Source organism: Lissotriton helveticus, chromosome 7 (genome assembly GCF_964261635.1).
Source record: "Lissotriton helveticus chromosome 7, aLisHel1.1, whole genome shotgun sequence".
Taxonomy (NCBI): Eukaryota; Metazoa; Chordata; class Amphibia; order Caudata; family Salamandridae; genus Lissotriton; species Lissotriton helveticus.
Window position 1 is genome coordinate 83,303,645 of NC_136068.1, and position 72,089 is coordinate 83,375,733.

At 47.3% G+C, this 72,089-nt stretch overlaps 2 protein-coding genes across 2 annotated transcripts in view; one reads left to right on the forward strand and one right to left on the reverse strand.

Annotated features, from left to right (window-relative positions):
• Positions 1 to 4,226, reverse strand: part of LPAR5 (lysophosphatidic acid receptor 5) — a 122,067-nt gene extending 117,841 nt beyond the window's left edge. The window contains exon 1 of the mRNA XM_078651564.1: positions 3,820 to 4,226. The gene's annotated coding sequence lies outside the window, so the exon portion shown is untranslated. The remainder of the gene's footprint in view (positions 1 to 3,819) is intronic.
• Positions 4,227 to 25,009: 20,783 nt separating this feature from the next.
• LOC144768944 (protein Wnt-4-like) lies at positions 25,010 to 59,431 on the forward strand. Its single transcript, XM_078652947.1, has 5 exons — positions 25,010 to 25,089; positions 36,776 to 37,011; positions 37,160 to 37,291; positions 42,374 to 42,516; positions 58,964 to 59,431. The coding sequence occupies exons 1-5, from the start codon at positions 25,010 to 25,012 to the stop codon at positions 59,429 to 59,431; spliced, it is 1,059 nt and encodes a 352-aa protein (XP_078509073.1).
• The last annotated feature ends 12,658 nt before the right edge of the window (positions 59,432 to 72,089 follow it).

A 72,089-nucleotide genomic window follows, 5' to 3' on the forward strand; every position in this document is an offset into this window, starting at 1 on the left:
TGGGAATTAGAAAGGGTGGTGTTGTTAATAATATGTCGCTGTGCTGACAGGCCACACAAATTCATTATTTGTTGGTGAGTCACATTTTCATTGCCACATATTTCCAGTGGCCCTTATTAAGGGCTCAGACAATTCCTGCACGGAAAGTTGTGTTGACAAGAAAGCCGAGGCCGGCTGGAGGTGTCACACTGGCACAGCGCCACGTGCAGTTACAACCTGCACGCGAGAGGGAAAGTTGGGAGGGGCCAGGAAGTTGGGTAAAGACAGGAAATGACTAAAAGATGAGGGTGAGAGGCCGCAGGAGGTGTTACTGGTGGACAAGAAGGGAATGAAAGAGGTAAGGGACCGGAAGTGAGGCAGGCATCAGGGCAGATGTAGGGTTGTTTGGAGCAGTAAGACAGAAGTTTAGCACATAGTTGACACATTGTCCCTGATTGCATGTGTGTTTTTATCATTGCATTCAGGACCGTATGTTATATTCTTCCCAGATATTTATTGCTGGACCACAAGTACCAGGATTCAAAGAGGCAACAGAGACCGGAAGTGTTACTCGCTCACTTTACACAAGAGAATATGAAAACCGTAGGAAAGGTGGGCACATGATAAGGCCTAGAGGGGAAATACAAATATGCGGCTGCTGCATTTTCCACACGAATATGAATTTGCTGCACTTGCCACATAATCCATCCTATCCATACTAATATAATAAAGAGAGAGCCCAAACCTTTGAGGCGGGTAATCTCAGGAACCACAGCACCAATCACAACACCCAATACAGCGTTGGAAATGGCAGTTGCAGCAGAAGGACATAGGCTATACAGACGCACACCATATACATTTAAAATGTAAAAGAACCTTGCCAGCAAAGTAGTCCCTTGAGGGCGTGTCTGCGTTGTGCTGTGGGCGTGTGCTGGGGGCGTGTGGTACGTTCCGCCCTTCATGCCATGTCTCATATCGTGTGCTAATCCCACCCTGCTCCCTTTAAATACCCCTGAACCCCATAATCATAACCCACCCTTACTCCTTAAAATACCCCAACACCCTTAAACACTAACCCATCTTAACCCTATAAATATACCCTGTACCTCAAAACCCAAACCTACCCCTGAACCCTAAAAATACCCCTGTACCTCAAAACCAAAACCTGGCCCTGAACCCTAAAAATACCACTGTACACCAAAACCCAAACCTACCGCTGAACCCTGAAATACCCCTGTACCCCAAAACCCCAACCTAGCCCTGTGTTCTAAAAATACCCCTGTACCCCAAAACCCAAACCTAGCCCTGAACCCTAAAAATAACCCTGTACCCCAAAACCCAAACCTACCCCATAACCCTAAAATACCCCTGTATCCCAAAACCCAAACCTAGCCCTGAACCCTAAAAATACCCTGTACCCCAAAACCCAAACCTAGCCCTGAACCCGTAAAATACCCCTGTACCCCAAAACCCAAACCTACCCCTGAACCCTAAACATACCCCTATACCCCAAAACCCAAACCTAGCCCTAAACCCTAAAAATTCCCCTGTACCCCAAAACCCATACCTATCCCTAAACCCTAAAAATACCCCTATACCCCAAAACCCAAACCTAGCCCTGAACCCTAAAACTACCCCTGTACCCCATAAGCCAAAACTATATCTGAACCCTTAAAATACCCAAACACCCCAAAACATATACCTCAGTACCCCAAAACATATACCCCTATACCCATACTTACCTTATCCAAACATTTTTAAAAAAACATGCTTTTACCATTCATGCATGGTAAAAGCATATAAAATGTGGAGTCATGGTACTTTCGTAATGAAAGTATGCGGAGTGATGGCATGTGGAAAGAAAGTTGCGGAATAATGGGTGTTTACCCTCCCCCGGTAAGTACATTGGTGGCACGGCGGCCCACATCTCCAGCAACATACTCATATTTTTTCACCACCCATTTGAAAAATGCACAGGTCTCTCTCATTGATAGCCAGCACCGACATACACTTTTAGACACACCTCCCGCCACAAGTTCTAGAATTGCGAACTTTAGAGCTGGGGAGCTACGTTTGAATCTCGGCATCAGCTCAACATCCTGTGATTCCAGGCAAATCGCTTTGTCTCCCCGTGCCTACCACAAATGAATGTGTTCTTCTGTAATGTAAATTGTGCTCATGCCATGTTGTCGAGTTCGCGCTATATAATATTGCAAGGAAAAATAAAGTAGGGAAACTCGAGTTCACACACTACTGAACGCGCACTCTTAAGTGCATCAGCAGTGCACTGTGAATCGGAGCGTTTCACAGGCCTGTCACAGATAAGAAATGCTATCAAAACGAAATCCTACAAAACAATATACTACTGGCCGGCAGCAATTCATACCCGGACAACGTCGGGACGGGCTGCTAGTACCGAATAAAGTGCACAAATGTTTCAAGATAAAAACTGTGCGCTGAGCACTTCATGGAAACTAACCAGCCTCCTTCAGCAACAAATTTAATAAAGTTTACAAATTTAAAAAGGTGACAAGTTGCACAGGTAATGTAAACATGCCAGTCGATGGACCAGAGCGGGAAATTGATCTTTTAAAAAAAATGTATTTCAGTATTAACGCAAATTCAAGTTCAAATCAAAGGCACCTTTCTCAGAGTCTCAGATATTTAAACGGAAGGCTGACAAATGCAATGTTTCTCTTTTTTAAGGTCACATTTCTGGAATCCTAAAGTGTCTCCTAGCGAGGCACTTTCATGCTAAATAAGAAACGTACTGCAATCTTTGTTCTGCTAGGCCGATTTAAGTGCAATAATGTATTGATAAATATGCTCCTTTCCTTGCCGCATACTTTATTCAATAGTATTGAATTATCCAACCCCCCCCCCCAACGCACACACACTTCAGCATAATTCCTGATGCCATGCACACGGGGGAGGTAGGTGGCCATGTCAAAGAAACATAGGCTGATGAGGGTGGGAGACACGGTAAAAAGAGAAAAGAACAGAGAAAGTGAAGCAGGCCAGACCAGAAGATGTCATGTTACCAGGCGCATGGGCTTTTATTTGGAACACAGTGCATTCTGGGAGTTGTAGTCCTTGATCATCTCAATTGAACCAACTGTACTGTCTGTGATTCTAGCTCACAACCATGTTGAAAAGTTGGCCTAGAATATGTTGGCCCATATGACATGAAGTGGTCTGGTAACTGCATGGGAGAGTCCCCTGAAACTGAGGCTGGAAAGGAAGCCTGGTGATACCCCCCACCCACTGAGGTAAGAGAGGGGGACAGGCGAAGGCCTGCAGCTGGGGCCACCACAAAGAGAAAGTTGGTAGGCCTCTAAACTCGGGTGTGAGAGTGGGAGGGGAAGGGCTCTTTCGACCGACACACTGAGGATGAAGGCGGGATCGACGGAGGGTTTGACTCTGAGGTAGGGTGACCCGAATTTTAAAGCAAAAAACCGGGACATTTCACAAAAATAGAAGAAGGACTATCATTCTACGTCAAGCGAGCGCACAGAATGACAGGCTCCTCAGCAGAGAATTACAAAACAGGCAGTAAGAACATGCATAGGATGCAATTTGCAAACCCAGTAGCTTTCCTGTGAATTAAATTGCTTTCTTGGAACAACTGCTAACTATCCCCGCTTTGTAAAACATAAAAAACACCTCCCCCCGTTTTAAGTCGACCCTCCCCAAAAACAGGGACAGGAGCTAAATTTCTCGAAATCTGCCCGGACAGCTGGTGGAAAACCGTCCTGGTAAATCCGGGTCACCCTACCCTGAGGGAGGGGAGAGCGGGGCCAGTGGGCGCCCTAGACTCGGAGCACCTGCGCAGGTACTCACCCCGGCACTCGCCTGCTTCCTGGATGTGGTGGCCAGAGCGGCACCTGGGGCCCTCTGAGGCCCGTGCTGTTGAAGGCCCCGGGGGCGCGCCGAGGAGGGCAGGCCGATGTAATGGAGGGCTCGTCGGTGTGGGCCCCCCGGGTCGGGCCTAGGAGGTGTCTCAGGCCCTCTTCTCGCGGTCTGGTGGCTCGTCGGTGCTGGGGCCCCCCAGGAGATGTCTGCGGGCCTGTCGGTGCTGGGGCCCCCGGGGTCTGCGGCCCCCCTCTCTCTGCTCCCGGTGTGAGGGCCCGACGGTCTCCGCAGCCTCCCTCTCCAGTGTAACCTGCTCCCGGGTGGAGGCCGCGCGGCGCAGGACCCGCCCTGGAGGACGAATCCCAACACGTTCCCTGCCGATGCCAGGCTCCCGGGCGACCTGGGGCAAGAAGAGACATGATCCCCCGGAGCCGGCAAACAACGAGGAGAGGGAACACACCAAAAACATGGAGCATGGCCGGGCGTGGCGGGCTCTGCGAGGAAACACGCTCAGAGAACATGGGGGTGCAAAGTTCACCTGACAAGGGGAACTTGCCAGGAACACATGGGGTGGGGGTGCAAGTAAAGCTCACCTGTCAAGGGGAACATGCCAGGAACACAGATGGGGGGGGGGGGGGGGGGGTGCAAGTAAAGCTCACCTGTCAAAGGGAACATGCCAGGAACACATGGGGGGGGTGCAAGTAAAGCTCACCTGTCAAAGGGAACATGCCAGGAACACAGATGGGGGGGGGGGGTGCAAAGTTCACCTGTCAAGGGGAACTTGCCAGGAACACATGGGGGGGGGGCAAGTAAAGCTCACCTGTCAAGGGGAACATGCCAGGAACACAGATGGGGGGGGGGGGGGGGGTGCAAGTAAAGCTCACCTGTCAAAGGGAACATGCCAGGAACACATGGGGGGGGGGGGTGCAAGTAAAGCTCACCTGTCAAAGGGAACATGCCAGGAACACATGGGGGGGGGGGTGCAAAGTTCACCTGTCAAGGGGAACTTGCCAGGAACACATGGGGTGGGGGTGCAAGTAAAGCTCACCTGTCAAAGGGAACATGCCAGGAACACATGGGGGGGGGGGTGCAAGTAAAGCTCACCTGTCAAAGGGAACATGCCAGGAACACATGGGGGGGTGCAAGTAAAGCTTACCTGTCAAAGGGAACATTCCAGGAACACATGGGGGGGGGGGTGCAAGTAAAGCTCACCTGTCAAAGGGAACATGCCAGGAACACAGATGGGGGGGTGCAAGTAAAGCTCACCTGTCAAAGGGAACATGCCAGGAACACATGGGGGGGGTGCAAGTAAAGCTCACCTGTCAAAGGGAACATGCCAGGAACACAGATGGGGGGGTGCAAGTAAAGCTCACCTGTCAAAGGGAACATGCCAGGAACACATGGGGGGGTGCAAGTAAAGCTCACCTGTCAAAGGGAACATGCCAGGAACACATGGGGGGGTGCAAGTAAAGCTCACCTGTCAAAGGGAACATGCCAGGAACACAGATGGGGGGGTGCAAGTAAAGCTCACCTGTCAAAGGGAACATGCCAGGAACACATGGGGGGGGTGCAAGTAAAGCTCACCTGTCAAAGGGAACATTCCAGGAACACATGGGGGGGTGCAAGTAAAGCTCACCTGTCAAAGGGAACATGCCAGGAACACATGGGGTGGGGTGCAAGTAAAGCTCACCTGTCAAAGGGAACATGCCAGGAACACATGGGGTGGGGTGCAAGTAAAGCTCACCTGTCAAAGGGAACATGCCAGGAACACAGATGGGGTGGGGGTGCAAGTAAAGCTCACCTGTCAAAGGGAACATGCCAGGAACACATGGGGGGGGGGGGTGCAAGTAAAGCTCTCCTGTCAAAGGGAACATGCCAGGAACACACATGGGGGTGCAAGTAAAGCTCACCTGTCAAAGGGAACATGCCAGGAACACAGATGGGGGGGGGTGCAAGTAAAGCTCACCTGTCAAAGGGAACATGCCAGGAACACAGATGGGGTGGGGGTGCAAGTAAAGCTCACCTGTCAAAGAGAACATGCCAGGAACACACGGGGTGGGGGTGCAAGTAAAGTTCACCTGTCAAAGGGAACATGCCAGGAACACAGATGGGGGGTGCAAGTAAAGCTCACCTGTCAAAGGGAACATGCCAGGAACACAGATGTGGGGTGCAAGTAAAGCTCACCTGTCAAAGGGAACATGCCAGGAACACATGGGGTGGGGGTGCAAGTAAAGTTCACCTGTCAAAGGGAACATGCCAGGAACACAGATGGGGGGTGCAAGTAAAGCTCACCTGTCAAAGGGAACATGCCAGGAACACAGATGGGGGGGTGCAAGTAAAGCTCACCTGTCAAAGGGAACATGCCAGGAACACATGGGATGGGGTGCAAGTAAAGCTCACCTGTCAAAGGGAACATGCCAGGAACACAGATGGGGTGGGGGTGCAAGTAAAGCTCACCTGTCAAAGGGAACATGCCAGGAACACATGGGGGGGGTGCAAGTAAAGCTCTCCTGTCAAAGGGAACATGCCAGGAACACACATGGGGGTGCAAGTAAAGCGACCTGGGGCAAGAAGAGACATGATCCCCCGGAGCCGGCAAACAACGAGGAGAGGGAACACACCAAAAACATGGAGCATGGCCGGGCGTGGCGGGCTCTGCGAGGAAACACGCTCAGAGAACATGGGGGTGCAAAGTTCACCTGACAAGGGGAACTTGCCAGGAACACATGGGGTGGGGGTGCAAGTAAAGCTCACCTGTCAAGGGGAACATGCCAGGAACACAGATGGGGGGGGGGGGGGTGCAAGTAAAGCTCACCTGTCAAAGGGAACATGCCAGGAACACAGATGGGGTGGGGGTGCAAGTAAAGCTCACCTGTCAAAGAGAACATGCCAGGAACACATGGGGTGGGGGTGCAAGTAAAGTTCACCTGTCAAAGGGAACATGCCAGGAACACAGATGACCGGGCGGGTGCAAGTAAAACTCACCTGTCAAAATGAACATGCTAGGAACACAGATGACGGGGGACAAAAGGAAAACAAGAGTCAGACGGTATGACCTCAGCACTAGAACAGGCAAGAAACATGTGCGAGGGAACACGCAAAGGGAGTAGGAGCATCACGGGCACACGTGTAGAGGAGGTATGCGCCAAGAGCTGGGCGAGAGTGAAGCACGCCCAGAACGCTGTTGATGGTGAACACATTAAGAGTGGAAAAACACACAAAGAACACAGAAGAAGGGGGACGCAGCGAGAACAGGTTCGAGGGCGAACATGCAAAGAGCACACATGAGAAAGAATGTGTCAAAAGCATAACAAGGATGAGCAGGAACGCAGAAAGAACATGTGTAAAAAGTAAACAACACGAGTAGAAACACGCTGCAAACGTGTGTGAGAAGGAACCCGGAATCCAAGCGAGCACGCTAAGATCAAAGGGAACGAAAGGAACAGGGTGGAGGACATGGAAACACACCTGCCAAACAGGTGAACACTGGCGAGGTACAGATCAAGAACAGGAGCAAAGAGGAACGGGCCACGGACGAGGAGGAAACCCGCCAGGGGCGTGGGTTCAGAAACACTTTAAGACAAAGTATGAAAGAGACAAGGCCTCCCCTGCCTAGGGGCCCCTGGGAAAGTAAACTTTCTCTCTCTCTAGATCGCCTGTCTATTTCTATATCTGAACCTTTCTTTGCCCAGTGTAATTTTAAGGATTTTGTGGGACCTCAGCAAGACATATTTCATCTCTGTGTGAAACCCATTTCTCAATGTTTGGCGTCATGTGAGCTACACTCAGCACAAATGTGGGCGATGAAATTAAAACGTTTGTTACGAAAACGGGGCCCCAAAATACGTCTTGCCAAGGACCCCAAAAATTCTTGACACTACACTGCGTGTGTTGGAGAGGGCACCTGGTATATGGACGAGGCGGTGCATGGCAAGACCATGGTGAGGAGAATTACACTCTAAAATTAGCACCTAGAGACCCTAATGTGAAGGGAAGGCCCCCATAACATGGACTGGGGGAATGCACCAAAACATGTATGAGGAGGACAACGGGAGAGGCCAGAGCTGAGGAGACACACATCCAGAACTCGTGTAAAGTGGACACACCGAAGCATGGGGTGGAAGAAGGCACCACAGACACAGCTGAGGAAGTGCGCCTAGAGCATGGGTGAAGGGAGCACTCAAACATGGGTGAGGAGGGGCACCAACATCTTGAATGAGGTGCAGCATGCCAAGAGCAGGAACATGCCGAGAACACAGGTGGGGCAAAAGCACGTCAATAGAAGCAACATGTCGAGAACACAGGTGGGGCAATAGCACGTCAATAGCAGCAACATGCCGAGAACACAGGTGAGGCAATAGCACGTCAATAGCAGCAACATGCAGAGAACACAGGTGAGGCAATAGCACGTCAATAGCAGCAACATGCAGAGAACACAGGTGAGGCAATAGCACGTCAATAAAAGCAATATGCCAAGAACACAGGTGAGGCAATAGCACGTCAAAAGAAGCAACATGCCGAGAGCACTGATGAGGCAATAGCACGTCAATAAAAGCAATATGCCAAGAACACAGGTGAGGCAAAAACACGCCAATAGCAGCAACATACCGAGAACACAGGTGAGGCAAAACACGTCAATAGCAGCAACATGCAGAGAAAACAGGTGAAGCAAAAGCACGTCAATAGCAGCAACATGCAGAGAGCACAGGTGAGGCAATAGCACGTCAAAAGCAGAAACATGGCGAGAACACTAGTGAGGATATAGCACGTCAATAGCAGCAACATGCCGAGAACACAGGTGAGGCAATAGCACGTCAATAGCAGCAACATGTCGAGAGCACAGGTAAGGAAATAGCACGTCAATAGCAGCAACATGTCGAGAACACAGGTGAGGCAAAAACACGTCAATACCAGCAACATGCAGAGAACACATGTGAGGCAATAGCAAGTCAATAGCAACAACATGATGAGAACACTGGTGAGGCAACAGCACGCCAATAGCAGCAACATGCCGAGTGCACAGGTGAGGCAATAGCATGTGAATAGCAGAAACATTCAGAGAACACAGGTGAGGCAATAGCACGTCAATAGCAACAACATGCCGAGAACACTGGTGAGGCAATAGCACGCCAATAGCAGCAACATGCCGAGTGCACAGGTGAGGCAATAGCATGTCAATAGCACCAACATTCTGAGGACACAGGTGAGGCAATAGCTCATCAATAGCAGCAACATGCCGAGAACACTGGTGAGGCAATAGCACGCCAATAGCAGCAACATGCTGGGAACACTGGTAAGGAAATAGGACGTCAATAGCAGCAACATGCCGAGAACACAGGTGAGGCAATAGCACATCAATAGCAGCAAAATGCTGAGAACACAGGTGAAGCAATAGCAGGTCAATAGCAGCAACATGCAGAGAGCACAAGTGAGGCAATAGCACGTCAATAGCAGCAACACGCCGGGAGCACAGGTGAGGCAATAGCACGTCATTAGCAGCAACACTCCGAGAACACAGGTGAGGTAATAACATGGTAATAGCAGGAACACGCCAAGAACACAGGTGAGGCAATAACACATCAATAGCAGAAACATTCCAGGAACACAGGTGAGGCAATAACACGTCAATAGCACCAAACCTCCGAGAACACAGGTGAGGCAATAGCACGTCAATAGCAGCAACATTCCGAGAACACAGGTGAGACAATAGCACGTCAATAGCAGCAACACTCCGAGAACACTGGTGAGGCAATAGCATGTTAATAGCAGCAATACTCCGAGAACACAGGTGAGGCAATGGCAAGTCAATAGCAGCAACACTCCGAGAACACAGGTGAGGCAATAGCACGTCAATAGCAGCAACACTCCGAGAACACTGGTGAGGCAATAGCACGTCAATAGCAGCACCATGCCGAGAACACGGGTGAGGCAATAACACGTCAATAGCAGCAACAGTCCGAGAACACAGGTGAGGCAATAACACGTCAATAGCAGCAACAGTCCGAGAACACAGGTGAGGCAATAACATGCCAATAGCAGCAACATGCCGAGAACACAGGTGAGGCAATAGCACGTCAATAGCAGCAACAAGCAGAGAACACAGGTGAGGCAATAGCTTGTCAATAGCAGCAACATTCCGAGAACACAGTTGAGGCAATAACATATCAATAGCAGAAACATTCCGAGAACACAGGTAAGGCAATAACACGTCAATAGCAGTAACACTCCGAGAGCACAGGTGAGGCAATAGCACGTCAATAGCAGCAACACACCAAGAACACAGATGAGGCAATAGCACGTCAATAGCAGCAACATTCCGAGAACACAGGTGAGACAATAGCATGTCAATAGCAGCAACACTCCGAGAACACTGGTGAGGCAATAGCACGTTAATAGCAGGAACACTCCGAGAACACAGGTGAGGCAATGGCAAGTCAATAGCAGCAACACTCCGAGAACACAGGTGAGGCAATAGCACGTCAATAGCAGCAACACTCCGAGAACACAGGTGAGGCAATAGCAGCAACAATCCGAGAGCACAGGTGAGACAACAACACGTCAATAGCAGCAACACTCCGAGAACATAGGTGAGGCAATAACACGTCAATAGCAGCAACACGCCGAGAACACTAGTGAGGCAATAGCACATCAAAAGCAGCAACAGGCCGAGAACACAGGTGAGGCAATAGCACATCAATAGCAGGAACTCTCCAAGAACACAGGTGAGGCAATAACACGTCAAAAGCAGCAATACTCCGAGAACAGAGGTGAGGCAATAGCACGTCAATAGCAGCAATGTTCTGAGAACACAGGTGAGACAATATCACGTCAATAGCAGCAACACTCCAAGAACATTGGTGAGGCAATAGCATGTCAATAGCAGCAACACTCTGAGAACACAGGTGAGGCAATAGCACATCAATAGCAGCAACACTCCGAGAACACAGGTGAGGCAATAGCACATCAATAGCAGCAACACCCTGAGAACACAGGTGAGGCAATAGCAGCAACACTCCGAGAGCACAGGTGAGACAATGACACGTCAATAGCAGCAACAGTCCGAGGACCCCGGTGAGGCAATAACACGTAAATAGCAGCAACAGTCCAAGAACACAGGTGAGGCAATAACATGTCAATAGCAGCAACACGCGAGAACACAGGTGAGGCAATAGCATGTCAATGGCAGCAACAAGCCGAGAACACAGGTGAGGCAATAGCACGTAAATAGCAGCAACACTCCGAGAACACAGGTGAGGCAATAGCAGGTCAATAGCAGCAACATTCCGAGAACACAGCTGAGGCAATAACACGCCAATAGCAGCAACACTTCGAGAACACAGGTGAGGCAATAACACTTCAATAGCAGCAATACACCGAGAACACAGGTGAGGCAATAGCACGTCAATAGCAGCAACAAGCCGAGAACACAGGTGAGGCAATAGCACGTGAATAGCTGGAACACTCAGAGAACACTGGTGAGGCAATAGCACGTCAATAGCAGCAACATGCCGAGAGCACAGGTGAGGCAATAGCACATCAATAGCAGCAACACGCCGAGAACACAGGTGAGGCAATAGCACGTCAATAGCAGCAACACTCCGAGAACACAGGTGAGGCAACAGCACGTCAATAGCAGCAACACTCCGAGAACACAGGTGAGGTTATAACATATTAATAGCAGCAACACGCCAAGAACACCGGTGAGGCAATAGCTTGTCAATAGCAGCAACACTCCGAGAACACAGATGAGGCAATAGCAGCAACACTCTGAGAACACATGTGAGGCAATAGCACGTCAATAGCAGCAACACTCCGAGAACACAGGTGAGGCAATAGCAGCAACACTCCGAGAGCACAGGTGAGAAAATAACACGTCAATAGCTGCAACAGTCTGAGGACCCCGGTGAGGCAATAACACGTAAATAGCTGCAACACGCCGAGAACACCAGTGAGGCAATAGCACGTCAATGGCAGCAACAAGCTGAGAACACAGGTGAGGCAATAGCACGTAAATAGCAGCAACACTCCGAGAACACAGGTGAGGCAATAGTAGGTCAATAGCAGCAACATTCCGAGAACACAGCTGAGGCAATAACACGTCAATAGCAGCAACACTTCGAGAACACAGGTGACGCAATAACACGTCAATAGCAGCAATGCACCGAGAACACAGGTGAGGCAATAGCACGTCAATAGCAGCAATACGCCGAGAACACAGGTGAGGCAATAGCACGTAAATAGCAGCAACACTCTGAGAACACAGGTGAGGCAATAGCACGTCAATAGCAGCAACACTCAAGAACACAGGTGACGCAATAACACGTCAATAGCAGCAACAGGTGAGGCAATAGCACGTAAATAGCAGCAACACTCTGAGAACACAGGTGAGGCAATAGCACGTCAACAGCAGCAACACTCAAGAACACAGGTGAGGCAATAGCACATCAATAGCAGCAACAAGCCGAGAACACAGGTGAGGCAATAGCAGCAACACGCCAAAAACACAGGTGAGGCAACAGCACGTCAATAGCAGCAACACTCCGAGAACACAGGTGAGGTTATAACATATTAATAGCAGCAACACGCCAAGAACACGGGTGAGGCAATAGCTTGTCAATAGCAGCAACACTCCGAGAACACAGGTGAGGCAATAGCAGCAAAAGTCAGAGAGCACAGGTGAGGCAATAACACGTCAATAGGAGCAACATGCCGAGAACACAGGTGAGGCAATAACAAGTCAATAGCAGCCAGTCCTTGCGGCGGGGGTAGCATTCCACCCTTCTAGAGGGAGAAGACATGTAGTTACTGGTTTACCCAGTTAAAGTTAAGCAGAGCCTCAGCATCACAAAATGGATGCTGCTGCCACAGACACGAGTCTGACCTACTGTTGCTGGACGAAACTCCGGGAGGTGAGGCCTGGACAATAGGTTTCCTGTGCAAGGAGGTGCTGGCACCTCTCCAGATGGGCTTTTGTGTATTGGGGCAGGGAGGGCTGCATCCAGTGAATGCTTTCCAGACACTGCCTGGGGCACACAAGGTGCTCCATGCATTTCCCAGTTCAAACTGGTTGCTGGGGCACTCTGCCCCAGCTCTGGTGCGAAACTGGACAAAGGGAAAGAGGTGTAACCACCCCCTTCCCAGGTCCACCCATAGGAGGGACCGTAAGGGTAGTCCAACCCCTAAACTTAGTATAAGTATAGGAAACCAGTCAGTAGGACTTTAGATTACCCTGGACAAAACTTTGAAACATAAATCCTGGAACTTCGACATTCCATTTCGACTGGAAGATGGAAGACATCTTCCTTGTGGTCAAAAAGTGACCACCCTGTTCAAACCGACACCAACAGCAACTCTGCCGGTCTGCATTTTTGAGGCTCCCGCTGGATCCTGAAGAATCAGTGACACAGGACACAGACTTCCAGACATCTCTGACCCCGACCTTCACTCACAGCAAAGCTGAGGCCGTGGCGGACATGAGAGACGGGGGATCGGAACTCCTAGACATCCTGCATTTTGCAAGCTGCACTCACTTCACGAGGTAACTTGAAGTCATACATTGGGGTGCTTGAAGCCCTAGACCCAAGCACCATTTGCACCAAAGCTCGAAGTGTCCTAGTTTAAAAGGGTTCCATCGTAGTCCATCCGGAAGTGTCCTTAAATTGTAAATTTGTAACTTCTTTGTTTCCCTTAGAAAGTCAATGGTAACCAGCGGCTGTGTTTAGACACTGCACGCGTCTCCCCTGGGCCTCCTACTTCCTAACCTTTGGTTGTTTAGAGTAGCCCCAGCAATTCCACAGGCCCCAGGCCTGCTTTCTAATTCTCTCGTGATTCTTATACCACTATTTTAGTATATGGTTTGTGAGGCCCCTAGGGCATAACGTATACTGTGCAACTTATCGTATAGTAATTGAGTAACTTGTATTGTACTTTTACCTCTGACCTCATAAAGAGTGCAGAGGGGTTGTGTTTAGAATAAATACATATATATGTGATATATACCTTGTGTGGTGTCCTTTCATTTGGTACGCAAGGGATTATAATTGGTAAACAACTTGCTTAATACGCTCTCTGAGATCTTAGCCTGATGACTGCTGGTCCATGCTACCACTAGGATAGCTTTCTATAAGGTTGACTTTACAACCACCATCAATAAGGGTCGATTAGACTGGTGCAAGGTGCCCACTAAAACTAGTGGACATCATATGCCAGGCTAACTTCTCACACACTGGTGAGGCAATAACACGTCAATAGCAGCAACAGTCCGAGAACACAGGTGAGGCAATAACACGTCAATAGCAGCAACATGCCGAGAACACAGGTGAGGCAATGACATGTCAATAGCAGCAACACGCCGAGAACACAGGTGAGGCAATAGCACGTAAATAGCAGCAACACTCTGTGAACCCAGGTGAGGCAATAGCAAGTCAATAGCAGGAACACGCTGAGAACACAGGCGAGGCAATAGCACGTCAATAGCAGGAACACGCCGAGAACAAAGGTGAGGCAATAGCACGTCAATAGCAGCAACATGCCGAGAACACAGGTGAGGCCATGACATGTCAATAGCAGCAACACGCCGAGAACACAGGTGAGGCAATAGCACGTAAATAGCAGCAACACTCTGAGAACCCAGGAGAGGTAATAGCACGTCAATAGCAGGAACACGCTGAGAACACAGGCGAGGCAATAGCATGTCAATAGCAGGAACACACCGAGAACACAGGCGAGGCAATAGCACGTCAATAGCAACAACACTCCGAGAACACAGGTGAGGCAATAGCACGTCAATAGCAGCAACATTCCGAGAACACAGCTGAGGCAATAACACGTCAATAGCAGAAACATTCCGAGAACACAGGTGAGGCAATAACACGTCAATAGCACCAACACTCCGAGAACACAGGTGAGGCCATAGCACGTCAATAGCAGCAACCCTCAGGGAACACAATAGAGCCAATAGCACGTCAATAGCAGCAACACTCCAAGAACACAGGTGAGGCAATAGCAGCGACAAGCCAAGAACACAGGTGAGGTAATAGCACGTCAATAGCAGGAAAAGTTCGAGAACACAGGTGAGGCAATAGCACGTCAATAGCAGCAACACTCCGAGAACACATGTGAGGCAACAGCAGAAACACTCCAAGAGCACAGGTAACACAATATCACGTCAATAGCAGCAACACACCAAGAACACAGGTGAGGCAGTAACACGTCAATAGCAGCAACAATCCGAGAACACAGGTGAGGCAATAACACGTCAATAGTAGCAACACGCCGAGAACACTGGTGAGGCAATAACACGTCAATAGCTGCAACAGTCCGAGAACACAGGTGAGGCAATAACACGTCAATAGCAGCAACAGTCCCAGAACACAGGTGAGGCAATAGCACGTCAATGGCAGCAACACTCCAAGGACACAGGTGAGGCAATAGCACGTCAATAGCAGCAACACGCCGAGAACACAGGTGAGGCAATAACACGTCAATAGCAGCAACACTCAGAGAACACAGGTGAGGAAATAGCACGTCACTAGCAGCAACACGCCGAGAACACAGGTGAGGCAATAGCACGTCAATAGCAGCAACATGCCGAGAGCACAATTGAGGCAATAGCATGACAAGCAGCAACACTCCGAGAGCACAGTTGAGGCAATAACACGTCAATAGCTGAAACAGTCCGAGAACACAGGTGAGGCAATAACACGTCAATAGCGACATGCAGAGAACACAGGTGAGGCAATAACACGTTAATAGCAGCAGCCATGCCGAGAACTAAGGTGAGGTAATTACATGTGAATAGCAGCAACACTCAGAGAACACAGGTAAGGCAATAGCACGTCACTAGCAGCAACATGCAGAGAGCACAATTTAGGCAATAGCACGTCAATAGCAGCAACATGCCGAAAGCACAGGTGAGACAATAGCACGTCAATAGCAGCAACACTCCGAGAACACAGGTGAAGCAATAGCACGCCATTAGCAGCAACACAACGAGAACACAGGTGAGGTAATAATACGGTAATAGCAGGAACACGCCAAGAACACAGGTGAGGCAATAGCCCGTCAATAGCAGCAACACTCCGAGAACACAGGTGAGGCAATAGCAGCAACACTTCGAGAGCACAGTTGAGGCAATAACACGTGAATAGAAGCAACACTCCGAGAACACTGGGAAGACAATAACACGCCAATAGCGACATGCCGAGAACACAGGTGAGGCAATAGCTCGTCAATAGCAGGAGCATGGCGAGAACACAGGTGAGGCAATAGCACGTCAATAGTAGCAACACGCCGAGAACACAGGTGAGGCAATAGCACGTCAATAGCAGCAACACGCCGAGAACACAGGTGAGGCAATAGCACGTCAATAGCAGCAACACTCAGAGAACACAGGTGAGGCAATAGCAAGTCAATAGCAGCAACACGCCGAGAACACAGGTGAGGCAATAGCAGGTCAATAGCAGGAACACTCCGAGAACACTGGTGAGGCAATAGCACGTCAATAGCAGCAACATGCCGAGAGCACATTTGAGGCAATAGCACGTCAATAGCAGAAACACGCTGAGAGCACAGGTGAGGCAATAGCATGTCAATAGCAGCAACACGTCGAGAACACAGGTGAGGCAATAGCACGTCGATAGCAGTAATACTCAGAGAACACAGGTGAGGCAATAGCATGTCAATAGCAGCAACACTCCAAGAGCACAGGTGAGGTAATAACACGGTAATTGCAGGAACACGCCAAGAACACAGGTGAGGCAATAGCCCGTCAATAGCAGCAAAACACCGAGAACACAGGTGAGGCAGTAGCAGCAACACCCCAAGAGCGCAGTTGAGGCAATAACACGTGAATAGCAGCAACACGCTGAGAACACAAGTGAGGCACTAACACATCCATAGCAGCAACACTCCGAGAACACTGGTGAGGCAATAACACGTCAATAGCTGAAACAGTCCGAGAACACAGGTGAGGCAATAACACGTCAATAGCGACATGCCGAGAACACAGGTGAGGCAATAACACGTAAATAGCAGCAGCATGCCGAGAAAACAGGTGAGGTAATTACACGTGAATAGCAGCAACATTCCGGCAACACAGGTGAGGCAATAGCACGTCAATAGCAGCAGCATGCCGAGAACACAGGTGAGGCAATAACACGTCAATAGCTGTTGTTGTATTGCTTTATTTCGATATAAAAACATATCATAAAAGCATTGCATTACATTATATCAATTTAGTAAAACATTTAAACAATGGACAATAGAAAAACCTTCAGAAACAATTTAGCAATACAAGAATATAAAAACCTACGAATCTACAGAGGCTGTACGAAGATAAATAATTAGCCAAATCATAGGACTCTTACAGGCAAAAAGCACTTTACTGAATTAGTAGTTTCTTTGCAGATCTTATTCGCCAGGCCCAGCCCAAGAATTTTGCCATACAACAGGCAAAGAAGGGTCGGGCATCTGAACATAATATGCGTAGGGCTTCCAAGTGTGATCTAGTACCCAAGCTCCTACATAATGGCTTCAGCCATCTCGACCTGGGGGCCGCATACGCATGGCACTCAAACAGCAGATGGGCAATAGACTCCACCCTTAGGTCACAGAAGGGGCAATATGGTATGGTTTGCAATGGTGGTTTCCAGGTGGAAGTTAACAACCCTAATGGAAGGACTCCCACCCTAAATTTGAAGTACAATGATCTATCTCCAGCGTTGTGGATTAAGTCCAGGTAGGATTCTCTGAATGGGAGCTCCTTAAATAAAAGAAACTGGACAGCAGATTTACAATGGTTCGGATTGCACCGTCTCGCATTAGCCACCCATAACCAATAAGCCTTCTTCAGCGTTTGTTTAGAGGGTGCAATAGCACGTCAATAGCAGCAACATGCCGAGAGCACATTTGAGGCAATAGCACGTCAATAGCAGAAACACGCTGAGAGCACAGGTGAGGCAATAGCATGTCAATAGCAGCAACACGTCGAGAACACAGGTGAGGCAATAGCACGTCGATAGCAGTAATACTCAGAGAACACAGGTGAGGCAATAGCATGTCAATAGCAGCAACACTCCAAGAGCACAGGTGAGGTAATAACACGGTAATTGCAGGAACACGCCAAGAACACAGGTGAGGCAATAGCCCGTCAATAGCAGCAAAACACCGAGAACACAGGTGAGGCAGTAGCAGCAACACTCCGAGAGCGCAGTTGAGGCAATAACACGTCAATAGCAGCAACACGCTGAGAACACAAGTGAGGCACTAACACATCCATAGCAGCAACACTCCGAGAACACTGGTGAGGCAATAACACGTCAATAGCTGAAACAGTCCGAGAACACAGGTGAGGCAATAACACGTCAATAGCGACATGCCGAGAACACAGGTGAGGCAATAACACGTAAATAGCAGCAGCATGCCGAGAAAACAGGTGAGGTAATTACACGTGAATAGCAGCAACATTCCGGCAACACAGGTGAGGCAATAGCACGTCAATAGCAGCAGCATGCCGAGAACACAGGTGAGGCAATAACACGTCAATAGCTGTTGTTGTATTGCTTTATTTCGATATAAAAACATATCATAAAAGCATTGCATTACATTATATCAATTTAGTAAAACATTTAAACAATGGACAATAGAAAAACCTTCAGAAACAATTTAGCAATACAAGAATATAAAAACCTACGAATCTACAGAGGCTGTACGAAGATAAATAATTAGCCAAATCATAGGACTCTTACAGGCAAAAAGCACTTTACTGAATTAGTAGTTTCTTTGCAGATCTTATTCGCCAGGCCCAGCCCAAGAATTTTGCCATACAACAGGCAAAGAAGGGTCGGGCATCTGAACATAATATGCGTAGGGCTTCCAAGTGTGATCTAGTACCCAAGCTCCTACATAATGGCTTCAGCCATCTCGACCTGGGGGCCGCATACGCATGGCACTCAAACAGCAGATGGGCAATAGACTCCACCCTTAGGTCACAGAAGGGGCAATATGGTATGGTTTGCAATGGTGGTTTCCAGGTGGAAGTTAACAACCCTAATGGAAGGACTCCCACCCTAAATTTGAAGTACAATGATCTATCTCCAGCGTTGTGGATTAAGTCCAGGTAGGATTCTCTGAATGGGAGCTCCTTAAATAAAAGAAACTGGACAGCAGATTTACAATGGTTCGGATTGCACCGTCTCGCATTAGCCACCCATAACCAATAAGCCTTCTTCAGCGTTTGTTTAGAGGGTGCTGATCTGTTAACCCAAGCATCGCCTAGACCCAATTCATAGAGAAGCCGCTTAACCTCCCTGAACCAGGTTACCTTATGCCAGCTCGATAAGGATAGTAGTTCTCTTAAGGCATCGGCATAGCTGCACAGTTCTGGAACATTCCATATCCTGGCCCACAGTAAAAGGGGACGTAGCCTAGCTTGCTCACCTATTGGGTGTGTACCTGCATCAAGCAAGAGGGGGAGTGTAGGGGTACTGTGGGGTAACTTCATAAGATCCTTATGAAAGTTATTTTCGAGGCAGGTTAAGTAGTCAACTCTCTGTACACCCCACAGTTCCGCACCATACAAAGCTGCACTCACCACCCTTGCCCTGTAGATATCCAAAAGTGCCCCAATGGGTTTAAGAGATGAGGCGCGTTGTTCTTTAAGCAGAGCCCCTGCAACCCTCTTATGGGTCAGAAACACCTTTTGATGGTGTGCCTTCCAACTCATGGTGTCGCAGAGTCGTATACCCAGGTAGTCAAACTCTTTGACTCTTTCGAGAGGGACAGAGTCCAGAGCAGGGGGGATAACAGATTTCCTGGGGGGATTAATGACAAGGAATTTGGTCTTGCTTATATTTATGGACAGGCCCTTGCTGTCGCAGAAGGCCTTGAAACTAGAAAGCAACTTTTGAATGCCAGATGGAGATTTTGAGATCAGAAGGGTGTCATCCGCAAATAGGAGCGTTGGTATTTTCCTACCAGCCAGGGAAGGTGCATCAGATGTTGGTGGAGAAGATGCTCCACCACTCCGTTCACATAAAGAGAGAACAGAGTGGGGGCAAGCACACAGCCCTGGCGGACGCCCCTATCTACAGGGATACGAGATGTTTTTTCCCCCTGGAGACCCCATCTGATCTGGGCAAAGTTGCTTTCATGTAACTTAATAAGCAAGGCCAACAAATAGGGGGGTATACCCAACCCATCTAGGACATTCCACAATTGGGCTCGCAGGACCAGGTCGAAGGAAGTTCGCAAGTCTATAAAGACTAAATACAAGCTGCCCCCCCCAGTACGACCACTTTCCAATATAACATTAAGAAGCGGAATGTCTGCTCGATGGTACCTGTCCCTGTTCTAAAACCCGCCTGGAAATCTGACAAAACCTGATTTTCTTCCACCCACTGCAAGATCCTACCCAATACCACTTTGCCCGCAACTTTTTGGGTTGAGTCAAGCAGGCTAATTGGGCGATAATTAGCTGGGTCGTCCCGACAGCCTTTCTTAAAGATAGGGACGACCTCAGCGCCCCGCCAGGAGTCAGGAAGAGAGCATCCCAGAACAGCCGCATTCAAGAGAGAAGCGATTAATCTACTCCACAGTAATGGATTTATCTTCAACAGATCACCCGGAATTCCATCTGGGCCTGCAGCCTTATTGATTACAATACACTTAATCGCCCTTTCGACTTCCTTAATACTAAAGGGACAGTCATTAGTTGTAATAGTGTCTGGGGATCTGGCCAAAGGACCCATGCTTGGTTGAGGTTCACCCAATGGGACAGAGTAAAGATTGGAAAAGTGGACAAACCAAACATCACCAGGAATGTTACAGGTAAGTTGTAGATCGAGAGGCTTGTTCCTGGCTCTCAATAGATCCCAAAACTTCTTGGAATCTTTCATAGAGCTCGCCTCCATTAGCTCCCTCCAAAAGTTGTAATCATGGGCCTCCTTAGCCGTAGCCATAGTTTTTTTGTAGAATTGCCTCGCAGATCTAATGTTGGCAGGGTCCTTGGTCTTCACTGCAGAAATAAGTTCCCCCTTAGCAGCCCGACATTCAGTGGAGTACCACTTATCTCTTGCCTTAGAAGCACCTATCACTTGAAACCTCGCACTAGTTTGGGGAATGATAAACAGTTCGCTTAATGCAGCAGTAGTTTCTATAAATGTCGTTAAAACAGCTGCACTATTATTACCAGGCGCATCGAGATGTAGTCCCACCGCTGTCATTATGGACCCTGCTTGTACCATCCTTTCCTCATCCATTGCTGCTTTAGCCCATTTCAAACGCCTGCCACAGTTGGAGGGAACAACTTCGTGGGATGTTTTCCACAAGTGGGCAGACTTAGCTGGCTTCCTAACATGCCAAGGCGGGATGAGGGTTAGGGATAGAGGGTTGTGGTCACTATCACAGGATGCTATGACTTCCATGTCTTGCAGAAATGGCCAAAGGTTGTAATTCAACATGATGTAGTCTATTCTACAGGTGTGTCCCGTTCTGTTATAGGTGTGAACACCCATAAGGTCTGATTTGGATCGACCATTAGTTGGTCTCAGGTCATGTTCCATGCAGAGTGCATTGATGTCTATTGCACTCTGAGTCCATTTTCGAATTGGATCTAGGGTCAGAGTAGGGATGCCTCTCCTTGTATCCTCTTCCCATGAGTCGAGAATGTCCTCCCTCGCCAGTGGCTCAAAGCAGCAATTAAAGTCACCTCCAAGGAGCACATAGGAGTCAGTGCTACAAGCGATTAATTCACCATTTAATCCTGTGGAGGATAGCGATGATGCCCCACCCCTAGCCCCCCTTAGATAGAGATTAAAAACCTCTAGCTTCCTTCCCCCTTGGCAGCGTATTGTTATCCTCTGGAGGTCTGGAGAATGAGTGGTCTTTTGGCTTACACTTACACCTAGTGCGATGCTAACCCATATTAGAAGGCCGCCAGACGGGCGACCTTGGGAGGCTGGGACAAAGTAGGTTGTGAATCCTACTCTGTGCCTGGGTTCAAGGCACCATGTTTCTTGCAAAAGGCAGATGTTATAGGAGTCCAAGAAAACATTCCACTCAGGGATGTCAAAATTGCGGGCAAGTCCTGCCACATTCCAGCTTAAGATCTTTAACGGAGGATCGCCTGGGGTAATCAGCCTTGGTGGATTAACAACAGCAGCCGAATTGCATGCAAGGGTAGCCGGCCCTGCAGCCGCTCTATTAAACCTTTGCGGTGGCTTAGTCTGCTGTTGGTTAGGGGCCCTTGAAACTCCAGTTGGGTTCTCATCTAATAAAGGATTCTGAGTGGGTGACAAGGGAATTATAGGAGGTGAAACCAACAAGTGCACTGCATCATAGGATTCTGTTGAAGTGATCAATCCCTCCTCTATAGACAGAGCGTGTGGGATTCCTTCCAGAACAGGGTAAGTAGCAAGAGTAGGATCAATCAATGAAGAAAGAGAATCAATGGTCCCTAAGGCCTGTAGTGAAGAGGCCTTTTCCACTACTTCAGTGGTAGGTTGCCTTAAAAGTCAGTCTACCTCCTCAAGACCACCAAACCTATTCGAGGTTGAAAGGCCATTCCAGCTCGCAAAGGGATCTTGGTAGTTAATAGGGTGGCTCCTCCATGCGTGACGCTGTACCAAAGACCAGTCATCTTCCCGTGTATGTTTGGGGGGTGGTGGATAGAAAAAAGACAGAGGCCTAGGTATAACACGAGAACCTTCACCAGTGGGCCAAGAGCAAATGTGGTGTGCTGTATGTGGGTCCTCAAAGGTCACCACTATGCAGTCCCCAGCAGTGGTTTTCTTTGTAGTGCCCACCCAGGGGACACGACGCACCATCAGGACTCTGCTCTTCCGGCCGTTGGGAATTGGGCGGTTCACATTGAGCCAGTGCATTATCTTATTCTTCAGAGACCAGTGGTTTTCGTAATGACCATTTTCAATCTGGGACACGCCCGTCAATACAGCCACATAATCGTTAGCCTCTGGAGGAAGATCAATGTAGCCCCCTCTAAAATTATTCTTAACAGGAGGGCCCCGGGACTGTTGGTAGGGAGCTTCGCTAGGAGGAGGTCTAGGAGGAGGACCTATGGTAGACTTTGAGGATGATTGAAGCGAGGGACGCTTGGGAACCATAGGTTTGGGATCAGTGGTAGTTTGATTCGCACCCAAGGTTCGCGGTTTGGGAACTGGGCGTACAGGAGCTGGTACTGGGAGAGGAAGATGTGGGGCTTGTGGTATTGGGTCCTCTACCGCAAGGCCCTGATTTTCAAGACTTCTCAAGCCAAGAGTGGCCAAAGCAATAATGCTTTTTTCCATCTCCAGCAAGTTGTTTTCGATGCTTGAGAGTCTGAGAGCAAGGGGAGAAAGAAGTTTCTTAAGTGTTTCCCAAACTAAACCTATGAATTCCCCATCCTTCCCTTCCCGACCCTCATCATGTATGCCCTCATCCTCTACAGTAGTAGTGGTAAGATCAAAAGCTGTCCCCTCATTGGCTCCCTCTCGATGTGACTGTTCCCTAAGAATAGACCCTTCTATAACATTGGGTGCTGGTACACTGGACAGTTTCAACTGTTGGGCCACCGCTATTTTAGCCTTCTTACGAGAGTAAGCAGACCGGGAATTCCTTTTCCTTTTGGGTAGTTTTCCATTATTGTTAATATAGCTCTTAGATGAGTTAAAAGTTACTGGGGCGGGAAAGTTGGAGCTAACATCCTGTTTACCCTTATGTAACTTTAAGATTTCCGGAGTTGGAAAATTAGGGCTAACATTCTGCTTAGGAGTTATTACAGGCAAAATCAGTTCGCCAGTGTGGATAACAGGCCCTGGGGCTGGAGAAGGAGATTGTGGAATCGGGGTCTGATGGACATCTACCTGCGTGACTAAACGTTTAGAGATGGCGGGACGCTTCGGGGTGACCACAGTAGCTATATGGCCCAGTGAGGATTTTTTAGAGACTGCAATGACCTCGGATAGTCTTCTGGCGGCAGCCAATTCCAAGGAGACGCGAGTCTGAAGTTTAGAAATTTCTTGGTCAATGGCAAGATTGGTACGTGTGATGAAGTCATCCATGGGGCCACTGATTGATGAGCCTCCCTTAATGGCCTTACTACGAGTTAGCCTGGTGCACATAGTTAGACAGCAACAGGAACCAGGGTGAACCTCCTAACCTAAAACTATAAAAAACACAAAGGATCACCTGTTTAAAACCCAATTAGTCAATGACGAGAAGTGGGCGAAAGAAGGTGGGCCAGTCCAGTCCTCTCAGTCCTCGAACGGCCTCAAACGGCCCGCTCTTAGCCCGGTCTTCGCCCCGAGCTGCGTCCCGCGCTGCGGGAGTAAGAGGTTATAATATAGGGGACGTGTTGGGCGTGGGGCGGGCCAGCAGGGAGAGCGGACCGGATGCTGATCTCCGTGGTCTCGCAGGGACTCCTGGTAGTTGGAGTCCCCTGCACACTCGCAGCCCCGCCGAGCCTCACGCCCAGCCGCCTTGCCACCTAAAGGTCCAAGCCCTGCGCACTCCCGTGCGATGCGGCACCCGCGAAGCGGGTGCGGCGAGGTGTAGGCGAAGTAGCAGGGAAAAATGCCGTCTGAAAAGGTAGCCTCTGTGGATGCAGATATGTCAGGAATCCCGCTCGAGTGAGGTGCTGGGCGCCTTAACTACCCTCAGGTGGGCGTGGGGCGGGCCAGCAGGGAGAGCGGACCAGATGCTGATCTCCGTGGTCTCGCAGGGACTCCTGGTAGTAGGAGTCCCCTGCACACTCGCAGCCCCGCCGAGCCTCACGCCCAGCCGCCTTGCCACCTAAAGGTCCAAGCCCTGCGCACTCCCGTGCGATGCGGCACCCGCGAAGCGGGTGCGGCGAGGTGTAGGCGAAGTAGCAGGGAAAAATGCCGTCTGAAAAGGTAGCCTCTGTGGATGCAGATACGTCAGGAATCCCGCTCGAGTGAGGTGCTGGGCGCCTTAACTACCCTCAGGTGGGCGTGGGGCGGGCCAGCAGGGAGAGCGGACCGGATGCTGATCTCCGTGGTCTCGCAGGGACTCCTGGTAGTTGGAGTCCCCTGCACACTCGCAGCCCCGCCGAGCCTCACGCCCAGCCGCCTTGCAACCTAAAGGTCCAAGCCCTGCGCACTCCCGTGCGATGCGGCACCCGCGAAGCTGGTGCGGCGAGGTGTAGGCGAAGTAGCAGGGAAAAATGCCGTCTGAAAAAGTAGCCTCTTTGGATGCAGATACGTCAGGAATCCCGTCAATAGCAGCAACACTCAGAGAACACAGGTGAGGCAATAGCAGGTCAATAGCAGCAACACGTTGAGAACACAGGTGAGGCAATAGCACGTCACTAGCAGCAATACGCCCAGAACACAGGTGAGGCAATAACACGTCAATAGCAGAAACATTACGAGAACACAGGTGAGGCAAGAACACGTCAAGAGCACCAACATTCCGAGAACACAGGTGAGGCAATAGCACGTCAATAACAGCAACACGCCGAGAACACCGGTGAGGCAATTACAAGTCAATAGCAGCAGCATGCTGAGAACACAGGTGAGGTAATTATACATGAATAGCAGCAACATGCCGAGAACACAAATGAGGCTATAACACGTCAATAGCAGCAACACTCAGAGAACACAGGTGAGGCAATAGCACATCAATAGCAGCAACACGCCGAGAACACAGGTGAGGCAATAACACGTCAATAGCAGAAACATTACGAGAACACAGATGAGGCAATAACACGTCAATAGCACCAACATTCCGAGAACACAGGTGAGGCAATAGCACATCAATAGCAGCAACACGCCGAGAACACGGGTGAGGCAATAGCACGTCAATAGCAGCAACACGCCGAGAACACAGGTGAGGCAATAACAAGTCAATAGCAGAAACATTACGAGAACACAGGTGAGGCAATAACACGTCAATAGCAGCAACAGTCCCAGAACACAGGTGAGGCGGTAACATGTCAAAAGCAGCAACATGCCGAGAACACAGGTGAGGCAATAGCACGTCAATGGCAGCAACATGCCGAGAACACGGGTGAGGCAATAACATGTCAATAGCAGCCACATGCCAAGAACACAGGTGAGGCAATTACACGTCAATAGCAGCAGCATGCTGAGAACACAGGTGAGGTAATTACACATGAATAGCAGCAACATGCCGAGAACACAGGTGAGGCAATAACACGTCAATAGCAGCAACACTCAGAGAACACAGGTGAGGCAATAGCAGGTCAATAGCAGCAACACGTTGAGAACACAGGTGAGGCAATAGCACATCAATAGCAGCAACACGCCGAGAACACAGGTGAGGCAATAACACGTCAATAGCAGAAACATTACGAGAACACAGGTGAGGCAATAACACGTCAATAGCATCAACATTCCGAGAACACAGGTGAGGCAATAGCACATCAACAGCAGCAACACGCCGAGAACAAAGGTGAGGCAATAAGACGTCAATAGCAGCAACACGCAGAGAACACAGGTGAGGCAATAGCACGTCAACAGCACCAACATTCCGAGAACACAGGTGCAGCAAAAGCACGTCAATAGCAGCAACATGCCGAGAACACAGGTGAGGCAATTACACGTCAATAGCAGCAACATGCCAAGAACACAGGTGAGGCAATAACACGTCAATAGCAGCAACATGCCAAGAACACAGGTGAGGCAATTACACCTCAATAGCAGCAACACGCCGAGAACACAGGTGAGGCAATAAGACGTCAATAGCAGCAACACGCAGAGAACACAGGTGAGGCAATAGCACGTCAACAGCACCCAACATTCCGAGAACACAGGTGCAGCAAAAGCACGTCAATAGTAGCCAAGAACACAGGTGAGGCAATTACACGTCAGTAGCAGCAGCACGCCGAGAGCACAATTGAGGCACTAGCACGGCAATAGCAGCAACACTCCGAGAACACAGGTGAGGCAATAGCACGGCAAAAGCAGCAACACTCCGAGAACACAGGTGAGGCAATAACACGTCAATAGCAGCAACACGCCGAAAACATAGGTGAGGCAATAACACGTCAATAGCGACATGCCGAGAACACAGGTGTGGCAATAACACGTCAATAGCGACATGCCGAGAACACAGGTGAGGCAGTAACACGTCAGGGACAGTGATCTTCTGTGTGGGAAGGACAGGCCCACACCAAGGCAGGGGTGTGGTGCAGGCTCTGCGGTGCAAGGGCCCCCGAATTTTTTGGCACCCCGCTTGACCTTGAAGGGGGCCTCATTCAGCCCAAGTTGAAATAAATATCTGTGAGAAATGCAAAAGGCAAGGCCCCCTCTTCACGCTCTCCACTGAACCAAGGCAATATGAGTGCGGTTGTAAAGTGTTATATTGTGTGTACCATCTTTATGTTTTGGAGTGCCAGTCCCCCGCCGAGGGGCCCCGAGTCAGCAGCACTGCCTGCCCCGGCTCCCCGAGAGGGCCTTCCACGGACGGCTCAGGGCCCCGCGCTTGGAAGGGGGCTCAGGCTGGCGTGTTTGCCGTCTCCATGAGGCCGACGCCATATAATACGAGGAATCTTAAAGGCCGGTGGCGCCAAAAGGAGAAGGGGCCGCGGAAGGAGGCGGGCGGGGGCCGGGGGCGCAAGATGGGAGTGGGAAGGGCAGTCTCATGGGTCGAACCATCAGACACTCGACCACAGTGCCACTGTCAGCGCCCCCGCGCCGGACCACACTACTACCCCGTGACATCTCGTGGGGGGTCACCGGGACTGCTGTTGGGGCACCGCACCCCTAAGTCGTGTTGGGGTCTTCGATGGATACAGACATTGGGCACGTTTCAGGAGTCAAAACCACTGGCACCGCGCAAGGCGTGAAGCCCCCGACCTGGAGGGGAGTCTCCGAGCACTTTGTGGAGGACTTCTTGAAGGAAACATTTGGGGGGGAAACCCCCCCTCAATCTACAGCCACGCGTCTTCACCTGGCCTTAGTTTGTCGCAGAAGGCGATGGAAATCAACACGCCACCTCTGATTCGCTTTTAGTTTTTGTATTTTTTTCTTTTATTTGAAAAGCTGACGAAGTAAAAAAAAAGTTTGTATTTTGTTTGGGAGCGGTTCAGAAAAGTTGATTTCGAGCGCGCTGTGAATGAAAAAAGGGTCAACTGTCCAAAAGCAAGTGCAGAACTGGATAAAAGTCGAAAGAATGACGGTTTTTCTATTTTTTTTCTTTTTATACTAATCTCATTATTGGATTGTAAAGGGTTGGAAAGAATTTGACTCAGTTTGGAACGTTTGGAACAAGAGTGCTTGGATTTTATTTTACCCCCCCCCCCCCCAATTGGAGGCACAGACTTTTTATTGACTACTGATTCGTCTTACCTCATCATGTTTTAGGTAATGGGGGGCAGACCTGCTTGGCGTTCCTCATTCTGAGGGTTGCGGGGTCTGGTCAATTTCTCTCCACAAGTAGAAGACTCCACCCAAATCAGCCCACAGGCTGCTCCAAAAAGCAGCCCACAGCTGGAATTGAGATACTGGCCCCTCGGGCATTGCCCGAGTGCCCGCGTTACCAATCCGACGCTGACGGAAGGTCTTGTTTCGGCGAGGGTTATGGAACACCAGTCGCTCTCCACCTATTGGAGGGTGGTGCCCGTGCCAGCGTGTGCCTGGTGGATGGGTGCATTGTCATTGTACGCCCTTCGGAGGGTAGCCGCGCTGCACACGGCCAAGGCGGACCACGCAATGAGGATCTTGTATATTGTCGTCTTCACCCTGGTGATGGTCTCCCCATCATCACAGTCAGTTTCCTGGATGTAAGTATCTGCAGGTCTCAAAGCCCACTCCAATCCAACTTACACCATAACTGGGTATCTCATCGCTAGGAGCCCCGTGCTAGTCAATTTCCTAGGTGACCACCAAAGACCTTCATAAAGGTGCTGAGGGTTCCTCCCTGGGAAGGGTGGGATGGTCTCCTCTTGACGGTCTGAAGGGCCTGAGCGTTCCCTTCTTGGCAAGAGCTGAGCGTTCCATTCCCCTGGGAAGAGCTGAGCATTCCAGTCCCCTGGAAAGAGCTGAGCATGCTCGTCCCTTGAGAAGAGCTGAACATTCTGGTGCTCTGAGAAGAGCTGAATGTTCCAGTCCCTTGGAAAGAGCTGAGCATGCTCGTACCTTGGGAAGAGGTGTGCGTTCTTCCCTGGGAAGAGCTCAGCATTCCACCCTTGGAAGAGGTGATCCTTCCACTCTGGTAAGAGCTGAACATTCTACCATGGGAAGAGGTGAACTTTCTTCACTGGTAAGAGCTGAGCATTCCACCCTGGGAAGAGGTGACCCTTCCTCCCTGGTAAGAGCTGAACATTCCACCCTGGGAAGAAGTGAACTTTTTTCACTGGTAACAGCTGGGTGTTCCTCCCTGAGTAGAGATGAGTGTTCCTCCCTGGGAAGAGCGGAGCATTCCATCCTGGGAAGAGGTTACCCTTCCTCCTTGGTAAGAGCTGACCATTACTCCCAGGGAAGGGCTTAGTCTTCCCCTTCGGATGGACCCCAACACCAACTTTCCTGGTGTCCCACCAAAGGAAGCCTTGCTCAGCACTGAACTGGTTTCCTTTGCTGGGGTGTACAGTTCCTCCACTCACATCCTTAATTCCCATTACACTGGGGTATTCATTAGCTCCATTAACTCTGGCTCTCTCAGTGGGATTGTCCACTGCTAGCTTCTTTGTAATGCCTCCTGCTGGAATGGTTTTTCCACAACAGTGTCCAATCACACTATGAGTTTGTTTAGTCTGAAGTGATAGGGTGAAATGCAGTTATTGATTTTAGTCTAGGGTAAGGCGGCTTAAGAGGTTTGTTGAGCTCCCTCTGACTAGTGCTATTTGATGCTTGTTTCATGTCCTAAGATGAGGAGGGTTGAAGGGGTTGTACGTTTTTGTCGATGAAGTGTATTGAGGGGTTTATTCGGTTCCCTACAGTGAGTTAGCTTGAGACATTTGTTGCATCTGCCAAGATGAGATAGATTGAGGGTTGACTTCCTTACAGTGTGATGTACTCAGAGGTCAGTTTTGTTGGATGTTACACAAGGGTGGTGTAGAGGTCTGCTGAGTCTATTAGGATGAGTTATGTTAATTGATGCATGAAGTGGTCAGTGGTTCCATAGACCAAGAGGTTTGTTAAGTGTCTCAAGATGAAATTGGTTGAGAGGTTTGAGTTCAATAACGTGCAATGGGAAACATCCTTTACGATGCAAATTTTACCACGCAGTGCCTTTACAACGCAGGTTTTTCAACGCAAGTCATTACAACGAATTGCGCTGGGGCGCTCTAGGATAGGTAATAGTTTAATTTACTATCCTACACCTTCTCTACTATCCACGCGGACTGGAGTTGGAATAGTAAATTAAACTATTCACTATCCAGCACCCCCCAACGCAAGTCGTTGTAACGACTTGAGTTGAAAAACCTGCGTTGTAAAAGCATGCGTGGTAAAAGCATGCGTTGTAACAACGTACATCCACGTGCAATGTACTGCAAGGTTTATTGGTTCTGCAGTGATTAGGTGGGATGAGGGTTTTTTTAAGTTTCCTCTGAGGATTATGTTGTGAGGTTTATTGAGTGAGCGGCAGTGTAGTAGTCTGAAAGACTGTTGAGTGCCCTAAGTTGAGATCCTAGGATGAGACAGACTGAGAGGTTTGAGTCCCCTTCAGTGAGATGTACTGAAAGGTTTTTTGTACTGACAGTGATGAGGTGAGTTGGGAGGTTTGTTGATTCTTTACACCGAGGTATGTTCGTGGATTCGTTGAGTGCGGTTTGATATGGTAGAGTTAAAGGTTTATTGAGTGCCATAGGTTAAGATGGAATGGTAGGTTTGTTGACAGCCCTGTGGGGAGATGTATTCAGCAGTTTGTTGATTGAAAGAATGGGGATGGGCCAGTTTCAAAGCGCTTTCACTGTATTTTTCCTCCTCAAACTCAGCATCAAAAGATTGTTGGCTAATGATTGCCATATGGATGCCCATCACCTTGTGGGCATGAATCAAGTGGGTTGGTGGGAATACTCTGTTTCTCTTGAGGTTGCCTGAAGTGGCATTATCTTTGATGGAATTCCCCTAATTGTATGAGAGGGCAGTCGTTTTTTTTGACGGGGGTTCACTCCATCCCACAGTTGCATTTACTCTGTTCTCTTTTCTGGTGAAGCAACTTCTCTGCTGCTATAGCCTCATCTCATCTATTTGAAAGGGCAATCACCCGTCCCTCTTGTTTGAAGAGGGCTCAGTCCTCCACATTTGAGGATGTAGTTTGACAGAAACATCACATTTTGTTTGGGCATTTTACTCCATGTCATGGATGCATCCTATTTGCTGAGATGAGCTAAGCTGCCCTGCACTGCTGACCACTGCACAGTTTCCAGGGTCTTGTGTCCTCATATGCAATACGTACTTTTACTTGGCCAGGTGGTGTTTTTTGTCTTAGTTCATTATTTCCCCCTCCAGACCTGTACACCCTCTCTTCTAGGGTGGTCCTCATGCTCCACATCATATGTGGGATATTTTTCTGCGCCATGTTGGCCAATTCTCTCTTCTGAGGATGAAAGTGCACCTCTCACAATAGACTGTCCCCTCTGTAGGATGACTAAGTCCTTCATGGTGCGTTTTCGTGCAATATTTCTCTTGAAATGATAGGCTTTTTCCCCTCTAAGGCCCAGATGTAGGTAAATCTGATTTACCGACTCTAGAATAACCAATTTTACCGATTCGGTATTCTAGATTCGGTAAATCAGATGTAGGTAAAAATTCGGTAATATTTACAGAATCTGTATGATTCGGTAATTACCGAATCAGTATTTACCGATTCGGTAATTGCCATTGATTCCTATGGGCCTACAGGCCCCCTACATCTCCATTTGCAAATACCGGTCGGTAACGGCCGAAATCGGCCGTTACCGACCGGTATTTACCGACCTACATCTGGCTCCTAGATCCCCACTACACAGATGATGTGGGAGCTTCCCCCATACAGAATCCTTGATTAATTCATATCACCAGAAGTATAAATGCTCTTTCTTCTACAGGGGGTGGTTCCTATTCTACATGCCTAAGTACACTTTGTGAGGGTTGGCTGAGGACTCCTCAAACCTTAGGGGACTAGTTTCCCCTTCTAACCATGCCTTAATTTTTGCTGCTGTTGCTGGTTATTTCCTCTGCTCAGGTGTGCCTTTTTGCACTTTAATGTGCTAAGTAACCTCTACTGGCTTGCTTCATGAGTGATACTTCATGGGTAACGGGTCTCTTCTCCTCTGCTGAGTGCACTGAACTGACTTTCATGGATAGTTTGGGGTTTCCCAGTAGGCTGTGGAGAACCTCTTATGAAAGTGAGTTCAGCGGACTCCCGTGGGTTTATGAATTTCCGCATATAATAATAATGATAATACTGAATTTTCTAAAGTGCGAACAGCTACCTCACATGGAGGTGTCCCGGCACTAAGTGAGTAGCTAGATGTAAGAGGGGAAGAAGTTGATAACTCTTACTCAGATGGCTCGACTTGACAGTCAATGCTGTGGGTCGGTAGGGGTGGATTAAATAATGCTTGTATAAGCGTATTTACTTGACATCCATTGATGTGCTGTTTGTTTCATATTGGTTAGTTTAGGACCACTTGCAGAAATGGATCCAGTTGCCTGCCTCCTATGAAGGATGTTGAAGTTTCCTCTGAAGGTTGGCTGAATGTGGTTTGTGGAAATTGATTGAGTTAACTCTTGGGTCTAGTTGTGGTGTTCCCTTTCCCTGATGCTTTGAGCGCCTCACTGTAGATTGATTGAGCACTATATGAGAAGAAGGACAAATTGGCTTTTATCTGTGGTTTGGGGTTTCCCTGTTGGTCTTGTAATGGATGAGATGATGCTGTTGTGTGGGTATTTCCCAAAAGAGTTGCTCAGTACTCCTGTAGAAGAAAGTTCAAGTTACTACTACATTTGTGGTTTGAAGACGCTATGTAGAAAATGGTTAAGATGGCTTTGCTTTAACAATGGCACCTGGGTTTTTCTTTAGGTAGGTGGCATTGGTGAAAGAGGAATGAGTTGATTTCATGGATGAATTGGGTGTTTGCCTGTAAATTGTTTGCGGGAGCTTTGCAGAGGTTGGTTGTGGTGATTATCCTTAATGTTGGAGTGTACTCTTCAATTGGTTATTTGCGTATTTCTGTGCAGGCTTGTAGATTAACTTATACAAATGAACTTGTATTGTTTGTGTGTTTCTATATAGACTGGTTTAGTGCTCTTTAGCAATACTCTCAACGATGATAAAGGTGTTGAGTACCACTTGCTAACATTGATTTAAATGACTCTCACTATATTCTATGTTATGTTACAGTTTTGGCATTTGTCTAGAGCAGAGTTTGTCTTTGGATTTTCTAACTGGTATTTTTGGCACTTTCAGGTAGATTCATGAAAGAAAATGCAGCTCGCAAAGGGCCAGATTCTGCGAATCTGGCCCTTTGCGAGCGCAATTTTTGCATTTGGGATTCATCATCCCAAATGCAAAAATCGCTATTAGCGAAATCGCATATTTGCGAGGAATTGCATTTAAGGAATCTCTATTTGAGATTCCTTAAATGCAATTCATTAACCATTTTTAAATTGCGATTTCGCAATTTTTGGTCGCTCTTTACCACGAAGTCTGACTTCGTGGTAAATAGCGAAAAAATAGAAAAAAGCACTTTAGTGCATTTTTCTCAATTGCATGTTACACACACACACATGTCCTTTGGACATGTGTGTGCGCAACACCTGTGTAAATTTGCATTTCAGGGGTGCTACAGGGTGTCCATTGGACACCCCTGGCACCCTTGAATTCGCATCCTTATTTGTGATTAGCAAATTGCTAATCGCAAATAAGGAATAACTCCCCATTCATTCCTATGGGCCCAAAGGCCCAGAGTTATTCCTTCTTTGCGATTAGCAATTTGCTAATCGCAAATAAGGAAGCTGTAGGAATCGCAATAAATATTGCGATTCCTACACAAATCCAGTTTTGCGAGTCTGTAATAGCTATTCCTTATGAATCGCTATTAAAGACTCGCAAAACGGGTCTTTGATGAATCTAGCTGTTTATGTGTGGTGTCTTCAAACAGACTGCATTATAGCAGCGGGCTGAGCTGGGTACAGTGGAAAGTGTGGAGTGTGAACTTATAGATTAGTTAAGTATACTTGTTTGAGGAAATTCTTATTGATAGGTTGGGTGTTTCCTTAAAGTTAGTGGAGTCCCCCATGTGGCTGGTGGTTGAAGTGACTCTTTACAGATTAGGTTATTTTTTGCTTGTTGTGTTGACTCCCATGTTTGGTTGAGTGTTTCCTGTGGGTCTGTTCAGTGTGTGGGGGTCAGGGTGCTCCCCTGTAGCTGGGTTGAGTATCCATTGCAAAATTGGGCACAGCTCATTCTCAAGGATGGTTGGTTTTATAAGTGCTTATAAGTAGTTTAGTTGAGTACCCCTTGCAAAGGTGGTTAGAGTGACTCTCTTAGATGACAGCTGCGGATCCAAGTACGTTAGTTCCATACTTGTAAAAGGTGCCTCTGCTGCCTCTCTTGGAGTCGGTGGGAATTTCCTCATATGCTAGGTAGTAACTCCTTGTCGTATTGTACTGATTCGCTTTTCATCAATGGTTTGTGTCTTCTACCTCTAAATTGGTTGAGTAGTCTTTGTGGAAGATGCTTGAACTACCTCTTATCGAATAGAGAGCCTGGAGGATAAGCACACATGCCTGGTAGAGGTTTACTGAAGTGACCGTGATGGATAATTTGGATGTTTATCTTCTAGGTTAGTTAGTATTTGTTGGTGTGAACTGTTTGAATATTTCTTTCTTGGTTGACTGAGCATCTCTTGATAAAGGAAGCGAGTTGCCTTTCATGGACAGTTTGTGTTTCCATGGAAGCTGGCTGCATATCCCTTGCAGAAGTGGAATGGAGAGACTTTTAATATGGGTTTACTGTTTCACCGAGTTATTTGTTTGAGTACGCCATATTTAGGTAGGTTAACAGGATTGTTTACGGATTTTTTATAGACTGGCCAATTATCCCTTTTAAAGTGAGTTGAATTGACTTTCATAGACGTTCTTTGGTGTGTTTCCACATAGGTTTAATAGTATGGAGTTGAATTCACTTTTAATGGGTAGTTTGCATGTTTTCTCAATAAGTTGGTTAAGTATCTACTTTTGAGACTGGTTTCAGTCGACTCTCATGGAAACTTTGGTACATCTCCGTGAGGGTGGTTGAATATGCATCATAGAATCTGGTTAAGTTTACTTCCATGGATATTTTGAGCGTTTCTCTTACACACTAGTTTAGTGCACTTTTAAAAAGGGTGTTAATTCACTCTTCTGTGTGGTTTGGTTGTTGGTTGGATACTCTTTGAATATAGGCATTAAGGGGCCGATTCACAGAACTAACTTAAGACAAAATCCTAAACTTACTCATTTTGGTATTCACAGAAGTTAGGGTTTTGTCTTAAATTTGTCTTAAGACAAACTTAAAACAGACTTAAAACAGACTTAAGACAAACATAGACAAAATCGTACCTTAAGTCTGTCTTAAGTCTGTTTTAAGACAAACTTAAGACAAAATCCTAACTTCTGTGAATACCAAAAGTAGTAAGTTTAGGATTTTGTCTTACGTTAGTTCTGTGAATCAGGCCCCATGATCACACTTGTGGAAGATTTGTGTGTTTGCCTGCAGGATGGTTTCCATTGTTTTTAATGGATGAAACGGGTATGTATTGTTCTGTAGATCATTGAGGCACCCTCTGCAAAAGAGTAGGTAAATCTCACAGATTCTTTGGCTGTTTCCTTAGGGGTTGGATTGAGAAACATTTTAAAAAGTGGGCTGAGTCGATGCTTGCGAATGAATCCAGAATTTAAAGGGTGCTAGAGTACCCCAGACTTGGGATCAGTTGGCTCTCAATAGTGATTTGTATGTTTCTTTGTAGATCCGCGGGTAATCCTTCTTGTGGTAAGGTAAGTTGACTAGTGAGTGCGGTGAGTGTTTCCATATAGGCAGGCCGGGTACCCCCTCATCTGTGATTTACATGAATGGGTGGTTTAGATGTTTGTTTGGGAACTCCTCATTAAGGCTGGTTGATTTGGGGTGATATGCATTTTTGTTGAGCATCCCCTGTTGAGGTCACTTTCAGCAATGTCTTGCATGTTTATCTGAAAAAGTGGGTTGAGCTAACTCTAAGATGACGTGTGAGTTTCCCTTCTGTTGGTTCAATACCTCTTGCAGAGGATGATTGTGCTGCCTTTCATTGATGCTTTTGGTGTTCTCTTTCTACAAAGGTTAAATACCTTCTATAGTTTTGTGTGAGGTTACCTCATATGGACAGCTTTGGTATTTGCCAAGATCATGGTTGGGGACCCAAAATGGAAGTGGATTACAGTGGATAATTAGTTTGTTGTTTTAATTAGGAATCTAATGTGCGAAACATTCTTTGCAAACCAGTAGGTTATAAAATAAACACCTATTGGTCTGTGAACAAGGATACATTTTGCGATGGGACTAATCTGTTGCTTCCAAAATCTACAATCGCAGGAGGGCATAACACTCCCTGCGTATTAATGAAGCACGAGGCATTTTGTGATTCCTTTCGATTGCCCATGCATGCAGGGTTGGAGGCCGCCAGCGGACAGCAGACCTCCCTCCCTGCACTTGTATTCCTTTTGAAAATTGTTCTTAAAAGCAATTTGTGACCCATAAAGCAGTACATGTCACTGTGAAGAATATTGGCTCCTTGAGAAAACATTACTTTCTTGGAAGGAATGGCATCCGGGGGAGCTGCCTTGTCCTCTTTGGTCCACCGTCTTCATGTACATGTTTCATGTTCCCCCGCTAAGACTCATGAACACTACTTCTGGAAGTGGGTTGAGTTACTTCCTCTGGATTTGTTTGGTGTTTGCATCAAGGGTGGATTCATCAGGGCTCTGTATCTGCTAACCCAGCCTTTTGCTGTACCTCGTAGGTACATGGCCAAGCAGCCCTCCCTACGAGCACTGCGGGACCGCGACATCTGCAGCCAACTGAAAGGGTTGACAGACGGGCAGCTGCAGCTGTGCCGGCGGCAGGTGGAGGCCATGGAGTCGGTCAAGCGGGGTGCAGAGGTGGCCATCGAGGAGTGCCAGCACCAATTCTACAACCGACGATGGAACTGCTCCACCCTGGATGGGGTGCAGGTCTTCGGGAAGCTCATTATGCAAGGTGAGTCCTTGAAGGCGCTGGTCTTTTTCAAAGATTAAGGGAAGCAAGTCCCTCAGGGAGGGACCAAGCCAGAGCCAGCATCTTCAAGCACTTTGCATGGTTGCATCAGTTTTGGAAAGTAAACTTGGTCTTTCTCTTGTTCCTGCAGGCACGCGGGAGTCGGCCTTTGTCCACGCCATGGCCTCCGCCGGGGTCGCATTTGCAGTGACGCGGGCCTGCACGCGCAGCGAGCTGGAAAAATGTGGGTGTGACCGTAAGGTGCGCGGAGTCAGCCCAGAAGGTACCTGACCAGCCAGGGACTGAGCTGGAAAACTGTATGACTGAGAAGGGGGATATAGGGTGGAGTTTGTCAGAGAGCGCTTCCAGACTAGGCACTCATGTACTGGCCAGAAGGTGCAGGATGTCTGCCAGAAAAGGCAGATGGCATACCCGTTAACCGCACAGGTCAGGCACTCCAGTTAGAAGTAGAGAAACCACAATGTATCCACCTGTGGAAACCCTTCTTCGGATTGTCCGTCAGCCACTTGGTCGCCATATCACAACTATGGTCGCCCCACTCTAAATACACATGTAAATAGAAACACTTATCTATCAGTCATTGGTTTTCCATGCCCAGGCAGGGGCTTAGCTCCAGGGGGGGTGAAGGAAATAGTTGGGTACAAGGGCTTTCAGTCGGGTAATGTAAAGTGTCTGTTAGATTTCCCCTTGGATTTTTTACATTTCCACACTGAAAAAACACACACACTCTCTCTCGTCTATATTTTGAAGAGTTTAAACAATGGGGCAGATTTACAAGCCCCTTGTGCCACTCTTGCGCCATTTTTCCTATGTTAAAAGTGACGCAAAAGTGGGGCAAGGGGTTTGTAAATCTGCCCCATTCTGTTTAAGTACCCTTAGCCTCATCACTGCGGCGCAAATTCCGCCGCAGTGCTGAGCATTCCAATCGCGGGCGTGGTCATATCGGCTCCCGGCCGTCATCAGCACACGCCCACCGTGACTCATGACGGCCATGAGCCGTCATCAGCGTCGAAGAGGTTAACAATTCACACTCCTCTCTCATCCGACTGCCCCTCAAGGCCCCCTCATGTCCTGCCAGTGCTATTCATATAATGCATTTTAACAAGATGTCCCAGCAAAATTGTTGGGAAATCAGTAGCACCCTCGCCTCCCCCCATCATACTGACCAAGCTACACCCCTGTGCCCAGGTCGGTCATCCGTGCTCTGAGGTCACAGGAAGTGAAAACCCACAGAGTATTTATTTTAAAAAAGTTTTATATAGCGCTTGCTAGACCCAGAGGTATCAGAGCGCTTTACATGATCAGGATAGTATAAGGCAAACATGGTATAAAAGCATAAAAGCATAAAAAGCAGAACAAGCAGTGTGAAATATCAAAGTAAGAAACAACATAATTACAAGTCAGGAAGGAATAAAACAGGAGCTGGAGCAATACATTAACAAGTAATTTAGGTAAAGTGGAGTACAGGAAGAGGGACAGCACGTCAGGACCATTGATTTTTGGGGGGTTAGGGATAAAGGGGCATATTATCAAGCAGGGCGATAGGCAATTATCGCCTTATTAGCAAGCTTTCGCTAACTGATGTTAGCGACAGCTTTTAGGCGATAGCGAGCGGTTTGGGCCCGCTTTGCATGTCAGCGATGTTTATCACTAATGACATGCAAAGTGGGCGTACCCAACCTGTTAGCGACTGAAAGCAGTCGCTAACGTCGCTATCGCCTATTAGCAAGGCAGGCGTAGCGATGGAAATATTCGCGCTAAGCTCGAATATCTCCAAATACTAACACCTGCCCAGACCAGTTCTTAGCCATGTTATCCAATGGGAGGTGGATAACATGGCTAAGAGCATTTTCTCGCTAATGCGTGAATATCTCTGTATTCTCAGCGATATTCACGCATTTCGCCACTATCGCTGGAGATTTAGCACAATGGTGAAAAAACGTTGCTAATAGCATGTTTTCTCCGCTAACATATCAAGCGATAGGCAGCGATAAAAAAATTGTCGCTTAGCCTATTTAGCGATAATTATCGCTACTTGTTGGTAATATGCCCCAAAGTTCCCACTTTGGTAGTTGCACTGTGAGCCCTCGAGGCAGGAGGGGATTTCTCAGTAGGCCGGGGCTTCCTCGCCGTAAGAGCAGTAGCCCAGTCCTCCCCCCCTCCTATATGAGGCCGTGACGCAACTGTACTGTGCTACACTTTGCATTTAAGGTAGCGCGTGACGCCTTGATCACAGCTTGAGTAACCGTGGAAACCCGAGGCCCGGATGCAGCAGCCAGCATGCAGCCTCATACTTTCCCAGCCATTAGTCATTCTCAGTTGGCAATTATTACAAAGTAATTCCCTGTCTGTCTCCTCTTCCCCCGCGTTTCATCTTTTATAAAGTATTTCTTGTTGGAAGATTTTGCCCTTTTGCTTGATAATAGTTCCATCTACTGGACACATCATGGAGTTTCACCCAAACCGCTTATGAATGTCTGGGCCTTATTTTTTATGAACTTGTTAACAAACACATGAACTTTCTATGGTTAACATCAACACGTGTATTTTAATATTCATAAGCATTAATTCTTTACAACTTGGGTCTCAACGGTAGCAGTAAGTGAACAGTTCTGATGTCCTAAGGATACTGTTTGAAACATAATTCAATGACAATGCGCAATTTCGAACCATTTGCAAATAACCTTTTGATTGGAACTCGGGGCCAGATGTACGACCCTAAATTGCGGTCGGAAACGGGCAATCGGGCAGTTTGCAACCGCAATAGGGCAGGGCCATGTACATACCTCATGTTGCGAATCAGTAAATTTTACCGCCTTGCAAAATGTGGTTTGCGACTCGCAATTAGGAAGGGGCGTGCCAAGGTCGTCCCTTTCTAAGAGAGACTCGCATTTGTATGTATGAATGTTTTGCGATCGCAATTGCAGTTGCACAACACTCGCAATTTACTTTCTACTTCAAGTAGGTGGTAAACCATTTGCAAACTGGAAGGGGAACCGCTTCCACTTTGTGAATGGGTCAAATATATTTTTTAAGTGCAGGCATTGGTCCCAGGGACCACTGCCTGCCCTTAACAAATGAAACAAAAAAGTTTCAGTTTTCTTTTTTTGAAATGCATTCTGTCTTCCTTTAACCCCTTAACTGCAGGTGTTATTCCCCTCCTGTGCGGGGGGGAAGGGGGGCCGCGCGCGGCGCCGAGTCTGGGCTCGTCATGAGGCACAATGCAGCTGTGCTCATGCCGAGCTGGGCTCGTCATGACTCCGCCCACTCCCATAGAACGTCCGCACAGGTGTGGAATTCACCTCGCGGGGGAGTGGCGCGGCAGTTATGACGTGACCAGCTAGTCATGAGCACAGCTCCACTGTGCCTCATGACGAGCTGGGCTCGTCATCAGCAGGCAAGGGGTTAAGGAAAACGTCCTACATTAAAAAAAAACTGCTTTATTTAAAAGCAGACACAGACATGGTGGTCGCTGACCCCAGCAGGCCACCATCCCTGTGAGTGCTAGCCATTCCTCATTGATAGTAATGAGGGCATGCAATTTGCGACCTCATTACGAATCGCAAACAGTGTCTGAGACACTGTGGTACATCCCAATTTGCGAGTCACAAATGTACCACAATTTGCAAGACACAAATTGGTGGGTTGTACATCTGTCACTTAAATGCTTTTCTCACTAATTCACTAGGGGCCAGATGTAAGAGGATTGTATTTTGCGTCTTGCGAATTTCGTCCCTTTGCGACTCGCAATTTGCAAGTCGCAAAATGCAATGTACGGCAGTGTCTCAGACACTGTTTGCGATTCCCAATGGGGTCGCAAATTGCATGCCTCATCAATATTCACGAGGCAAGCGCAATTTGCGAACCCATTGGGAATGGCCGGCAGTCCCAGGGATTTCTCAATTAAAAAGACTCAGGGGCATATTTATCATACTTTCACACAACGCATCAAGTCACCTTGCTGCGCTGCATGAAATGGCAGGAATGCGCTGTATTTTCAACAACATAATGCATATTCCTGTCTTTTCCTAGCGCTGGCACACTTTTGGCTGGCAAGCGCCAATGCAGGCACCCTTGCACTACGGTGCATGAGTACCTGCATTGTAAGCAGGATTGTTTTTGTGCAGAAAGGGAGACCTTCCTGCACAAAAACAATCCTGAGAGGCATTTTCCTCTTTCTATGTGTGCTGCAAAATGTAGCACATATAAGGAGAGGAAAATAAGGAGAAATAAAGATATTTCTCCTCGTTATGCCTTCTCTGGGGAGGTATAGCATTTTTCGACACATTCCGTGGTCTACCACTGATAGTAAATCTGGAATAAATTGATGGCTGAATGTTCTGGAACACCCATGCTCCACCCATGGAACGCCTCCCTGGGGCAGAGTAATGCAAAGTAGCGATTTGCACTGCCTAGCGTTGCTCCAGATTTATCAAGCCAGGCAGGGCCACGCAAGGTCGCGCCTTGCAAGGCTTAATAAATCTGACTTTAGTGTTGCGTTGCCCTTGCAAAGTAACACTATGATAAATATGGGCCTTTAGGTGCATGCCTACACCACAGCCAATAGGCCCTTGCGTCCTGGAGCAGGGGCCCAGTCATGCTGTGTCAGAGGAGGTGGTGGAAGCCGCATCCCTGTCTTAGCCCATCTGTCATGTTGGTGGTCGTGCTGTGTCCCACGGCTCTACACACAATGCACCAGGATATAGTGGGACAGTATAAGTTTCACTGAGACTGCATTGGAATGCACAGGTTCCAGGAGAGAGCCCTCCCTACATGAGCACCGAACTCAAGACAAGCAAGAAAGGGATGTATGTCGTTACTACGCATGCTTTTACAACGCATGCCTTTACCACGCAACTTTTACAAGGCAAGTCGTTACAACGACTTGCGTTGGGGGGCGCTGGATAGTGAATAGTTTAATTTACTATTCCAACTCCAGTCCCCGTGGATAGTAGGGAAGGTTTTGGATAGTAAATTAAACTATTCCTTATCCTACAGCACCCCCCAGCGCAAGTCGTTGTAACGACTTGCGTTGTAAAAGTTGCGTGGTAAAGGTAGTGCGTGGTAAAAGTTGCGTTGTAAACGCTGTTCCCCGCAAGAAAGAGCTGTTTCTGCTGCTGAGACTGTTTACATATCCTAGGACTAAAGAGTGATGGTGGAGCTTCAGAGGGGAGCCCTGTACATGTCCAGGTCAAGGAAGGGGATGACAATGCTGGGGAGTGAATGCACAGTTTTATCCTTTGGGGAGGGTCTAACAGGGTTTGTGATTAAAATACTGCATATTCACAGGACAGGAACGGTGAGGCTCTTCCTCGACTGACTTCTCTCTTCGTTCCTTCGTCAGGCTTCCAGTGGTCCGGCTGCTCTGATAACCTCTCCTATGGGATTGCCTTTTCTCAGAGCTTTGTAGATAATCCTGAAAGGAGCCGCGGGGTCTTTTCCAGCCGGGCCCTCATGAATCTCCACAACAACGAGGCTGGGAGGAGGGTGAGTATGAGACAAGGGAAACGTGTTGTGAGCCAATCATGCACTCATCTCCTGCCTTCCACAAAGCTTCCTTGCCCCCCCCCCCATAAAAACACCATAACCATCTGAACTGGTACTACTCTCCCCTCTTACCTTCTGCCCTCATCCCCTCCCCATGCACACTCTTCTAGCATTTCCCCATCCTTCTGTGAGAGTTTGTGTGTTCTGAAGTGCCAGAGAGGGGTAGTGAGGGTGGCTATGCCCCTAAAAGCGAATGATTCAGAAGATTGTGACCAAGAGAACAATAGAGCGGGTATTTTGGTTTGGGAAATTACAGACCAGCCATCTTAGATTTCTATTTCTCTGAGTTGTTAAAAAGCACTCGTTATAGACTGGGAAATAACAAAGACACCATTTTGAGTTTTAGGATGACAGAGCACCCATTTTGGATTGGGTAAATCCAGATCAGCCATTAAAGGTTGACAACATCGTAGAGCAACCATATTGGGATGGGAAACAGTATTTGTAGCAAGGTACCAAGCCAGCCCGGTTATGTTCGTGCTGCTGTAAGCGAAGGATATTTTTTTTAAAAAAATGTGTCCACTTAATGAGTATGAATGAGTATAACTTGTTTGGGTGTTGTTTTTTATATTTCTCCATCGACAGGAGTTTGGTAATCCAAAAAAGGAGGCTGTTCACCACTTCCAATAAAATCTGTTTCCTGTGCAAAGAGCAGATTGTAAGGCTGAGTTGGGTGTATGATGTCATTGGCAGTTGTGATTGAGAAGCGAGTGGATTGGCTGGAGGCACTTGTAACCCTCCCTGCTACATCTGAATGGCTGACGTGAATGAGGGTTCGTGAGGTGATTCAACATATGATTGGTCGGAAAGCTTGTCAATCAGCGGCGTACGAACCGTGTGTACATGACACAATGTAAAAGAAGATGCAATCAGGATGTGAGGAGAGTCAGTTGAGCTGAGGTGACTGCTGTGAAAGTTAGTGAAGGTCAGAGAGTGAGGGGGCAGCTATCTCTTGATAGTTATTGAGAAACATCTTTCTGGGCAAGAATTTGCAGATTTGATATAGAGCACAACAGGCAAAGATGTTCTGGCTTATGTTTGAGCACCAGTATGAAAATGTTGGCTTGCTGGCCCTGCAGGTAAACCAAGGTTGAGTTTGCCCCCTGCTAGACAAAGGGGTCCATTATGATTGCGGGCGGATCGCCACCGCCCGTATGGTGGTGGCGATCTGCCCGCAGAAAACCTCCGCCCGCACTGAATTCTCCGCCCGCCACATTACCATGGCGGGGGGGGGGGGGGGCCGGCGGACGGAGAGACCGTCCCTCAGTTTTCTACCTGGTCGAAAAGTCGACTGGGCGGAAAAGCTGCTAACATGGTGGCGGTGTCTGGGAGACACTGCCACCCATATTAGCATAATGGCAGGGACGTTGCCGCCAGGGAAAGGCAGGCAGAAATCACTTGCGGAGCCCGTTGCGGGTCCCAGGGATTCAAGGGGCGGGGGGTGCACATGGGGGGCTACCTGTGGTACCCCCTGCATTTTAATATACAAAGTGGCAGGCACCGCGCAGTGCCTGTCACGTTGTGCATTGAACTGCATGATGTGCATGTTTAGCATTGCGGCGGGCGATGCTTTTAGCACTGCCTGCCGCAATGCTAAACATGCGGGATGCGCCCGCCACTGTGGCGGGCGCATCCTAATGTCCCCCACGGGACCCCCGCCCTTATGGCGGGCGGTCCCTTTTTGCGTCGGGATGGCGGGCGGACAAAGTCCTCCCGCCATCCTAATGTGCCCCAAAGTGTGCGAAGGAGCACTCACATGCACTTTAGCTGGGGATGCAAAAAATCACTCATGTGCCATTCACGCATTCATCCTAAGAACCTACATCCGTAGAACCACCATCGGCTTAGTTATTGAACAATTGCCCGTCTGCACCACACATACAGAACCCATCAAACTCAACACCCTCTGAATGATTATACCTCTTTGCATGCACTGGGATAGTATCAAACTCTCATTTTGCATAGTGCATCGTACCACTCCCAAATACAATCAATAAGATGCATTTGCACTTTATCCAAACAGCGATATTAATAGACTCATCAATACACCTACCAGAAAGTTCTGCACGTGTACTGCACATATACATTCCAACATGCGCTAAACTCTTTCACATGGAGCATATAAAACAGTGAAACATTTAGAAACTTGTGCAGAAGCACCCTGGACAGATTGAAACTTGGTTTTTCTGCGTGGATGGAATAAAACACCTGCATAGTGCTCCAACACATGTAACTAGGGTGACCAACTGGAAAGGGTGCAAATTCAGGACAGTAGGTGCAAAAATTCAGGACACATGATCAAAATTCAGGACAAAAATTCAGGACAGAAGGTCAGAATTTAGGACAAAAATTCTGGATTTCAGGGCAAAAATTTGGGACAAAAGGTACGTTTTGCATACACATCGCGCAATAGTGCATAAGTAAATAGACAACCAACACAAGCACAAGTCAAAATACGTTTATATTAGGTTGAGAGAACCATGCACTCACTGCATCTGTTGGAATGCTCAGCTCTTCCCAGGGAGGAACACTCACCTGCGTTTGCATATTCAAAAAAAAAAAGTGAAGAAAAAGATCAAAGCTGAAGGCTTCTCAGATCTTACATGCCCCCTCTCCCCCACTGAAAAAAACCCACTGGATCCGAAATAATGTCACTGGGCAGAGAGGCCCATCATCATTCTGTATGTGATAATTAGGCCAACATACAGAATGATAATGGGCCTGATAGCAGTCTGTTCCAGGTACAGGAGGGGCTGCTGCAGGCCACAGATCACAGCAGGAGTGTGAGCTGCCCCTGCAGTGAGAGTTACAGGCTGCTTGCAGGGGGCAGCTCATACCAATGTCTGAAATTACGGACAAAAGGCGTCCGTGAAAGAAACCCCTTACAGTCAACGGACAAGAGGCCCAAGTTATGGGCAGTCCATGAAATTTACGGATGGTTGGTCACCCTACATGTAACTGTGCATCATCTAGAAGAGCTCAGATGCCAGGGAGGATACCCACCTGCCACCTCCCAGCCTCCTCCACCCTCCAAACCTTGAACCCCGAGCAAACACTCCAGCCCACCGGCTAGAACACAAGGCACAGAACAGTCCTCATCAAGAGCTGGCTGTTAAATTCTGAACTCCTGTTACAGCACATCAGTGCTTAATTTGTTTAAAAATAATTAAGTGCCAGGGCCTTCGGCAGGAGAACACCGCAGTTTACACCACACATTGCCACTATACCTTCACAACTACTAACCATCACAATGCTACAAGTGTGACACTTCAGACTGTTCGAATCCACCAAAGCTTTAAGAATGGCTTGGGTGGCAGGCATTAGCTCTTTTTAACCCCTTGGGCGTGGCCGCGATTCTGCGCCTGTGCGGCACATTCCGATCGCGGGTGCGGTCATGACGGCCGAGAGCCGTCATCAGCACACGAGCACTGTGTGCCATGACGGCTCCCGGCCGTCATCAGCATGCAAGGGGTTAATGTATATTGAACTAACAACCAACAGTTTTTCTGCTCATCTTTAAATTACACAAACAGCGCCACCGTGTGGCAGCAGTCATAAGTGCCAGATATTTGGCTCAAAAGCTAGAAAAATCAGGGGGTTGCAGACTTCGCAAAGCGCAGGCTCCCTGCTTCTGAAACCCCAATGTTTCCATAAAAAGAAAATGGGCTACAGAGCTTTCTCGGGTGTTTCATCCAAGATATGGAAGTCTCTGGACCGGATGTTTGCCTAATCTTATCTTCCGCCACCTTCGAAAAAGAACCAAAATCATTTCTGATGAACAGGTTTTTGCCCTAAGATAACACCTCTGTGTTTGATTGTACCCATACCTGCTACTCTTTTATGATGCCTGACCTTCATCGCTGACTACCTTTAGAGATCAAGCTTTGTATAATGTTTATTCTCAATGTTGTGTCCTTCGTGATATGTGATTAGTTTTGTTAGCTCTATTATACTCTACCTTCCCTTCATGTAAAGCACTCTGATACCCACTAGGGCCATGATTGCGCTATACAAAACTTTATAAATAAATACAAAATACATTTTAAAAAGTGCAGGAGCTGAGCACTGGAAACCACCGGCTCAAATTAAGCACTGCAGCACATTTTGGAATTACGGGTATTGCGATAAAAATTGTTTCCCCAGAAAAATTTCGGCAGGTGGGACTAGCCCGATAAAGAGTGAAACATGAAGATTTGGATGCATTAAGCACCAATATCCACGTTATTCTTCAGTATTGGGACAAAAGCTCATAATTGCACGTTATTTATCTCACCTAATAAATTCTGACTTTGATTTCGGATTTTATTGGGTGTAATAAATATTGCACAAATTACCAGTTCACTGGTAATGTGGACCTAGTGCGATCACATAGGCTGGAAAGCGCATGCGACAAGAAATAGGTAAAGAATGATGCAGAATAAGAAGTGGGGGGAAAGAAACACAAGAGAACAGAAAGGTAATATAAGGAAAAAACATACACTGAAAAATATAATCTGTGAAAGAAGAGTCACTACAACAAATCTCTACCGTACATTTTGAAGAGAAAAGCAATATAACCAATGCAAAATGTTTAATACTGTAATGTTATAGGGTGACAAATTAAAGTCGGATTTTTAGTTTGAGATGCTTTTGTAGAACTTCATTGAACAAATCTCTGTAAACCTGTCAAATAATATGTACTTTGTGGACCCACTAAGTGTTTGTGTCCATGAACTTTCTCTGCTAAGGATCCACTAGTTTCTATTGTCTATCTTGGTTGAGGAGTTTGCTACATAAATCATTTTGAGAGGGGGTGAGCATTTCACCATCCCATAGTGAACAAAATGGGGATTATTTTGATATTGACTAAGGGCCCGATTACAAGTCTGGCGGTCCACAGACTAATGGGGGCGCGGCAGTGGCAGTCTCCCGACAACCCTATTATGAATCTGGTGGTCGGACTGCCGCAGCCCGCCGGGGAACCGGTGTTCCCTGGAGGTGTTGCGACAGTCAGGAGGCCGCAATCTGCTTAATGGGAGCGTGGCATATTACGAGTTGCCGCTCCGCTGGCGGTGTCATGGAGGTTCCTCTGCCATGATCATCCTGGCAGAGAGGAAACAAAGGGCGTCTTGCAGGGTCACCTGTGCCTCGTCCACATGTGGATACACGCAGGGGGCACAACATGTGCCCCCCTGTGTGCAAGAACACCAATTACTGCACGGCATGGACTTTTTAGTTTATGCTGTGCAGGAACTGTTTTTGGCGTGCCCATTGTGGTGCCTATTTTCAGGGCACTGCCATGGGAACATTAAAAAGAAACGAGAAAGTTAACAAGAGGAATCTCGTAATCTGGCAGGTGGTCGGATCACGGCTTTGGTGGTGCGGCGGTGGGGCGGACCCGGCACCGCACCACCAAAGTCGGTCTCAGGCCCTAAGTCACCGTTTAATAATGACAGAATCCTTGACAGCGGAGTCAAACCAAGACTTCCTCTTCAGTTGTTTAGAAAATCTATTCTCTTTAGCTTTTTTGCTCATATTGAGATCAGTCTTAGTTGGATTGTAATGTGATTACCAAGTAGGGCACAAATCCGATTGACAAATTTAATTCTCCAACAAGTCAGAAGGCGACAATCCATGGTAGAATGTACTGGCTGGGCCATATTTTATCTTCACTGAAGTCTTTTTTTAATTTTTTTTAACTTTCTTTATTATTTTCCAAAAGAAATACAAAAATAAAAATAAGCATACAAGTTGAAAACATACTGATGATTCATAAGGTGTCACTCTAGTCACATACACGTAATACATAATAATCCGAGCATACTCACGTCATTTTCGGGTTAGAGCTAAAAGCACGCAGAGGGACAGCATTCCAATATTAACCCTCAGAGGTAGCAAAACCCCGCAGTGATATCGATTGGATAATGAGAAGTAACAGGAAGACATGGTCAAAAGGAACATGGGTACCATACAATGTGTTATATAAATCAAATGGCCGAGTTTGGGATCCAACACAATCCTTCAGCCAACTCCCTCGGGAACCACTTCATGAGTAGGGGTAGTCTGGCCCCCAACCATGACGCCAGAGATATATGAGCTGTACGGGCCCCAAATGTCAATGGGTCTGGATGTAGAGGGGACCATGGTGGAGTATTCTGCACTGTTAGCGTTGCAGTGCGCCATGCTCCGAAGCCAGGAACTGTGTAACGGGGGGCGTCGGTCACACCACCGCAATGCCACCTCGCGCTTAGCCAATAGAAAACTCAGCGCTGCCAGTCTACGCACCGCCCTCGGAAATTCGGCCATGTATCCCAAAAGTGTTATAAAAACACGGGTTGACCCAATAAGTCACTGGGACCTGGGTGAATGAGTGATATCAACAAGGTGGTCCCAAGTACTATCAATGGATATTAACTAAAATAAATTCAAAATCGAAATATCACAACATTGTTTTTAATCACAACGTGTACAGTAGAACAGAATTCATAAAATACATCAATAATAAATCACATATAAATGCCCCTAAGGGAAAAGGAAGGGAAGGTAGTGGGTGGAAAGTGAGGAGACTATACATTTGATGAAACACTGGTCATTAGGACCACAATAAAAACACTGATGTTTAGTAATAACAAACTAAAAATAGCAATTACTATAGCAAATGTTTCAATACCCTCATGCGCGTAGAATCATAAATGATATATCCAAATGGAGGCTGGGAAAATGCAAAGAGTGTCGATGTTTCGACCCAAATTAGTGCAGGTGTATGATAGAACCTTGCTAGAGGGTCTTTATCAGGACAGGGACAGGCAGGGGGCAGAGAATTCAAAAGTAGGGTCATAAAAGATGGACAGCAATGGACGGTATTCGATGTTATACAGTATACCTAATGAATCCCATGGTAACGATCATTAAGTAGGGATGCCCCAGGTGGATCGGTATCCTGCGGTTTAAAAAAACCGGGGCCACTAGCTCAAAAGGGTCCTTGTATAATGATTTCCCCGGTGGATATAGTCTGTGTTCTGATTAGTTGGCAGCTTGAAACTATGGTGATCGTAGTTTGCAGTATGTGGCGTTCTATAGCAAGGAAAAAATTCAGTTCCTTTGATATGGGAATTCCCGGACTCACACGGGGGTCCGTTGCACCAATAGACGATATCAGGGTTGGTGGACAGGCCGCTTGAAGTCGGTCCAATGACTGAAAGATGGATTCGAGGCTCGAAAAAGTGAAAACGCAGTCCACACTTTTTCCCTGCTATAGAACGCCACATACTGCAAACTACGATCACCATAGTTTCAAGCTGCCAACTAATCAGAACACAGACTGTATCCATAGTAATTGCTATTTTTAGTTTGTTATTACTAAACATCAGTGTTTTTATTGTGGCCGTAATGACCAGTGTTTCATCAATTGTATATTCTCCTCACTTTCCACCCACTACCTTCCCTTCCTTTTCCCTTAGGGGCATTTATATGTGATTTATTATTGATGTATTTTATGAATTCTGTTCTACTGTACACGTTGTGATTAAAAACAATGTTGTGATATTTCGATTTTGAATTTATTTTAGTTAATATCCATTGATAGTACTTGGGACCACCTTGTTGATATCACATGTATCCCAAAAGGGATGGGAACCAAAGACAGGTGTAATATGTCACTAAGTGTGCTGTGCACCCGGGACCAATAATCATGGAGCACAGGGCATGACCACGAAAGGTGTGCAAAGTCCGCAAATGGTCCACAGCACTTGGGGCAAGCGTGGGATCTTGCTGGGTCTATTCTATGCAGTCGCTCTGGAGTGTAGTATAGTCTACGCAAGAATTTAAAGTGTAGGAGTTTATGTTTACTATTGAGAGAGATGTCTTTGGTCGCTTTGCAGCACCACTTCCACTGATCATCCGAAATAGGGTAGCCCAAATCCACCTCCCATGCGGCCCGCACTCCTTGATCCGGGGAAGGGAGAAGGTCGCAACACATATGATATAACTTAGATACTAAATGATTGCCTGATGGGTGCTGAATAAAGTAAGGTGAGGGGGGTCATCTCCTCAGGAGGGAGGGGGAACGAGGAGAAGGAGGCCCGCAATAAAGAGCGCAGTCTGGTTAGCACAAAGGAGTCCATAAACGTTCTCTCCGTAAAGCGGTGATCCTCCGTAAGGGAGAAAGCGTGGCCGTCAGGGAACAAATCTCCAATGGTGGCAATGTGGAATTTGGTCAACGTTTGCCGTACTACAGATTCCCCAGTTATTGGTAGCCAGGTGGGATTGGGCAATGGTAGGGACGGGGAGTACAGCTGTGTAAGGCCGATAAGACGGCCCAGTCTCCCCCACGCCCAACAGGTTGATGAAACAGTTTGAATATCTCGTTGGTCCCTAGGGAAGCCTGACGGCAGAGTGGTGGAAAGCGATCCTGGCAAAACCAAGTCTGCTTCCGGTCTCAAGTAAGTGATCCAGGCGTCAGGGTGGAACCATGGGTACGCATAAGAACACTGTGCCACCAAAAAATAAAGGTAAAAATCGGGGACACCAAGTCCACCGCGTTCATACGGGAGCGTCAACACGCTCCAAGACACACGTGGAGTCCTGTCACCCCACACCAGCTGCAACAATAAAGACCGTAACTGAGTGAAAAAAAATTTTGTGAGGGGTACAGGTATATTATTGAACAAATATAGAAACCGTGGCAATACTATCATTTTGATGATTGCGACTCGCCCGTCCATGGATAATGGGAGACGATTCCATCGTTCAATCTGTCCCTCTAGGGCAGTCAGCGCTGTGCCGTAATTTAATCTGATGATGGATTCTGTGTCTAAATGCACATGGATGCCCAAGTATTTCACAGAGTCTCGGTTCCACGTGAGCGGGAAGGGGCTGGGCCATTCAACTGTACTGGGTGTGAGTGGGAAGATAACAGACTTATGCCAATTTATACGGAGGCCCGAGAATTTGCCAAATCGGGTTATTTCCAAGAGCAAAGGGTCAAGATTGATCTGGGGCTGCCGGACATAGAGGATGGTGTCATCCGCATAAAGCGAACCCAAGAGCAGGCCTGTGCGGAACTGGAGGCCACGGTGCAAATGCCTCTCCTGAAAATGTCGGACCAATGGGTCCATCGCTAAAATGTACAATAGAGGTGTCAGTGGGCAGCCCTGTCGCGTACCACGTGTCAGGCGGAACTGGGTAGTGATCGTACCATTCAGGCGCAGCTGGGCCGTGGGAAGAGTGTACAATAACTCCACAGTGTTCACTAAGAATTCAGGTATCCCCATACGACGCATCACAGACATAAGGAATGGCCATTCTAAAGAGTCAAACGCTTTCTCGGCATCTAGTAGTATTGCCGCAGCTGGGGTGGCAGGGTCAATACGGTGCAGAATGGAAAAAAGGGTGCGGAGATTGAGGGAGGTGGAGCGATGCGGAACAAAGCCAGATTGGGCAGGGGATATTATGGATTCCATTAGGAGCGAAAGGCGGATGGCAATGACTTTCGCAAGGATCTTGTAATCTAGGTTCAATAAAGACAGAGGACGATAAGATCCGCAGAGAGTGGGATCCTTTCCCGGCTTAGGCAAAAGCACAATGACCGCCTCTCAAGGGTGGGGGGCAGACGACCAGTTTCAAGGGCCTCGGCATACACCTCCACTAAGCGGGGGACCATCAGATCTTTATAGGCCTTGTAAAAATCGGCCGAAAAACCATCCAACCTAGGGGCTGAAGACCCTTTCATGGAGTCTATGGCTTCGATGATATTGTCCGGCGAGATAGGATCGGCCAAAAAATCTCTCATCCAATTAGCCAAATATACCATTGCGATCTCGTTAAGGTAATTCACTCGGTCTGTGGTGTCATCAGTTAACATAGATGTGTACACAGAAGTGTAATAAGACAAAAAAGGTATCACAGATCTCAGGTGTGGTGCGCAGTATGTCCCCTGTCGGTCCCTTGAGTTCTGTGATGTAGGAGGATTTGTATGGGGGGGGCGAAGTAAGTGTGCTAACAATTTGCCTGGTCGATCGCCCTCCCCATGCTGCCTAGCCGTGTGTGATCGAACCAGAAATGAAGTTCCCTGTCGGCCTCCTCTCTAAACTCCACCATCAATTGCAAACGCCTAAGCACCCTCTCCTCTGTATGTTGTCGAAGTTGTTCTGCATCTAGTGTCGCTATGTCGCGTTCTATTCGGTAGAGGGTCGCGCGAACATCGCGCAGGACTCCAGTATGTTTAGCGATGCACACTCCCCTGATGGTTGCCTTAAATCCCTCCCACAGGACAGCCCAGGTGTCTACCGTACCCGTGTTGAGTTCAGAGTATTCCTCAATGGCCCCCCTAATTTCTTCCGTGAAAACTGGATCTGATAAAGCTTTCCAGGGAAGCGCCACCGTCTTTCATAGCCACCCGCCCGGGGAACCTGTAACCTTAATACTATAGGAGAATGGTCCGACAGGGTACGAGGGAGCGTAAGGAGGTCGTCAACCCACCCAACCACTTCCGGGGAAATCAGCTAATAGTCGATCCTGGTCCATGTGTCATGAAACCCGGAGTAGTGCGAATAAGCCGGCGCAGAGGTATGCAAATGCGCCTCGATGTCTATGAGGGAAAAGTGGGAGCATATGTCACGAAGGACTGGACGTGAGTGGGGCCTAGTGTCTGAGGTAGTTGAGGTACTGTCTCTGGACGGGTTAAGCAGCAGATTAAAATCGCCACCGATGAGTAATAAACCAGGGTCCGAGTTCAGCAATTGTACCTGCAAGTGTTAGGGCCATAGAATCCAACGAGTGTGATCTTGTGGCTCAAGAGGGTCCCCGTAAAAATGACATATCTGCCCTCTTTGTCAATGACAGTGTGAGTTGGTACAAAGGGTATCCGGTTATGTATACATATAGCAACCCCCCTGGAATATCTGGTATAGTGAGAGAAGAAGCGGTGTGTATGTCATCTTCTGGCAACCTGTGAAGCAGCGTCTGGCGTTAAATGAGTTTCTTGCAGGAAGACTATGTCAATCCTATGTCTAGCAATGTAGTTAAAAACTTGCTTACACTTCTTGGTGTTGTTTAGTCCCCTAACATTCCATGACATCAACGAGAGGTCCGAGGGGCCCAACTGCAACCCTAATCTGGCCATAAGTACAGGGAGAGGGAGGGTGACCTATGACATGAGCAGCTCAGCACAAAGAATGCAATAGCGAAAACGTCGTGACACATTCTAACAAAACAAAACCAAACAAAATCCACTCCCACCCACCACCCAACCTCTCACAAACCCCAAAGAGGAAAACCCGACCCAATATGGCGGTGAAATAGAACATTATGTGCAGTACATTGTAAACTAAGTCCACAGCAGTAAATAAGGTAACAAAGACCCAAAGTAGAAAGGCGTTCGCCATAGGGGGTAGCAACGCCACGCCATCCGGGCTAACCAAATCAATATCTATGCAACAACCAAATCAGCGGACCTTCAGACAGTTAACCAATTGTCCAAGCCATAAGAGGAGAGTCATGAGCGAGAGTCTAAATGTCAGCCAGGGCCTGAGCCCGAAAACAGATCCACGCTGTGTTGGGAATCTCCTTGTGCCGGTGAGGGTGCTCTGGAGTTGTCAGCAGCTTGAGTGTCCCTGGATTTATAAGAGTGGCAAAACTCCTGGACCTCCGTTGGGGTGTCAAAGATGCGAGCCCTGCCGGCTACTTCCACCCTAAGGCGCGCGGGGTAAAGCATACCATACTTAAGACCTAAATTGTGTAGAGGAGCCTTGACCCCAGTGTATTTTCGGCGCGCTTCCTGAACCATAAGGGTGAAGTCTGGGTAAAATGACAGGGAATCGCCTTGCCACCATATCTCCCCTTTCTCACGAGCCGCACGGAGGGCAGCATCGCGATCCCTGAAGTTCATGATCCTGGCTATGATGGGACGTGGCGGTAGACCCGGTTTTGGTCGAGGTCCCAAAGACCGGTGGGCCCGCTCCACCACAAACCCCGGGGTAAACTGTTCCCTGCCGAACAGGTCTATGAGAAGCTTTTCCACAAAGACATCCATCCGTCCAGTTTGGGTAGATTCCGCCACACCCAAAATGCGAACGTTATTGCGTTGCCCTCGTGCTTCTAAGTCCTCATTTTTTATGGCCACTTCTTTTAGGATCTTTTCAACTTGCTCAAGACGTTTCAGTGTTTTGGCGCCTGCGTCGTCAATGTCTGAAACACGAGATTCGACGACATCTAGTCGGCGCTCATGTGCTTGCACTTTAGAGCCCATGTCCGCAAGTTTTTGTTCCAAGGTGTCAAATCTGCTGTCGAGCAACTTAAATCCAGCTCTCATTTCGGACATCATGGCCGTGACCAAGGAAGTGGTGTTGTCCTGAGGAGGGGGAGGCATCGCATCCGATGAGGAGCCAGTCGCAGCGTCCGTAGCCAGCATGGAAGCCCTGTCAAAACTAAGTTTTCGCTGGTTAGGGTCTCTCTTCCCCATGTTGACCGGTGTCCAGTCGGGTGTGGGTGAGCAGACAGCAGACCGGGAGTAGGGCAGGTGTGGCGGTCGTGAGCAGGCGATCCAGGAAGGGTGTGTAGGGCAAGGGCGCAGCAACAGACTTGCAAGCTCCTCGACGAAGAGAGTCCACGCACAGATCAGGCAGTCCAAAGCAATGGTGTGGCACCTATTAAATCAGGGGCCAAGCATCTGTGAGGGCAGCCTGAGCACAGGGAAAGACACCCCTGCCACTTCGCAACTGGCACAATAAACGCACCGTATCCAGGTTCCAGAACATCCAGGGTTACAATGGCTGGACACTCCAACAAAATGGCGGACCAGGGCTGTCGCGCCGACAGGTAAGGAGCAATATGGCTAGCCGTCACCTCACTCCACTCATCAGGCAGCTACGGGGGGAAGCCACCAAGGGAAGTCGGGGCCACCCAGCCTCGCAGCAGTCCAGGCCCCCAGGACGCCCACCACCACCGACGCGTATTCCCGAGGAACCCGGGCCAGACTGCCCAGCCCCCCGAGCTCGGCTGGATGCAGCCGCTATCCGAGTCCCCGGCTCCGGCCCACGACCCAGGCCCTAAGGCTGCAGTACGCCCCGGAGCCGCGGATCCAGCGCGGCCAACCCCCCAAGCAGGACCGGGAGAAGCGAGCCCAAGCCCCCAGCACCCCAAGCGAACGCGGGGCGAGAGGCGACGCGCCCCAGGCGCAGAACTCACCGGAAAGCCAGGCGCAGTGAGAGAGGGCGCCGGTGTGGTGGCGCTCCTGCTCCTCCGCCAAACAGTCCCTTACGGGGCACCCCGAGCCCAAGACCGGTGTCGGATGGCGGCGAATCGCCGCTGCTACAGGATGGAGGCGTAGAGCGGGGTCAGGTCAGCTTCGGGACCGCAGGATGGTTGAGATTGGCCGCCCGGACGGCGGAGCTTCAGTCGAAAGCGGCCATCTTGGTCACGCCCCCTTCACTGAAGTCTTTAACACAACTGCTGTTCACTACAGCCATTTGACATTGTCAAACAAAATTCTGTTAACCTTTTCAGCAAATACCATTACTGTTAGGTGAGTATAACGGAGTGTGTTTATGCATGATACCAAAACATGAGAGAAAATCAGACATTATATCAGAAGTGAATTGGACAGCATTATCAATAGTTATAGACATGGGAAATCCTTTACAGATCATACATCCCTTGAGACATTCCACCACAACATAAGTGGTGGGTTCTCAGACAAATTTAAACAATACCCATTAAAAAAATCAATCAATTAAAACAGTCACACGCTTACAATCCATCCTGAGCTCACTGGAATGAACAATTTGCCACCTCTCAAAACAATATCGTTCTGGAATATTCTTTATGTAAATACAGCTGTATATACACTAAACACTGAACACTAGTGTACACAATGTAGAATGGGTTCTATTCTTCAAGACTTACAAACAAGGAGTAAGATGTTTGACAGGGTTTTATCCATTCTGTGTCTACGGGGAAAGCAGCAATAGAAAATAAGGAAGGTCAGGAATTTACGGCCTGATTACGAGGTTGGGAGGATGGCGGCCGCCACTGCTTTTCAACGGTCCTTCCGCCTGCGTTCTTGGCGGTTCAACCGCCAGATTACGATCAAGCGGCAACACAGCGATAAGACCGTCGCAGTCCCGCTGATACTCCTGCTCCCACGGAAGCCAGTGCTTTAAGTGGGCCGGTACTTTCCGGTACGGAGTACTGGCACTTTTTTATTTTGAAAGGGACAGTGCTGGTATTTACCGAGTCGGTAATTGACATTGATTCCTATTGGCCTCAAGGCCCATAGGAATCAATGGCAATTACCGAATCGGTAAATACCGATTCGGTAATTACCGAATCCTACCGATTCAGTAAAAAATACCGAATTTTTAGCTACATCTTATTTAACAAATCTAGAATACCGAATCGGTAAAATTCTGTATTTTAGAGTTGGTAAATGAGGATTACCTACATCGGGCCCTTAGTTTCCTCTCCGCCATGGTTTTCATAGAGTAGGAACCGCCATGAAAACTGTGGCCGAAAGGAAACTTGTAATATGCTTGGTGGGACAGCGGCAGTCCCGCTAAGCATATTGCCCTGGTGGTTACGGCGGTGCAATGACCATCCAATTTGTAATGGGGTGATCAGACCGCCGGTGCATCGGCGGCTGGACCACCATGCCCGTGCGAGTCTGATGGACCCCAGACCACCAGACTCGTAATCAGGCTCTAAGAAGCACAAAGCAACATTGAGAGTGGAGATGTGGATAAAAGTGTTGGAAATTTTTACTGCACAATCTTCCCCTAATTAATTTGAGGCTTTTAGAATTAATTTCCTTATTGTTTTCAAAATGGTAGAATGCAAATATGTATTAACAAAACAATTAAACCGCATATTTGGCTGAACTCAAGCTGCCCGCTCTGTAATAAAACAGGTGAATTTCACAGGTCATTGACACCTATCTGTGCTCTGTCATTCTTACAGAATGTTAGCTCCCTAGTTCCTCATTAGAACTCAGTTCTCTTGTCCGATTTTGTGGGGTGTCCTATCTCACAACTTGTTACTGGCTCTTCACATCTCATTGATCCTTCCCCTCTGTGTTTGTTAGTATGTGTCTTCTCTAGCCATGCACATAAACATCTCTACTGCCCTCATCCCAATTAGTTTCAAAGTGGATCCATATTTGCAATTTCTTCTCTTAATTGGCCACATTCATACCCCTTTTTATGACATGTCCTGTCCAGCTACTCCAAGCTCTCCTGCTTTGACTGTCTGTCTTCTGACCTTTATGTTTGTCATCGCTATCTATCTCCATTTCTCCTCTCATTGGTCATTACTCTGCGTAACTTTGTTTGTTCTTGACGGCCATCTACATCTCGGTACAAAAGGGGGTGGTGATGGACGGAGCATCTGAACCAATCAAACACTCACACCCAGTCAACAGATCTGGGTTTAATCCATCACCGTTCTTTAGCCCACTCTGCCACCCCAGTTCAGACATGGCCATATGCAAATCAGTCTGACCCTGTGCCTCATGTGAAACGTCCAGCCTGAACTGCCAAGCCATGCCTTCCCTGGACCGGAAACAAGCTTCCTAGGACCGGTTTCTGGCATTTCAGCCGTCTTCAGCCAGGCTTGCTTGAATCCAGTGGCAAAGTGAGCAAGGGACTCACGTCTGAGCATACCCTGCCAACTTATGGTGAACAAAGCGGTACAAAAGGGGGTGGTGATGGACGGAGCATCTGAACCAATCAACCACTCACACCCACTGTATGACATTGTTCGGCATTCTGTCCATCAACTATTGTTTTTGCATTTGTCACCCGAGTGGGATGGGTATGCTCAGACGTGAATCCCATGTGCTCCACACCACTGGAGTCAAGCTATCCTGGCTGAAGACGGCTGACAGCCAGAAACCCGTCCTAGGATGCTTGTTTCCGGTCTAGGAAAGGCATGGCTTGGCAGTTCGGACTGGACTGTTCCCATGAGGCACAGGGTCAGACTGATTTGCATATGGCTATGTCTGAACTGGGGTGGCTGAGTAGGCTAAAGAACGGTGATGGATAAAACCCAGATCTGTTGACTGGGTGTGAGTGTTTGATTGGTTCAGATGCTCCGTCCATCACCACCCCCTTTTGCTCCATCTCTACAGCACACTTTAAGTCATTCCCTGCCTGACATCATGATGCTTTCTATTTATCAGTATCTATCACTATTGCTCCTGCTCTCAATTGTCCACACGAGACGCAGCATGGCCTCTCTAGTCATTTTCATAACTGATCCTATTGCTGCCAATGGCCTCCCATATAAATAAAAGTGTGTTCTCTCCAGCCGGCTTTATCGCCATCTTTATTCTCTCATTGTCTTCTCTCTTCCCTGTCCCAATATAAGTCCACGTTAGCCATGGCAATCAGCATCTTTACTACTCTTCTTGTTGCAGGCCATTTTATCCAACATGAAGGTAGAGTGCAAATGCCACGGTGTCTCAGGATCCTGCGAAGTGCGCACATGCTGGAAGGTCATGCCCCCTTTCCGCAAGGTTGGCAACGTACTGAAGGAGAAGTTCGAGGGTGCAACGGAGGTCCAGCAGCAGAAGGTGGCTACCCGCAAGCTTCTAGTACCCAAGAGTGCCCACTTCAAGCCCTACACCATGCAGGATTTGATCTACTTGTCACCCAGTCCAGACTTTTGCCACCAGGATCCTAGAAATGGGGTACCAGGCACAACAGGCCGCCGCTGCAACCGCACCTCACCCGCCACTGATGGATGTGAACTGATGTGCTGTGGTCGGGGCTTTCACACAGCTGAGACTGAGGTGGTGGAGCGCTGCAGTTGCACCTTTCGCTGGTGCTGCTCTGTCAAGTGTAAGCAGTGCCGCAACATTGTGCAGGTGCACACATGCCGGTGAGCCGGCGCCCGCGAGAGGGAGAAAGGCAAAGAGAGAGAAGACAGTAAGTGGAGATTACGGGGATGGAAGATCAGAAGCGTGCACAGAGGAGACCTCCAGGGTCTACCGAGGCGTGTTGGGATTTTGAGGGTTATCAAGACTGGGAAAGGCTCAGCGGCTATTTTGGTAACTTGTAAGAGCAAAACAATAGTAGGGTCTTGGAGGCTTCTACAGTATGAGAAGGAATTAGTAGGGGTGTCAAAATGGATTCCTTATATTGACTGTATATCTCTAAGGAGTCCACCAGAATGGGAAACTCAAAGTGATGCAATTAAAATTGAATTAATAAGGGCTCTCGCATGCCAATAACCGGTCTCATTGTTTATCTGGGTATCTGGAAGGAATGTTTAAGAAAAGGAGAATCCGGTTGGCCTATAGATAAAAGGGGTATTTTAGGGACACAATATTCAGTCCTATCCCAAAGAAGCCCTCAAAAACATCAGTGTTCTGCAGATAAATGATGCATCCAAGAATCCTCAACAATGTTGTCCCATATAGTAAGTTGATACACCAATGAGTCCCCGGGAATGGTAATATTCTGTATAGTATTCCAGAGGACTGACTACGCGACTAGATAGCACAGACAAACTGAAAACCTGAAGTGCCCGACATGAGAAAATCTAAGTGTAGTACAGTTAATGGGGGTCATTGGGCAACCTTTAAGAATTGGTAGAAGCAGACTGAGGGGATAGATCAGAGAAGCCCCAAGAACTGCAAGTGTTTTACAGGTAGGAGGAGTACTCTGCACCCAATAATAGGTCCTACTGATTGTCCGGGCATTCCAGCAAACCTCATTACAATGGCAGCGACCTACAATGAAAAGGAATATTTTAGGATTGCCAAAATGGGTTCTAGGGTTAAGGGAATGGTGGTGTCTTATAGGTAATCTATCTTACAAGAGGTGTCAAGAACTGGTATTGTGGAATGATTGGTTGAAGTCTATGAATTCTCAAGAATATAAGCTTCAGGGTGCAGTACAGGTAGAGGTTACCCTCCGAGTACCACAAATGGTAGGCATTTGAAGGGTCACAATCGAAGGGCCCGATTTACAAAGGTAAACTTCGACCTGAAGTCTAAGGGCGTTTTTATGAGTATGGTGGTCCTGGGACTGCCGTACTTGCTATGGCGGTCCAACCACAACCACCCATCTGCCATAGTACAAGTGTCGCACTGGGACTCCCACAAGACCACTACCTCCGCCGGAATCAAGGATCCCACTGCGGTGGTGGTCTAACAATGGCCTGAATATACAGGTGGTGCCAATGCCTGCACCGCGCCAGGCGTATTCTTACCTGCATATCCACAGGGTACCAGCCATGAAAAGGGTGGTGGAGTGGCCGGGGGCCCTAAAACGGCTTCCGGTCAATTCGGACCTGGGGGTGCATGTGGCAGGGCACATGTTGTGCCACCCCTGGAATTGCACCCGTGTTCCTGCACAGTGTGGCATGCACAACATGATGCATGCCACAACGTGCAGGAACGTGCTGCAGGGTCTCTCACGGCGGTGGTATGCTTGTTAGGCTCTCCTATGAGCCTAACATACTGCAGCAGAACCGCCCGCCTACCCTGGATTAAAGTCATAATCATGCAGGCGTGCTCACCACGGCCTTGGCGGTCTTCCTGGGACCGCGGCGGTCCCAGCCGAAGACCGTCAAAGTTGAAATAAAGCACCAGAGGTCCGACCGCCATATTATGACTTTGCCTGTCGGATCGCCATGGGACAGCGGCTACCGCCAGGGATTCGAGATCCCTGGCAGTCTTGCAGTGTTCTGAAGTCACAATACACAGACGGTGAAGCTGCTGCACCGCCAAGCATAATAATTTGTGTTTCGTCACTGCCCACCTTTTCAAGGCAGTGAGTCTGCCATGAAAAGGGTGGTGGGGAGGAAACAAAGGAGGCTAGTGATTCAGTGCACGGGGTGCATGCAGGGGGGTCCCTCCATTCTTTCTGCACCCCCAGTTCCTGCACAGCATGGACTTCACTGTCCATGCCGTGCTGGAATGCACGGTGGAAGTCCCATGGCACTGCCTTTCTTAGGCTCTCCTATGAGCCTTTGAAAGGCAGTGCCGTGGGCCAGTCGCTGCAAGATCGCCTGTCCGGATTAGAACTTGTAATCCGGCAGGCATTTGGCAGTGGGGTTTGGCGATGTGGGAGCGAGGCAGTGGCGTGCTGCCCAGCTCCCACACCGCCAAACTCATAACCAGGCCCTAAGTAAAGACCTAAAGTCTAACTTTAAACCTGAAGTCTAGTTTTAGACTTGAGGTCTAAACTTAGACTTCAGTTCTAAACTTCATCCACCTGGTTGTTCCAAGAACTGGGAAGTCCATAATAGTTTGAAGACTAAGAGGTTCTATTGGGGAACCAACAGCTTGGATTGTGTTTCGCTAACTGAAGAAGGACCAGGACTTGGATGCCATTCAAAATAGACTGTAATTTGTGGCCTTTAGACACCTTTGGTTGTTCCAGATTGGGAGAATTTCTCTTTGGAATGGGGGCATTTTGTGGTCCTTTAGAGCAATAGGTATTTTTTGGTCTTCTGGAAGTTGGAGTTTCTGGAGCATCTTCAATGGGAGAATTTCTGAGATCCTCCAGAAAGGATCATTTTTAGGGTTCTTTAAAATGTAAAAGTGTCTCCATAGATTGGAAGTGTTTCTGGGGTCCTGGCATATTTTAAAATGATAGTGTGATGGGTTCATTACAAAGGAGAAGGTCAGGAGCAGGCTAAAATGGGTATCTGGATTCCTTGGATTGGGGGAATTTTTGGGGCCCTTTGCGCTCCTAGAGGTAATGCCTCCTACGGGTTGCGTTCTTTCAGATGTTTTAGGAAAGCGAGAATTAGCGTTACACTCTAGAATGGAAACATTATTGTTTTATTTAGGATGGGAGTTTCTATTGTTTCTGAAATGAGAGAGAATATGTGGCCCCATCCATGGGAATTTCTGGTATCTTCCCGAATGATAGCGACTTGGATATTCTATAGAATGGGTCATTTAATTTGGTAATTCCTCTAGAATCGGGGATCTACTAGGGTCTATATAATAGATGAGCTTCTGAGGCCCTCTGTACTTGACGAATATCTGGGATAACCTAAGACAGAGACATTTCTGAAGTTTTGGGGTTATGCAAAATCTAAACCCCTTATGTATTCGGAGACTTGCAGCTAGATTCATCAAGCCGAAAACGGCTCGCAAAGGGCCAGATTCTGAGAATCTGGCCCTTTGCGAGTGCAATTTTTGCATTTAGGATTCATCATCCCAAATGCAAAAATCGCTAATTGCAAAATCGCATATTTGAGAGGAATTGCATTTAAGGACTCTCTATTTGAGATTCCTTAAATGCAATTCATTAACCATTTTAAATTTGCGAATTCGCAATTTTTGGCCGCTATTTACCACGAATTGTAACTTTGTGGTAAATAGCGAAAACTTAGAAAAATGCACTTCAGTGCATTTTTCTAAGTTGCATGTTACACACACACATGTCCTTTACACACACACATGGCCTTTAGGCCCATAGGAATGAATGGGGAGTTATTCCTTATTTGCGATTAGCAATTTGCTAATCGCAAATAAGGAAGATGTAGGAATCGCAATATTTTTTGCAATTCCTACATGAATCCCGTTTTGCAAGTCCTTAATAGCGATTCATTATGATTCGCTATTACAGACTCGCAAAACGGGACTTTGATGAATCTAGCTGTTAAATCCATAACTAAATGTTTCTCCTACTTTTCATGGAAACATGGGCAGCACTTCTGTATTGATCTATGCCTGATGTAGACTTTGTTAAAGGCCCATGTTTCAGAATGTAAATATTTGCAGAGACATTTGTCTTATCGTGCAGCACTTAGTTTAAAAGTCTATGTTAACTACAAAAAGTGATAGAACCTGGTCTACTGCTCAACGGATCCCACTAAACAAAACAGTTCAAGGCGAGCTCAAAGTTAACTCTGGCTCATTCTATTTTTTTATAGAGAATAAAGTTCAGGAGCCCTCCCCTCCATATTCTCCAGGACTCACAAAGTGATGGAGCATTGAACTTTTTTGGAGACTCACTAGGATTAGAAAGCAGGAGTGGTACCAGTTGGAAAAGGAGTTAAGTGCAAGTGAGAAACTATTACTTTCAGAGCATATCTGAAGTATTTAAATCCCAGCTACTGAATGTCATTAAAGATCTGAAAGAAAAGTATTAAATTAAGCTTCAGGCAGCATTCTCAAGAGCCGGCACAGGGCACCCCAATATCTGGAATTCAGGTTTAGATTTACCAACAAATATCTCCTGCGCAGGTGATGTATGTAATTAGACATCATTAGGGAACAAGAAAACAATTAAGGGGCCCATTAGGATGGCGGGCGGATAGCCCTCGCCAGGCCGGCGGTGGTCACCGCCGGCCCTGCCGGGGCGATCCGGCCACCATCCACACTTCAAATACACCCGCCATATTAGGATGGCTGGGGGGTCCGCGGCGGACGGGAAGACCGGCCGCTGCTTTTCGGCCGGTCAACTCGTCGACCGGCGGAAAACAAGGTTAATTTGGTGTCAGTGTCTGCAAGACACCGCCATCCATATTATGATGCTTGTGGAGATGTGCCTTTCCATGGCGGCAAATGCTTGTGGTCTTTGCGTTCGGGGGCCCTTAGTGGTCTCCCAGCATGTTGGGGGGTGCACATGGGGGGTACCTATGGTACCCCCCTGCATTTGCATGCACAAGGTGGCAGGCACCACGCGGTGCCTGTCACGTTATGCATGCAAATGCACAACATGCATTCCCAGCATTGTGGCGGGTGGGGCTGTGAGCACCGCCCGCCACAATGCTGGGAATAAGGTTTGTCACGGTGGCATCCTAATTTCAGATGCGGGACCGCTGCACCTCTTGCGGACAGTCCCACATTCCGTTACTGTGCCGGGTGAGCAGACATGGTGATTGGGCCCTAAGTTATTAACTCTTCATAGAAGCATAAAGCCAAAGATCTAAACAGTCTGACAGCTGAGATTTAGGAGATATTATTCCCTCGAACAAAGGAACCGCCAGGCGACTATTTGATGGTAACCCGCGGGGGACAGAGGGGGCACTCCTTATTCCTTTTTGACATTTTTTTTTTATTAACAACAGATTTTATTGGGCACTCCTTATTCTATTTAGTGAACTCTTAAACCCAGTAAGTTACAGGCATTAACCTCTTTTACTAAAGTCTTTAATGTTTCGGCCATATGAAATCATCTTCTTCCTGCCTTGATTATTGTGCATCAGAAAAGTTATAGGCCTGGTCGCCATAATGATGAAGATTGTATGGTACTTTAACAAGAACATCAACCCACAATAATATAGCATCACTACTTCACCTACTTCTACATAATCATGATCAGTATCTACTTACTATTCTTACTTCCACATCTATGTACCTTGTATTGTAGTGGTTAGGTTGATGTAGTAGAGGCAATATTTATGTCATGAGAAATAACACGCGCAATATATTGGCGGTATACCATGGCAAACCTTGTACAGGATTTGAAAGGGGCAATTGACATTAGTTCAGGAAAATAAGTTTGCCTCCCATTTATGACAATCCTTGTCTTCAAGGTTTTGATAAGGTGAACTGAATATTCTTGTTGCAGGTACTGAAACGTTTTGATTTATGACAGATTGTTTTTTTCAAAAACTATCCTCTAATTTCTATGCAAGAGTATTAGAAAATGAAACATATATTGATAAAATGCTTATTCCAAAGGAAACACGATGACAGCGGTGCCCCGATTCCTCAGCAGTGTTTGATTTATAAGTTGTAACCATATTTGGCAACATTTAGACCCCATTCTACTCCAATAGCTGCTGCAAAAAGATAACAATCCATGTTGGCTGTATTGTAATATACACATCTAAATCATCAAGCCTCGGAAGGAACTTATTGAAGAGGTTGCCCTCCATTAAAATCGAAAACCCAATTCATGTGCTGGAATAATACATTACCAAATTTATGTTTTAAATCATTGGATATCTATATTACACCTCAGTTGGAGCAGATGAAAGACTATAGTTTTTGGAAATTTCCATAGGCGATCAACCTGAAGCTTGCACTGTGTAATAACAAAAATAGGAATGTGGAAATGTCCACCCTGACATTTTTGTTTACAGCAATTCCGCTTTAACTCTTTCGACGCTATTGACGGAACCGTTCCGTCACGCCCCTCGGGTGGGCTGTGCTCATGACGGAACGTTTCCGTCACGGCCCGCTCGCCGCTGATTTTGCGCCTGCGCGGCGTGTTTCATTAAGCGGGCGAGGCCGTGACGGAACCGTTCCGTCACAAGCACAGCTCACCCGCGAGCCGTGACGGAACGGTTCTGTCACCCGCGTAGGTGAGCCGCGCACCCCCCGCAACCGTTAGCGCTGCGGCGGAATAGCCGCCGCAGAGAAGGTGTTAATTTGATAAATCCACAATTAGGAAAACACAGTCTATGACGGTTACGTTAATCTGGGCCTACACGGGCATTAGAATGGTTTGCAAATGCTCAGAAGAACCATTCTAAAGTGAAGAGAGCCTTCCCAGGCGTACATTTGCTACTTGACAATACATATTAGACAGGTTAGCTTGATGCTAGGCTTTCAGGATAGCCTTAAAATGAATGATAATGAGATATTTCAAGCAACAATTCCATACAACGAAAGCTCTGGTTTTCATAAGAATATGCTGACTCAGGAAATACTTCAAGCCATGTGCTATTCTCATACTTGGGACTCACCAGGTATATTTGTCTTCCTCCAAGCTTATTACCTAGGCCACTGCAGGAGTTCTGTTCTTTGTGGATCTACTTAATAGCTGGTATGTAGCACTTTAGAACTGGGATGATCTAAGGAACAATTTCATGAGGTTGTCCCTCCAGTTCAAAATATATTCAACTGGTATTTGGGGTCTGAATCAAATTCAGTTTTTTGTCTATAAAAACTTCTTCTCTTCTGCACACGTGCCATGAAACCACGGGTCCAGGAGAATCTTTGCAATGTTATGTAATATTAAAAATTTCAGAATGCATACGATACCCAAGACTGTTGCGGCACTGAGTATTGATGATAGAACCAGACTTGGCCTGTTGTCTGAGTAGGGAAAACAAGAAAAGTTAATGTGAGGAATAGCATGTGCAGAGATGTCTGATTAGCTTCAAAGCTCAGAGGGGCAGGGAGAGCATTCTACATCCTCATCACCGGCAATGTTAAGGAGAGATCATCTTGTTTTATTTCCTAAAGCTCATGATTTGCAGATTGGCAGTGGAAGACAAATGAACAAGCCTGGTGCTAGTGGAATGTGTAAATTGTGCTCAAAAGCATTGAGTCTTAATTAACAGAAAACATAGTCAATGTAGAATAATACCTTAAAAGAATTTCCAGGCGAAACTTCAGCTGTTATGTCTTCAGGCAAAGTGGGAGTGTGGGGGAGGAGAAATGGAAACAATTTCTGGTTAGATTTAAGGTGCTAACACATTTGTCTGTTTCTCAAATATGACCGAAGTCAAGAATGGTGTTGAAATATCAATGTAGTTTATTCCTCTATAAACAATAGGTCATGCACCCTTGGCTTGGATAGCTGATGATGGTTGATATCTTAATTACTTTTCCAAAATCAATACAAAAATGAATGATCCCATTTGATTTTGGTATTAGGACATTGGGTGACGACCATTTAATTTCTTACTGATGATGATACCAATTTCGACAATTGACTGGCTTTTTATGTCCATACCTCCTCTTGAACCTTCAGGATATTAAGTAGGTGTCATCTCATTTACCAACTTACACATAATTTGGTAGACAGTCTTTGCAGTGCCCTCTGCAGCACTGTTCATCTGGCAGGTGCATTTAGATAAATTCATATTATGGTTTATTCTGACCCAGAACACAATCTCAGTCCAGCCACTCAACAAACTTTCACTGATGATAGTGTGCTGGACCAATGGACAAATACCTTACCCATGGTTTAGTTTAGTTTAGTTTAGTTTAGTTTATTGCACAGTTAATTAAAACCAATGCGATACAGTACACAATAAGAAAGTTAAAAATGCTCATAAAAACATGCGTTTAAGATCAATTCTATACTATAGAAACATGGAGATTATATTGATGAGCTATTATGGACCTCTCAAAATATATGGGACAAAATAAGAACAAATCTGTGATAGTAATTTAACATTGTCATATATGAGATATGATGGTTGTGTGTGCCCCTAAGAATATGCCTTGGAAGTGCTGCTTGAGGGGAAACTGAATTAGGCACTAACATGGAAACAGACACTGCTGGGTGGGTGCACTATTGTGATGGGAGCACCAGAATTGGCCCTCCGATTCCACAAGGAGAAATCCAACTACTGGAATGGATACCGGCTCACTGGAAGGCATCACCCTGGGTTTTGTGGGACCTGTGAATGGGTAGCCATCTTTGGATATCTACTCAAAATAGCCCTGCTATTAAAAAATAGGAAAAGCAACAATAGTAGTACTATAAGGTATACATCTGGATTACTGAGGCTGATTATCTCGGTCCATGGACCCCAGTTTGTTAGAACATTTTAGAAAAATACCTCCAAGACACTATAGGAAAACACCACTTTACTGGCAAAGCAGAAAACTTCACGTAGATGTATATGCCGGGTCTGGTGGCTCAGTGGACTAATGCGTCTACTGCAGGGGCCTGTGTTCGACCTCATGGTCACAGGTTCAAATCCCGGCGGGTCTTTCAGCCTTTCATCCATTGGGGTCGATAAAATGAGTACCATTGAGTTGGGTAACAACAAACATCTGTTATTTCAGCGCCAAGATGCCCGTAGTGGTGAACGTGCGCTTTACAAATACTCATGTTATGTTATGTTAAAGAGAATCATGAAGCATCTGAGACAACAAAGGAACTTGGGCTGAACCTACAGGACTTTCTGGCATGGGAGAGCAGTGCCAATATATTATGGAACGAGTTTAGAGAAATAGTGTTGCCATTAATTCTGAATGATGTAGAGAAGAACTCTGCAATTTTACACTAAGAAGGCATAGGTGTGGGTGTGAAATGTCCTCATAATAGGGAAAGAGATGCATCTCCAAGAAGTCCAAACAATACCATACATGCGGAGGACGGATAAGGAACATGAACGGCTTCAATGTTTGGATCTTCTGGGTATGTCACAGACAAGACTAGGAGAGTGTATCAGATCATTCTGCCCGTTGAAGAAAACCTACCACACAGCAGGAGACAAGGGATGATAGAGCGCAAAGTACAAAAGTATCCCCTAAGATGGTGTCATGGGAGTCTATATCATTAGATCAAGGAAAGGTGACCACTGTAGTACTTGGAGTGTACTGCAATTCAAATTAGAAACAGGAGCAGACCATGACAGAACTCAGAAGGAACACAGCCTCGATTAATTTGCCTTGGTTTGTTCTTTAGATGGGATGTACGTCGTTACAACGCGATGTTTTACATCGCAGTACTTTACGACGCATGTTTTACAACGCAAGTCGTTACCACGACTTGCGTTGTTGGGGGCTGGATAGTGAATAGTTTAATTTACTATTACAACTCCAGTCCCCATGGATAGTAGGGAAGGAGTTGGATAGTAAATTAAACTATTTACTATCCTGGAGCGCCCCCCAGTGCAATTCGTTGTTACAACTTGCGTTGTAAAAGTTGCATTGTAAGGGAACTGCGGTGTAACATCCGCGTTGTAAAGTATGTTCCCCCTTTAGATGATGTAGTGGCGGGGCTGTGGGGGGCAGGAGGGAAGATGTAGTGCCCTTTAGCCTTCTGGCAGGCAATGGGCGATGACAAAGTCCTGAAATTTTATTAACAAAACAAGCCTAAGGCCTATCACAAAGCAAGATTTCACTTTCACGTTGGACAGTGTTTCTGAAAATGGAATTCTTGATCTTGCTTTCTGCTGAGATTGCTGAGCTGTTAGGACTCATACGCTGTTTGAAGTCAGAAGTTGCTCGGTGTGTTCTGTGCAAAGCAGTTCTCAGACCTGGGCACCTTTGAGCCTGCAGACGTTAAAAACTCATAAGCAGGGACAAAAGGCACAAGCATGGAAAACTGAGGCCGGTCGATTCCTCGCTGATCAATTCCTCGCTAGTAGATGGAACAACAACATTCCCACCATCGGGACATAAGAGCCATCAGCGTTGTGGTCGTTGGCTAAGTTCAGGCCAGATTCTTGACTCCTACAGAACTCCGCGTAGAAGAAGGTTTTCACCAGGACTCCTCAATGTCCTCTCTTTGTCTGCATCAAAAGTAATTGGGGAAATTGAAATCACGCGTTGGCTATTAACGATGATCCCGCAGACTCATTCTGTACAAGATCATACCCGTCAGCTTTTGACGATACGCAAACCCTTTTCTAGCTTGATACTGAACAGTGTCACTGCACACTTAAGGATATCCAGACTAACTCAAAACTTGGTAAAGCCTAACTAATAAATGAGACAAGACAACTATCTCATCTCTTTATGAAGCCCAGAGAAGATGTACCCTTGAAAAGACCTAGTGCAAATAAGTCCTTGTAAATGCCTTGGCTTCTGTAAGATGTTTGTGATGCCCAGCCTTGCTCAGATGCTGATAATGGCCTTACAAATAGTTGTTCATAAAGCCCAGACTCACTCAATCTCTTAAAAATGTCCAGACAAGTCCAGGTTTAGATAAAACTAATCTAATTAAAACGGCTTAAATAATTGGCGGTTCTGCTTCGCTTGTGGAAATACCCAGATCATCACAGCCCTTGACGATGCCACGAAAACTTTACATCTCGATAATGCCTAAACTCACTCAGCTTTTGATTACACCGAAACTCACTACTAGCTCAATCCTGAAATTACACGCGCTTTCTGATCATTCCTAGTCTAACACGTAAATTAATAAATCCCAGCCACCTCATCCCTAGATTAATTAATTAGCTTTTGATATTTGCGAGATTCACCCAGGTCTTGATAAAATACAACCAAATTCACCAATGTATGCAGTCTAAATTAGGTAAGACCTTGATACTGGTCAAACTCATGTAACCCTTGATAACACTCGACCTACTCAGTGCCCCAACTAGATTAACAAACCATTCATAAAAATATTTTACTCAGAACTCTTGATCGTGTGTAACCTGAGATCTTTCCATATCTCGAATGCACAGTTTAATAAAACCCACAATAACAGTGCACTTGATAAACCCTGGACTACCTCATCTCTTTATAAAGCCCAGAGAAAATTCACTCTTGAAAAGACTCAGTAGAAATAACCCTGGACTAGCTGGGCTCTTGATAACTAAAAGTCTCATTCAGCACTTGGGAAAGCACAGACAAGCTCAAAGTTTTTTTTAATATCCACCCTACCTTCGCACTTAATGCAGCACAATCTTGCTCAGCTTCTGATACCATATCAATAGAATTAATATTTTCTTTTATTGATTGCTGACCCATCCAAATCCTCCTTAAGTCTAGGTTCACTCAACTCTAGAGAGTGACCAGGTTCACTTACATTTTGATAATGCCTGAACTCAGTTTGCTCTCTTGAGAATTCCAGAACAAACTTAGCACTTCATAAAGCCCAAACTAACACAGCACTTGATCATGCACTTACTATTTACTAAGCACTGGAGAATGTTAGGCTGGAAGACTTTCCCAGCTCGTGAAATCCAGGCAACCTTTGCACTTGATGCAACCCTGGCTGACTCAAGGTTCTTTACACTGCTCATAATCTTTTGGTAAGCAGCAAAAACCCATACTGATGACTACTGCAAAAACAGAAAAACACAAGCAACCTAAAACTAATAATGGTAATAGAATTTCCCATGGCTGTGGCTATCATGAGTTTAATCTGGTACATTATAAATGTTACACATTTCTGCCCCAGGTAGACTTTATAGTTTGTCACTCATACATTTCAGCTACTTCATGAAGTTTTCACAAGCTTACACAGTCACTTTTTCCCAGGTGGGTCTGTAAGAATGTATTGCATCTCTGCTCCCATTTCACAGTCTCACACATCTGGTCTTCACAAAATTCTCATATTTTAGGGAGCCATTGGCAGAAATCCTTGTCTGGAGCAGGGTTCACCACTTGTACAAAGGAGCAGGGTTCCACCCAGTACCTTGTCTCATTCAATAGGGTTGGTAGCCATCCCATATGGATGGGTTTTTATATAGCGCAATATCACCGCCAGGTCTCAAAGCGCTTTGCATTGGGAACCCGTCCTGGTTTTTCCCTGTGAGATAGCCCCTACTGGGTATCCCCAGGGTGAAAGCCAGGCATCCCGCCACGGGGGGCTGTAGTGGAGATTAAGCAAGCTATTGCCCAGAGTTGCAGAGTGTGAACCTGTGATTCAAGTAGGCACCGAAGCGAGAATTACCGAGTCCGTGGACATTTTGGGCTCAAGACCCTGCCGTGTCGGGAATTGAACCCTGGTCCCGGGTCTGATCTCAGCGTCCGGGTCTGCCTCCTCTAACCAGTGAGCCACACTTCTCCACTATGGTGATCCGGACCATGAAGCCCACTTAGTGCCTTTAGAAGCCATTAGGTCTGAGCTCTACCCATCTCTTCTCAGTCTTCTACATCTTAAAGCTCAGTGGAGGTGGTCATTAGACATGGAAAGCCTTGAAAC

Bases quoted from the DNA above. Each gene is read 5' to 3' on its own strand.
- LOC144768944 (XM_078652947.1), top strand. From the start codon at position 25,010: ATGCCGTCTGAAAAAGTAGCCTCTTTGGATGCAGATACGTCAGGAATC. The intron at 25,090-36,775 runs GTGAGGCAATAG...TGTACCTCGTAG, and splicing joins GCAACACTCAGAGAACACAG to GTACATGGCCAAGCAGCCCT. The intron at 37,012-37,159 runs GTGAGTCCTTGA...TTGTTCCTGCAG, and splicing joins CGGGAAGCTCATTATGCAAG to GCACGCGGGAGTCGGCCTTT.